Here is a 70,748-nt window from a genome sequence, read left to right as displayed (position 1 = left end):
CGGGACCCAACATCGGCCACATCGCCTGCGCCATCGCCACAGGCGCGACCATCATCATCCATTCCGATCTCGTTCTCATCTCCTCGCCGAGTCGAGCCAACACTTTATTGGCGCTCGGCGTATCGGCGTTCCTCGTCGCTTTCGGAATAAGGGGTGGACGGTCCCCTTGAGCAACGTCATGTTCTTCTTCATCTTCTTCATCGTCCGCACCTTCGTCGAGCTCGGCGGATAAGTTGCGCTCGACAGGACGTGGGACTCCCTTGCGTCCCACCTGCAGCGTCAACTCTTCCACCTCGCCAAGTAGCTCGGCGGTAGTCTTCGTTTCTCCGAGCTCAGCGGTCTCGGCCTTCTCTTCATACTCTCCTTCACTTGCATCTCCGTTCTCGCTCTCCTGGTCTTGGCCATCCTCGTCGAGCTGGACGGTTCGTCCCACCCCCTCGTCATGGCGATGAGTCGTTGATCCGCCGGGTCCGACCCCGCGAGAGGCGATCCTCCAGCCGTCGCTGGGCTTCCGTCGCTCGGAGTTGCTGATCCCTTGACCATCTTCACTCTTCTCTTTCTCTTCTCTTCCTCTTAACTTGGTTAGCTGGTCCCTATAAAAACAAGCACACACTCCTGTTCCCGGGTCGCGGCACCAGTTGTGGTGTAGTTGAACACACAAATACCGTCAGATGTGGATTCCTTACACAAACCACAACAATTCGCCGAGTTTGGTCGGCGGTTGTATGGCCTGCGCAGAGGGTGGTCCCCTCGCGGTCCGGCCCTTCCTGGACAGACGAGTGGCTCGCTTCCACTCGGTTCCGACTAACCAAGTCAGATCACTTCCGAGGCTCCGCCGAGTTTGGTTCGGCTGAGCTCGTTCACAACCCTGTGCCCTCCACCAAAGGATGGACGACGGCGCGCGAGCGATTTTACAGGTCAATGAGCGCAGAGGCTGCTCAGCTAGAAGTGTTTCGGCACCCGGGCTATCCGACGTACCGGCCCGCTAAGTATGAGGGACTTTCTTTCGCGCGTAGCGAGACTTTGTCCTACCCGGACCGACCTAATCTCTTGGCGCTACCCTACAAGCTATGCCTCTCGAGTACTGACGGCAGGCATAATCCAGCCCTATGCAGGGACTTACCGGAAAAGTGTACACGTGTCTTGGACTAGGAAAATTCTGCTCTGTTATCTTCTGGGAGCCTTTTCGGCTCCCCCTATTTAATTCTATGCTTCCTATACAAATATCTAGTGAAATGTAGTCGTTTCGGATCTCTACCGACCCTTCAGCTGAGTTCGGGCGACCGTTGAGCTCAGCGGCTATCCGGATAGCATATCCGGACAGATCGCCGAGTACTTACCGTGATCCTTTGCGCCTAAGCTCTGGGTTATCAGACCGAGCCGATTCTTGACCTAAAGTAGGTCGGCGTCAGGTCGAATCTGGAAATTCCTACACCACAACTGCCCCGGTTATGATACGAGCCGACATGGTGAGTGTCATAATCCTTCATTTGGTTCTGCCACTGTTGGTCCGTACTCGGCTGATGACGTCTCGCGGCTCTCCACCACCTTCTTCGGTACGTTCGTTGCTTCCGCTGTCACTCACTTGGCAGCTCCTTACTCTTCGCATGCTATTCCAGCACAACTCGCGGCGCCATCCTTCTTCTCCAACTCCTCGTCGAGGTGAAGGCGTGCCAGCTGAGTCGATTCCTCGACCCGTCGGTACTCGTGGGGTCAGCGACCGGCATGAAGCTAGGTTGGTCGACCTGACAACTTCCCATGAGTCTGACGCGGAGTCGGCGGGGTCTTCTCGCGTGCGCCTTCCTGGTCCACCGAGCTTGCCGGGCGACACCACTTCGGGCGCCACTACTCAGCCAAGCTCGGCTGCTCCAGTGAGTCTTGACTCCCTCATGGCCAAAGTTAACGAGCAAGGGTATGAGCGCCGAGAAGAATTGACCTTCTTGGCGAGGCTCATGGCTTAAGGATTTACTCGTTCCGTGGAGCCCTCCGATCCCGTGCAGCGGCGAGCGATCTTGCATGCCGCTTCCGCAGGGGAACTGTTGGACATCTTGAAAGGCAACTATGCCGCTCTTGATTATCCACATATCATTGGCGATCTCCGAGCTGACAATCAAGCTGTTCAGGAGGAGAACCGCGCACTGACTCGGCGACTGGACTCGCTTGCTCTCAGCAATGTCGACTTGTCAACTCAGCTCTCGTCGGCTCAACAGCAAGTGTCTCGATTGGAGGCTGCTGCCGCGCAGTCGGCTAATCTCCTTGCTTCACTGCGAAAGGCTGTAGCTCTAAGTGAAGCAAAACTTGCTCGGGCTATCGCAGCTGAGCAGAGCAAGGTTGACGCTGCGTTGGGGCAAGCCCAGCTCCATCATCAGCAAGTCTTGGATCGAGACGCTGAGATCGACGTCCTTCTCTGATCTATTTCTGAGAGGGATGCGGCGTTTGTCACTATTCAGGGCATCGCTTCCAAGCACTTCGAGCAGCTGCAGAAGTCGGTGCGGTTGTACAGCTCCACCGGCACTCAACCTTTGCGGCACGCTCAGTCGGTGATCGCTGAGCAGCGGGCTGTAATCTTGCGACAGAAGCGACTCATCCGTCGGAATGGTATTATTCCGATGCACGATTCTCACATGGCTGCTGCTGCTGGCGGTGGCTTGCAGGCTCCTGGACTTGATCCGCCCGACCTTCTCCTCAACGCCCGGCTGTGTCGTGTCTTGGAGTCTCGCTTCCCTGAGGTTCTCAACATCCCAGCTGGTGAAACTCGGCGGTTGGAGTTGATTGTCCATCCTCGCCGAGATGCTCCAGTAGCGAGTTCCGTTATCGGTCCTAGTGTGGCTCCCTCAGCTAGTCAAGCGTCTTCGGTGACTTCATTGGCAGACTCGGCTGCGACCCCAGTCAGCTCAGCGGCGGCTACGAACCAGGCTGAGCCGACTCTTGCCCAGCTTCACCGTACGCCTTTGGCGAACTTGACTTCGACTCAGCGGCTTCGACGTTATGCCAACCCCAAGTCTCCCACTGCTGCAGGTCCTCGTCATCGTGCACCGGCGCCGCATCCGCCTCAGCCGTACGCTTGTCCACTTCCCGGTGAGGATGGACACGAGGCTATCAGTGCCCTTTTGCACTCAAGATCTCCTCAAGCTACTGTGTCCGATGGAGGAAGGCCCCGCTCTAGAAAGTCCCGTCGTCGGACTCGGCGGAAGAAGGTTCGTCACCTTCAGCTGAGCTCTGCTACTCAGCCCGCTGTCTCTGCTCGCTCTGAAGACGACGATGACGCTTCGAGCGAAGCTGAATTCGAGTTTGAGTTTCCTGAGCCGCCCGCCGACACCGTTCCTGCGGTTGCTTCAACGACTTCGGCGGGTTCTTCGTCTTCCGGTCCTCCGGTGACTTTGTCAGTCGCGGCTACTCGCCCACCGCCGGTATCTTCATCCGATGTCGTGGCTTCGTTGCCTGTCCCGACTACGAGCGTTTGTGCCCCAGGCTCGACTTCGCCCATCTCCGCTGGGTTGCCCCAGTCATGTGCACCGCTCAGCGTCGTGTCAACGGTGGTTGGGCGCTCCCAGTCGTCTTCTGACCGATCTTCTCACGCCTCTTCTTCTCGGGGTCTGAGCGTATCCACTACGCCGACTGACCTAGTGACTCCGGCCGTGAGTGTCCCCAGGCCGTCTCTCCCTGCGGTTCCGGCCGTGTTGACGTCCCCGTCTGGGCGCCCTATCCGGAGATCTGCTGCGACCGCCCGCACTGTGACTGCTCAGCTGCTTGAGGACTTCGACGCGTCTGACGATGAGGTGTTAGGGCCTGGTGATGGTTCTGCACCGTCCACCGGCTCGACGAATCCTGCCGCTGGGTCGCTCTCGGATCCCATTTCTTTATCCGAGAACTCGGCTGGCAGTCCCTCAGTTTCCGACTCAGCGGCCGAAGATGCTCGTCGTTCTGCCAAAGCGAGGAGCCTTCATGCGGCAATCTTCGGCTCTGACGACGAGATGAGTGATGAGTCTTTGCCGCCGAGTGATCGCCACTCCTCGCGGCATTCATCGAAGGATTCTGGTAACGGGACGAGTTCTGCCTCTGCGCCGGCTTCGGAAAAGCAGCATCATCGCAAACGTCGTGCCTCGTCGAGTCCTACCGGTCATCGGTCGAAGCGATCCAAGAAGCACAAGAAACACAAGAAGCATCACAAGACGCACCGACACCACAAGCATCGGCAGCTTCCGCCGACTCCTGATTCAGCTCCGGCTCAATCCATTCCGGCTGCTCCTTCGCCGAGTAGGCTCCCGGTAGTGTCAATTCTCTCTCAGCCGAGCTCGACTGCCTCACGTCCGGCTTTGGTCGCACTACCCAGCGCTCTTACACTCCCGCTGGCGACGTTACGGACTCGAGCCTCGCAAGCGGTGTCCAAGGATTGTCGCTTGACTCTTCACATGGCTCAACTCCGCGAGGTACCATTATGCATTTCGGGTCAGCCCGTTGTTGGAATGCATTATTGGATACACTGAGCGGAGGGGTGCAGATGGAGCTCGTAGGAGGCAAGAGTCGTGTGCCCCCTACGCCGTGTTCTCTTGACGGCATTCGAGCTTTCATGGCCGTTTTCGATCCGAGCCATCCTTGTCAGCGTCTTCGGCGGATGCTCCCTATGCTTCCTTTCTTCTTTCTCCGTCGATACTGGAGGAAGCTCGGCGGTGTTTGGCTTCTCAGACCCGACCTCGAACTTTGATGGAAGCTCTTGGAGATATGTGGGTGAAGCTTCGTGGTGACAGTCCCTTGGACTCGGCGGGGAGGCCCATCCAGACAGATGGCCAGATGACCCGTTATTTCGTAGCTCTCTATGAGCGTCGTCATTGGATCGTCGAGTCAAGTGTGTTGATGGGTCTCCATCCTGACGTCAACCCGGCTGCCACGCCCGCTCAGCTTGCTGAGGTGTACGAGCTGTGGCTGGTGTACAAGCGCGAGCGTAAACGTCGCAGTGATACCCTGCGATCTTTGGTTGTCGCTGTCTACGACCAGCTTTACTCGGCGGTCACCCAGAAGCTCGGCGATGAACCCGCTCCTCTTGTGGACGCAGAGGTTTATTTCGATCCGCTCGTCCCCCATTACGCTCCCGTTAACCTTTCGTGGGTTCCCTCCGGGAGAGACTGGGTCCAGTGTGCTCACGATGTGGATCTAGCCGAGCCCTGGCGAGCTTGGTGGCTAACTGACCCGGCGGTCCATCCGCGCTCGGAACGTGGACTTCTTGGTTTTCGCTCCGCGCGGTATGGATCCTCAGGTTGTTGACGACGCAATTGAAGAAGACTTCGATCTTGCCGAACAAACGCCTCCTGCCTATGCCCCGGGTGCTTCAACTCGGCTGAATCGTCAAGACATCCATATCTTCACTGGGTCTTCAATCGGTGAGCTCGGCTCAGATGACGAGAGTGCGTCTGATGACGACTCGGCGGACGACGGGTTGGGTTCTCCCAATCTCCGAGGCGCGTCTCCGAGTATGTCTCTGTTCAGCACCCCACTCCCCAGTGGAACGGATCCGCCTCAGCCCACTTCAGCCGAGTCGGGTCCTGAGGCATCTGGCTCGGCTTCAGCTTCGTTGGCTAGCTCGGCGATGATACTTCTTGCCACGGCTGCGAATGTTGCATCTCCTTCCGCATTTTCCCAAGGGATGACGTCTGCCACGACGCCACGCCCCCAATCGTCGAGTCCGCTGAGCTCTTCCCAGTTGTCTCCGTCGGGTTCAACTCACTTGGAGTCCGGATCGCCCACTTTTTAGTTTTCTTCTTTTGACTGGGCGTCCCGTAGGTATCGTTCAGGACTTCATTTCGTAATTATTCAGTATATGTAGTTTCGACACAGTAGCATTCCATCTCAACTCGGCCTGTGTCGTCCGCTGAGTTGGTGTAACTTTTGGTGCAATAGCTGTTAATCCTCATCTGCAACTTGCACCATTTGCAGACGGTTTTCACGCTTCTTCTGTCGTAGATAGTCAAACAGGAGACCTCCACATGACAAATTCGACAGTGGTTCCCAAGTAGGCTCATCGTAGCCGACCCACTTAACTGTAAACTTCCGTTGTGATCGTGACGTACTCGTGGATAATGGTAGCTCATCGTCGAAAATTGCTTCGACTTCATACTGGTTCGTACTTGTGTCTGGCTCCCAGCTGTCTTCAGGCAGTAATTCTTCGTCAAAGTCAAATCGCTGAGTCTCTTCGAGGTCGGCGATTAGCCTCGTCTTTGGTCTTCCGCCGAGTTCGGTGACTGCTTTCAGACGTGATACATGGACCCGTGGGTAGAACCTATATCCACTCTTGTCGGGTAACCCCAATTCATAGGCGAATTCTTCCACCTTCTTCTTCACCCTGAATGGTCCATGCCATCGGTGGGCTAACTTCTTGGTCAGGTCCGACTTGACTCGCTCCATAAACAACCAGACTTGATCTCCTTCTTTGAACAAGGATTTGGTGGATTCATCGCCTGGTTCTGCAACTCCATCTTCGTCATCTGCTGTGTTGGGAATGGATCTTTTCTCCTTCTTGCTCAGCGCTTCGTTGTGCTCTCGAGCTCGTCGTGCTTTTTCTCGCACTTGGAACTCAGCTGCTAATCGAAGTGCCACTTCTCGTTGTCTGTTCGCTTCTCGGCGCCACTCGACTGCGTCCGCCGAGTTGACTGGGCGTCCCTGTCCACGTCGTATTGAACTCGTCATAGCCTTGAGTGTAGACTTGGCGTCCCAACCATGTACCAGATAGAAAGGAGTTTCTCGCCGAGTCGAATCTCTTGAGTTGTTGATAGCGTGTACCATCTTCTCGGTGATGTCATCCCAGTCGGCTTGAAGTGGGTCTTCCACGTAAACCCGTAAGTCTGAACCATTGTCTTGACTGATCTCTCTTGTTGGCTGTTGGCTTGTGGTCGGTAACTCAGCGTAGCTCTTGATCTCGACTGCATCATCTCGGAGAACTTTTGGAATACTTCACTCATAAACCTTGGATCTCGGTCGTGCCGTATCAGAGACGGAGCCCTGAACTGCCTGAAGACGCATTCCTCAAATACCTTGGCCACTTCGAGTGCCCCGGTGTCATTCATAGCCTTAGCGATAACGAATCCCGTGAAGTGGTCCTGGAACAGCAGCAGTGCAGTATTGCCCCGCTGAGCTCGAGGAAGGGGAATCACAAAATCCATTGACACGACTTGGAATGGATGGTCTGACACCACATTTCCTGGCGAGTAACCTCTCAACTGTGGCATGCTCTTACTGGTATTGCAGTCCTCGCAGGCCCTAACATGTTTCACCACGTCGGCGTAAAGACCAATCCAGTAGTAGTCGGCCTTGACTCGGTGATAAGTTCTGACGATGCCCTGATACCCTCCTTCGATCGAGTTGTGACCGTTATGAAGTATTTCGTCGACCATAGTTGACGGAATCACCAATCTCAATGAGAGGTTCGGTTCGCCGAGTTCGCCCAGTCGGCGGGCTCCATCTCGGCGGTATAACAGGCCGTCTTCGCTGAGTACAAAGACTTCTGCGACTTTGCCGGCATTCTGAGCTCGACGGTGTGTAAGGTCCTCAAATTCACCTCTCAGGTACGCCTTCAGATCGTCCCACCTGAGTTCTTCATCTTGTGCCTTCGCGATTCGTCGCCTCCGCTCAGTCTGTACTGCCACTGGATCAATGTCGTTGGCATTCTGAGCTGTCTGGGCTGGCTCCATCTGCGACCCTGTTTCGACATTCGGGGTCGTGTGGTTAGTCCGCCGAGCCGATACCCTGCTGACTTGTTCGAACTCATCTCCACTGCTTTCAAACGCAGATCCTCTTGGATTTATTGACACGACTTCGTGATCCTGACTTCCTCCTCTTGCTCTAGCCGAGTCTTCATCCAGCTCGTCCTCAAAGTGAACTCGGCGTACTCGGCTACGAGTGACTGCCGTGACAATCAAGGTTTCCGCTGGGTTGTGTGTGGCGTACAGTTCTTCGGCTACTCGGTTAATTATTCTCAGTTCTGCTTTCCTATCCGTCCCGAGAACTACTCGTCCAGCTTTAGCTTCCAGTGCTTCTGTAGCGAGAGAATCAGCCGCTGCGTTATAGTGTCGCGCTATGTGTCGATACCGGACCGAGTTGAGTTGTTTCGTGAGATCCTTGTGTCGAGCTAGCTCCACTTGCAACGTTTCCTTCTTGCATGCTATCACCCCCATGGATTGCTGGATTGCAAGCCGGGAGTCACCCACGATAATCAGATCGGTTATCCCTCGGTCAATCGCCGCCAAGACTCCATTGTTCATGCCGGTGTACTCAGCGATTTTGACTGTGGTGGACGACAGGTACGCACTCGCAGCAATCTCAATGTCCCAATTCGGAAGGTGCCACAGTATCCACGAACAACTGCCATACCCGCCGTATTTAGCCGTCTTCGCTGAGCCATCAAATGACAGCACGCATCCTGCAAAGTCAGCTGATATTCGGGCATATAGCAGCGCTGGGTCCATTCGAACTGTCGCCGAGTTCTTGGAGGGAGGCACCAGGTGCTTCAAGGAATCGTCGAGTTCGATAAACGGGGTTATCGACGCCTGGAGCAACTGGGCGAAGTCTACATCTCGCTCACGTACTCGCTTCACCTTCAAATCGTAGGGCGACAACATAACTGCGAAACTGCATGCGCGGCCGTACAGCGACTTTGACTTAAACACCCACTCCAACGTGGAGAAACGGGTGTAGACGTGTAGCGTCTTTCCCGCCAAGAGAGTGTAGCACACTTTCAGCAATTGTAACAGCGCGACTACTTCTTTCTCAGCGGGATGATCGCCGAGTTCATTCTCCTTTAGTACGCGTCCGCAGAAGCGAACTGGGTGCAGCTTGTCGTCGTGCGGCTGCATCAATGTACTGCTCAGTGCCCACTCATTGGCGTACAACATTATATGTACTTCTTTCGCCGAGTCGATATGACGCAGAATTGGAGCTTCTGCTACCCGTCGTTTGAGCTCGGCGAATGACGCTTTTGCTGACGCCAAGTCACCCCCGGGGCCAAAGTCCGTATCCTTGAGCTGATAGAGTACCGCTCCGTAAACAGCCAAGTTCTGGATGAATCGGCCGTAATAGTTCAGGGCACCGAGGAAAGCTTGCATCCCTTTCTTTGATTTCAGGAAGGCGAGCTCGGCGATCGCGGCTATCTTCTTCGCATCAACGCGTATGCCATTCGGCGTAATCTCGTGCGATAGGAATTCAACCTTGGGCTGGACAAATATACTCTTGGTAAAGCTGATGCTAATTCGACATTCTGTGAACCGGGCTAGTAATCGGTCGAGTGTCTCCAAGCAGGCGTCGAACGTCTCCCCTCCAAAACAGATATCATCGACAGACGACCTCCGCTTGAACACCGGAATCAAGGAAGACTGGTCTGGTTCTCCATTAGCAAACATGTCGCCGTCCGGTCCGTTGACCAGGTCTTGGACCGGATCGCAGTCAGCTTGTGATTGGTGGTCAGCTTCAAACTTCGTCAGCTGACTCTACGTTGAATCGCTGACTCCGCCGAGCTCAACTCGCCGAGTTCCCGACTCGGCTTCAGCAACAGCCATTCGTTCGGCAAACAGCTGCCATCCTCCCTTTGGTTGAACGTATCCCCATAGAGCGTTGTCGATCAGTCGCTGGTAGATCATAGGCGCATTCTTCAATCCAAACGGCATTCGTAACCATTCAAAGTGTTCAAGTGCACAGACGAACGCTGAGATCTACCGAGCTCGGCGTGTCATCAAGACTGCCCAGAATCCACTCGCAGCATCGAGCGAGCAAAACCACAAGTAACTTTCCAATTCGGTAAGCAGGTCATCAACCAGTGGCATAGCGTATTCCATCGGCGTCGTAACCGCATTAACCAGTTTATAGCCGAATATCCACCCCATTTTTCTTGAGCACTATCACCACTGGCGAAGCCCAAGGGCTGCTCGAGAACGATATCAACCCAGCTCGAAGTAGCCCCTTCAACAACTCGTAAAGCTTGCTCAAGTGGCGGAGTGGTATCCGCCGAGCTCTCTGCTTAATGGGTGAGTGCCCTTGAGCGTCGATGTCGCACAATGCTCCGTACGCTGGAGGCGGCAGGTCATTACCACTTGAAATCATTATCCCTTCGTGTTTTTGCAGCTCTGTCACCAATTTAGCCGACTGTGCTGGCGTATGACTACTCGACTTGACGTTTGCAGCGCCAAGTCGAGTTCGGTAGGTTCAGGTCGGGAAGGAAGGCCAGCTCGTGAGCGTAGTCCGTCAATTCCAGATCTGTTCCACTACGCTCAAAGGCGTTGGTCGTACCATCGTCAACATCATCCTCTTGCTCGTCTTCGGTCGCAGCGATAGCCAAGTAGTGTTGTCTTAGGGTTTCCGTTGGGTCTCTCGTCGAGTTGCACTCGTCATCTTCAGCTTGTCCTAAACCGTAGTCAATTCCGCCGGGGTCGAACACCGTCGCCGCTGAGTTCGTTACTCCGACCTCAGCTATAGTACCTTCCAACCGTGATACCTCTGGTAATTCGTAATTGTCGGCTGCGTCAGGGCCCGTATTCGCTGAGTTCACTGCGATGGTAGATCTGACTCCTGCGTTTTCAAACTTGGCTCCGAGGTAGATGGTATCATCGTCACGCTGTCTAACCACTTCTGAACCGGTCGTAGTCTCCATAGTCTCCAACGCTGAGTCCGCCGTAGCTGGTTCGTCGTTCGGCTTTATTCCTTCAGGTAGTAATACCTCCCGACTATCATAGTCCTTGGTCGCGTCGGAGTGATCATCCGCTGAGTTGGTGTTGACGTCAAAAATGGCGCCATCGTCTTCAAACTTGGACAGCTGATAGGAGACATCTTGGCCATCGTGTAGCACCGGCGTACGATCCGCTCGGACGTCTTCCAGCTTGAACGCTGAGTTTATAGCCGGGTCACCCCTTGTCACCCCTGAAGTCGATATGACGTCTGCGTTACCGCGACGCCTCTCGTCGTCGCCGGCTTCAGTATCAGCTTCGATCCTTCTCCAGCGTTCGGTGCATTCTAATTCTGGTCCACCTTCCGCCGGAGGAGGTCGACTTTCCACCGCCGTCGGAGTTGGGTATTTTCGTCTTTCCACAGCTGGCGGCTGATGTGACAACCAGTCTTCGTACAGTCGTTGTTCTTTCTGCAGCAAATCTTTGTCGATCGCCGACTCAAATGCCAATATCTGCCAGTCACGGTATTTCGCCGAGTTCACGCGGACATATCCCTCATTGGCCAGTACTCCGTGTGGTTGCCATTTTATCACATAAAGGTGAGGTGGGTACCAGACTGACGTTGGTCGTACGTTCGTAATCAGGACATGGGTTGGTCTTCCTCGGTGATTAAAAACAACCGTTGGAATCCAACCCTTCGTCCGTCGCACCCACAAGTCATGCGTCGACTCACTGGGCTGCCGCCTGGGCAATTTGAACTCAGCGGTCATTCGACTTTCGATTGTTAGCCCGTCTGGGGGCCCGCATGGGACATTTGGTCCGAACTCGGTCTTGGTCGGCGCATTACTTGATCGGATGAGTGGGATCACCATCTCATCGGGTAGCTTGACCGCCGAGTTGTACAGATCCAGACGGATTCCAGCTGGGATCATGAAGTCGGTGCCGAGAATCAAATCAACTCCGGCATGATCAGGCATTATCCATACTTCAAACTCGTATGCCACTTCCCAGCCGAGTGTCACCTTCACAACTGCTCTTGACGTTGTCACCATTCTGTCTTTACTTATTCCTTGTGTGTCGATTCGCTTATCTCGGCTGGCCACTCTCTTGAGACGCAGTTTCCTCGCGAAGTATTCACTAATCGCCGAGACATTTGCTCCAGTATCCAATAATATCTTGGTCTTTTGGTCGTTCACTGCACCCAATACGAGAGCTCTCATTCTAACTCGGCGATCAAACGTCTGTGCTGACCACCATCCCAGCCGTTCTCCCGGAAGCAGCTTCATGATTCTGGTACGATGCACAGTCTGGTCTGACTGCCGAGTTACACTTGCAATCGCTCGGTGGTTATCATCTAACTCACCGAGCTCACGTTCAATTCCGTCGATTTCACACATCCAATTGCCATCCCCGCTTCTTCCCTCGGGCCGTCCTGCTTCGCCTACGAATGCAAACAAGAAGTTCGCCTCAACTGCAGGTTCAGCCGACTGTGGCAGCCCGGCATATTCCAACCCAGTCAGTGTTGGCGGGCCGCCGAGTTTAAATCACTCGGCGCGTAAAGGTTTTGCAGGTCTTCTGGCACTTGCGACTTGTCGACAGAGTTTCTCACGAACGCAGCCAGCTTCTCATATTGACGAAACAGCTCGCACTGGCCGCCTTCATGGACTTGTCTGCAGAACTTGCAGCGTCGCCGACAGTAGTGAGCCGAGTGCCCCGTTCTTCCACAAGCTGCACAGGGTCCACGCTGTGAGCTGTCGCGTGATCCATCTCCACGGTTCGATTGTTCTCGTTGGTTGTACGGTCGCGGAGGTCGGTTCGCTGAGTTTCCCCAACTTCGGTTGGAGCCATTCTGGTCTCCCGCCGAGTTCTCTCGGCGGTCCGATGTATTTCCTTTATCATTGGAAACACCGGCGTCAATGTAGTCGTCGTCTTCCGCTGAGTCGTGTCCTCCGGACTGGTCCTCATCATCCCATTCGTCTTCGGGGTTGTACGGACTCGGCGGGTTCTGATCGATGAGTTCCTCCCCGTCAGAGTCAGCGCTACGACAGTGACTCGGCGGTCGCGGTTTTCTTCCTTGCGACTGCGCTTCTCATCTCGACGTCCATCTCGGCGCTCATCTCGGCGGCTCTGATCCTTCCGCTTATCGTCTCGGCCTCGTGCGATCACGAGTCGGTCGCGTTGCTTCTTGCGCTTCTCGCCGAGGATCCGACGATTGATTATCTGTTCCACCTTACTGATGTCTTCCAACTGCAAGGGGTACATCAAATCCATCACATCGTCATCACCACAATGCAGCAAGAAGTGTTCGACATGGTCAGCCGCGTCGGCGCCACCCTTCTCGTACTGGATCTTGGCTGTCCGAGCGTACCCATTAAGTCGGATCAGGAAGTCGCAGATCGGTTCGCTGACTTTATGTCTCGCCGAGTAGTAACGAGTGCGGGTGGATTGGTCGAACTGTGAGCAATAATAATCCAGGAACGCCTCGCTGAGTAGTTTCCAACGTCGCTGAGTCTTCTTCGGCAGCTGCCTGTACCAACTCTTCGCCGCGCGTCCCAAGCATAGCGAGAAAGGTTCGCACCAGACACTTTGGGGCATCCTGGTGCTTCATCTCGTAGATGAAACGCTTGAGCCACTGGAGCGACGCGTCAGAACGGTAGCGCTTTCTTTCGAGCTCGGCGATTTTGTCGAGCGAGGCGTGGGTTCGGACTTCTAAGTACTGCGTCGAGTCTTCTTCAGCCGCGTCAAAGCTCAAGTTTCGGATGTAGTCCTTCACGGTTACCTCTCACGTCGAAGGCGTCGTCGTCTTCTTCATCCTCCTCGTAAGCTTCAGCCTCGTCTGTAGCGTCATACAATTCACGGTAACGACCAACATTCCGCTGTCCACGACTCGGCGCTCGCTGAGTCGGGTTTAGCTTCATTGGAGTCAGCATGTGGGAGTCTTCACAGTACGGAGTCCCTTGCGTAGCGCGGAACACTTCACGTCTCTTCGTCTCCGGGGTCTTCGGCAAAGGAATCTTGCTTGGATCTTCGCTGAGTGGTTTGAACTCGGCTACTCGGCTGTACACCTTCTTCATTCCACCAGGGGCCTTCTCCAATCCAAACGCCACTCTCAGCTTCTTCTTCCATTGCCAGAGCTCAGCTCCGCCACGGGTCAGACTCCAGTCGGACAGGATGAGGCTGTTTGGTCGGCTGCTGCACTGATATCCCATCGCCTTCAACAGCAACACAGTTTCCTCCACCAACTGATTGATGTTGGCTGCACGCACCGGTTGAGTTAGCTCGGGACCCAACATCGGCCACTTCGCCTGCGCCATCGCCACAGGCGCGACCATCATCATCCATTCCGATCTCGTTCTCATCTCCTCGCCGAGTCGAGCCAACACTTTATTGGCGCTCGGCGTATCGGCGTTCCTCGTCGCTTTCGGAATAAGGGGCGGACGGTCCCCTTGAGCAGCGTCATGTTCTTCTTCATCTTCTTCATCGTCCGCACCTTCGTCGAGCTCGGCGGATAAGTTGCGCTCGACAGGACGTGGGACTCCCTTGCGTCCCACCTGCAGCGTCAACTCTTCCACCTCGCCAAGTAGCTCGGCGGTAGTCTTCATTTCTCCGAGCTCAGCGGTCTCGGCCTTCTCTTCATACTCTCCTTCACTTGCATCTCCGTTCTCGCTCTCCTGGTCTTGGCCATCCTCGTCGAGCTGGACGGTTCGTCCCACCTCCATCGTCATGGCGATGAGTCGTTGATCCGCCGGGTCCGACCCCGCGAGAGGCGATCCTCCAGCCGTCGCTGGGCTTCCGTCGCTCGGAGTTGCTGATCCCTTGACCATCTTCACTCTTCTCTTTCTCTTCTCTTCCTCTTAACTTGGTTAGCTGGCCCCTATAAAAACAAGCACACACTCCTGTTCCCGGGTCGCGGCACCAGTTGTGGTGTAGTAGAACACACAAATACCGTCAGATGTGGATTCCTTACACAAACCACAACGAATCGCCGAGTTAGGTCGGCGGTTGTATGGCCTGCGCAGAGGGTGGTCCCCTCGCGGTCCGTCCCTTCCGGGACAGACGAGTGGCTCGCTTCCACTCGATTCCGACTAACCAAGTCAGATCACTTCCGAGGCTCCGCCGAGTTCGGTTCGGCTGAGCTCGTTCACAACCCTGTGCCCTCCACCAAAGGATGGACGACGGCGCGCGAGCGCTTTTACAGGTCACCGAGCGCAGAGGCTGCTCAGCTAGAAGTGTTACGGCACCCGGGCTATCCGATGTACCGGCCCGCTGAGTATGCGGGACTTTCTTTCGCGCGTAGCGAGACTTTGTCCTACCCGGACCGACTTAATCTCTTGGCGCTACAAATCAATACCCTACAAGCTATGCCTCTCGAGTATTGACGGCAGGCATAATCCAGCCCTATGCAGGGACTTACCGGAAATGTGTACACGTGTCTTGGACTAGGAAAATTCTGCTCTGTTATCTTCTGGGAGCCTTTCGGCTCCCCCTATTTAATTCTATGCTTCCTATACAAATATCTAGTGAAATGTAGTCGTTTCGGATCTCTACCGACCCTTCAGCTGAGTTCGGGCGACCGTTGAGCTCAGCGGCTATCCGGATAGCATATCCGGACAGATCGCCGAGTACTAACCGTGATCCTTTGCGCCTAAGCTCTGGGTTATCAGACCGAGCCGATTCTTGACCTAAAGTAGGTCGGCGTCAGGTCGAATCTGGAAATCCCTACACCACAACTGCCCCGGTTATGATACGAGCCGACATGGTGAGTGTCATAATCCTTCATTTGGTTCTGCCACTGTTGGTCCGTACTCGGCTGATGACGTCTCGCGGCTCTCCACCACCTTCTTCGGTACGTTCGTTGCTTCCGCTGTCACTCACTTGGCAGCTCCTTACTCTTCGCATGCTATTCCAGCACAACTCGCGGCGCCATCCTTCTTCTCCAACTCCTCGTCGAGGTGAAGGCGTGCCAGCTGAGTCGATTCCTCGACCCGTCGGTACTCGTGGGGTCAGCGACCGGCATGAAGCTAGGTTGGTCGACCTGACAACTTCCCATGAGTCTGACGCGGAGTCGGCGGGGTCTTCTCGCGTGCGCCTTCCTGGTCCACCGAGCTTGCCGGGCGACACCACTTTGGGTGCCACTACTCAGCCAAGCTCGGCTGCTCCAGTGAGTCTTGACTCCCTCATGGCCAAAGTTAACGAGCAAGGGTATGAGCGCCGAGAAGAATTGACCTTCTTGGCGAGGCTCATGGCTTAAGGATTTACTCGTTCCGTGGAGCCCTCCGATCCCGTGCAGCGGCGAGCGATCTTGCATGCCGCTTCCGCGGGGGAACTGTTGGACATCTTGAAAGGCAACTATGCCGCTCTTGATTATCCACATATCATTGGCGATCTCCGAGCTGACAATCAAGCTGTTCAGGAGGAGAACCGCGCACTGACTCGGCGACTGGACTCGCTTGCTCTCAGCAATGTCGACTTGTCAACTCAGCTCTCGTCGGCTCAACAGCAAGTGTCTCGATTAGAGGCTGCTGCCGCGCAGTCGGCTAATCTCCTTGCTTCACTGCGGAAGGCTGTAGCTCTGAGTGAGGCAAAACTTGCTCGGGCTATCGCAGCTGAGCAGAGCAAGGTTGACGCTGCGTTGGGTCAAGCCCAGCTCCATCATCAGCAAGTCTTGGATCGAGACGCTGAGATCGACGTCCTTCTCTGATCTATTTCTGAGAGGGATGCGGCGTTTGTCACCCTTCAGGGCATCGCTTCCAAGCACTTCGAGCAGCTGCAGGAGTCGGTGCGGTTGTACAGCTCCACCGGCACTCAACCTTTGCGGCACGCTCAGTCGGTGATCGCTGAGCAGCGGGCTGTAATCTTGCGACAGAAGCGACTCATCCGTCGGAATGGTATTATTCCGATGCACGATCCTCACATGGCTGCTGCTGCTGGCGGTGGCTTGCAGGTTCCTGGACTTGATCCGTCCGACCTTCTCCTCAACGCCCGGCTGTGTCGTGTCTTGGAGTCTCGCTTCCCTGAGGTTCTCAACATCCCAGCTGGTGAAACTCGGCGGTTGGAGTTGATTGTCCATCCTCGCCGAGATGCTCCAGTAGCGAGTTCCGTTATCGGTCCTAGTGTGGCTCCCTCAGCTAGTCAAGCGTCTTCGGTGACTTCATTGGCAGACTCGGCTGCGACCCCAGTCAGCTCAGCGGCGGCTACGAACCAGGCTGAGCCGACTCTTGCCCAGCTTCACCGTACGCCTTTGGCGAACTTGACTTCGACTCAGCGGCTTCGACGTTATGCCAACCCCAAGTCTCCCACTGCTGCAGGTCCTCGTCATCGTGCACCGGCGCCGCATCCGCCTCAGCCGTACGCTTGTCCACTTCCCGGTGAGGATGGACACGAGGCTATCAGTGCCCTTTTACACTCAAGTTCTCCTCAAGCTACTGTGTCCGATGGAGGAAGGCCCCGCTCTGGAAAGTCCCGTCGTCGGACTCGGCGGAAGAAGGTTCGTCACCTTCAGCTGAGCTCTGCTACTCAGCCCGCTGTCTCTGCTCGCTCTGAAGACGACGATGACGCTTCGAGCGAAGCTGAATTCGAGTTTGAGTTTCCTGAGCCGCCCGCCGACACCGTTCCTGCGGTTGCTTCGACGACTTCGGCGGGTTCTTCGTCTTCCGGTCCTCCGGTGACTTCGTCAGTCGCGGCTACTCGCCCACCGCCGGTATCTTCATCCGATGTCGTGGCTTCGTTGCCTGTCCCGACTACGAGCGTTTGTGCCCCAGGCTCGACTTCGCCCATCTCCGCTGGGTTGCCCCAGTCATGTGCACCGCTCAGCGTCGTGTCAACGGTGGTTGGGCGCTCCCAGTCGTCTTCTGACCGATCTTCTCACGCCTCTTCTTCTCGGGGTCTGAGCGTATCCACTACGCCGACTGACCTAGTGACTCCGGCCGTGAGTGTCCCCAGGCCGTCTCTCCCTGCGGTTCCGGCCGTGTTGACGTCCCCGTCTGGGCGCCCTATCCGGAGATCTGCTGCGACCGCCCGCACTGTGACAGCTCAGCTGCTTGAGGACTTCGACGCGTCTGACGATGAGGTGTTAGGGCCTGGTGATGGTTCTGCACCGTCCACCGGCTCGACGAATCCTGCCGCTGGGTCGCTCTCGGATCCCATTGTTCGCTAACATACTCACAGTTTGCAAAATGGTGGGCCCTACGTGCAAGCAATGCGAGGCGAAGATTGACCCGCTTCTGCTGAACCCGCAGCGGTCTACGACGGATGCACGGGCGCGCTGCGTCGGCTGCGGGAAGCTGCAGTACGGTTACGCGTTCCGTACAATCAGCGGACGGGGCAGCGTGCGGCACTGTATTGCCTGCAAGAACGGCCCAAAAGCGGTTAAGTTCTGGGAGGAAAAGCCTCCACCACCTAATTCGGCCGAAGTGCGCCGCCAGGAAAGCCTGCCAAACGTCGAGAAGGTGATGGGCCCTGACTGTCGCTCCGCTTCTAACCTTGTAACCTGTCGGTCTGTCCGTCCGTCAGTCCGTCGCATTCCCCGTCTTGCTGCTTTTACCTGCCTTTTCGCATGGCTACACTCGGCCTTTCAAATACAGTTTCCTCCCATCTTATGGACGGCGTCAATCTTTCTGACTCGACCTAGCTATGCCAAAATTACAAATATATCCAAAAGCGTCACAAAATTAACTCGCGCCCTGATTGGGCAATACCTGCCGACCTGCGACACTGACTGGATCTGTCGCACGATCAGACCGCCTCTCTCCCTCGCGATTGGACGTAAGGTAAACATTTCTGCCGAGCACGAAACGCATCGATTGGTTGCAAACAGCCTGGCGAGCTGCGTTGACAATTCTAAATTTACATTTAGCTACGCAAAACCTGTCGTATGTGCATCAAATCGGGCACGCTAACCACCGCGTTTTGTAGGGGCTTTGCAAATAATATTTTAACTTCTCCTGGCACTCTCCACTGTCAGCGTGCAAGAAGGCGCGCGGCCGCACGGTCATTGCGCTATCTGCTCCCGTGCACCGCACCCGACGAATGCATGCGCGCACGGTACATAACGTTTTAGTCAATTTATATTGCATGTAAAGTATGTATTTGTTTGGAGATCTGATATTTATATATTATAGCAAAGCCAAATAGTAATATTTTAACACATTTTCATAGTGTGCCTAATAATAAATACCAACCTGCTATTGGCTAATATTTGGACGCAAGTAATTGGTTAAAACAATATAATTTGCTAACATACTCACAGTCTGCAAAATGGTGGGCCCTACGTGCAAGCAATGCGAGGTGAAGATTGACCCGCTTCTGCTGAACCCGCAGCGGTCTACGACGAATGCCCGGGCGCGCTGCGTCGGTTGCGGGAAGCTGCAGTACGGATACGCATTCCGTACAATCAGCGGACGGGGCAGCGTGCGGCACTGTATTGCCTGCAAGAACGGCCCAAAAGCGGTTAAGTTCTGGGAGGAAAAGCTTCCACCACCTGATTCGGCCGAAGTGCGCCGCCAGGAAAGCCTGTCAAACGTCGAGAAGGTGATGGGCCCTGACTGGTACCTCAAGAAGAAAACGAGGCGCAGCCGCCCTCGCAAGCTGACCGCCCGAAACGCCAAGTACATCGAGCAAAAGAAGCAGCAGAAGAGCAAGTAATTGATAAATATACCCTTTATGGCCTCCATGTTTCTACCCATCTTTGTATTTAGCATATTGGCTACAGTGCGAGGTTTGGAGCCGCACATATGGTAATCTGCCTATGGCACAATCAATTGTGTTGACACACCTAAATAGAGTAGCGCGTTTCAAAAAATATTTAGCACATGGTATCTACTGTGGACAGCCGCAAGCTGACCGTCCCTATCTGCATACGCGTCACACGTACACTCGCTCACATGGACAAAGGCAAGACCACGCTATCTGTATTGTCAAGGCTCACAGCGCTTATTCCACTAATGCGCGCTCATAAATTGAAACTAGAGTATTGAGTGAGCACTACACGCGACAAATACGTTGCTGTCCACGTAGACACGAGCACGTGTGCGGTAATGCGGATCATACAAGAGGATGTGTCAAGTCGGTGTGTCTGTACGCAGTACCGTACTTTAGTGCTCTGCTCAAATTGACCGGGATCAGAGCTGGGGATGGTTATACGTGTACCCGCCGCGCGCGTATATATCTGCGAGCAGACGCGCGGTCAGCTATCCTGTATCGCTGCGGAATGGCCTGTGCCCAGTTAGTGACGCGCTTGATCATACAGACTGATACATCAATAGCGTAAGCACAGAAAGCTAGCACGACGACGCAAAAGTCACGATAAAGAAACAGTGACCCCGTGCATAGGTTGGGTTATCACGAGCGCGTGGCAAATACACTCATTAACGACCTTGCGATATATGCACGGACACATCAAATAGCACGCCGAGCTGATAAGTAGGCAGCGAAAGTACTCCATCTAGTGTACATGAGCTACTTTTCAGATTAAGTCTAAACATCACTACAATTTGATACTCAGCCTACAGCCATGTGGCTTTGTGTGTTTGGCATACTTTTAGGAGCCAGTAAATGCCAGTCGGAAAGGATCTACGCCACTTTGTCGGCCCGTATCTATGCACATACGTCGGTAAGTGCGTCAGCTATGCAAGTATGATCAATGCATGCAAAAGATAGTGGAAATACCCTTTAGTAATATTATAAAGAGCTCAGCGGAACGATTTCAAGGCATAATAGTTTGTGGCGACCATCGACAAAAAGTACCTGTCCTATAAGATAGTTCGTGCGAGGCGATGACCAACCCTTGGTCTAATAGATCGTTGCAATCAAAGATATGGTGTCGACTGCCTCACGGCGACGACATGCGGATGGTAATATGCTTGAGCAGGCGTATTTACGCCAGCTACACTGGGATTCCTCACCTATCTATGCCAATTTGGGGTCATCATTGGTACTGACCCGTCTTTCGCACAGCGTATATTACATTTGCAACCACGCGCGCCTCTGATTGGTGTCATTTTGGGAGCTATGCGCTCCGATGAGATTATAGACAAAACCTTCCCGGGTAAGATGGTGCTCACCTGGCAGATCACGTTAAATCCTGGTCATGTCTACCATAACATGTGAGCACTAAGGATACCGTGGGCGGTGTTGTTATGGAACGTAATATACGTAGATCACAGTATACATTGACTATATGTTGCTTTGCTTTGGGTAGAAACTCTAAGCGCAGCGGAGGTGGTCGGCCCTCTCTATACCAATCGACCATGCCCTAGCGTCCGCGGAGCGAAAGCCCAGAGCGCTAGTCCTAAACTATCAATGCTAGCACGGTGTCTGTCCGTCCGTCAAACACTAAACGCTCAGATTTTTTAGCCTTCCCATTGGCTGACGACCGGAGCGAAGGCGGTATCGATTAATCAAAACCGAATTATGTAGCTTACATCAGTAAATTCATGTGGTTCACAGAGCACATGTGGAGATTTGCACAAGACTATCCATTATCCGAAGGCGGCATCGTTTTAATACTACGAAGTTTTTTAGATATAATTTATTAACATAGCATGTTGCTTTTAATATGTGAGTGCCACTTTTTTTCAAATGAATTAGCCCCTAAAGACGCTTCCTATGTTGCAAGATGCTACGTAGGAATGCGTGTTTTCGAGGCCATACTCTAATATACGTAATACTATGTTCTTGATAGTTTCTGCAAGCTACAATGACTAAAATAATTGCTACAACTGTTTTGTTGTAGAAATATTAAGAACATATCTGAGTGTGAGGTAACTAACGGACGCGCCCGAATAAAAGCCCCCTACCGAATAGTGTCCTGTGGGGTGCTACATGCCTGCACTATTAAATACAAGCCTCTCCCGAATAGAGTCCTTATAAAAGCTACCAAATCTGCTATTACAAACTTGCTGACCATCCATTCTACAGAGAGAAACACTTTTCCGTCATTTCCAATAATGCCTCATCAAAGGCAGTCGGTTAGCAGTGAGCGTAAGCAAGAGGTGATCAAGTGGACTAAATATGTCGTTTAAGGACCTACTGTACATGGAAATAACGCTTGGAAAGAGTCGGACCGAGTCGAATGCACTCGCTTTGGTAGCCCACGTATGCCAAGTGTTGACACCGTTTGCGATTGAGGCCTCCGCGCGTGGCGAGACACGGATGAGGCAACAATCATGCGGAGCGCTGAAATAGCAGGCTTCTCGAGAGACCCCTCGTCGTGGTTTATATCCAAGCACGATGTGATTGGCGCTAAATTTCGTGAAAAGTGGTCGAAGGAACCGCACATGGACGAATACGTCGATCTGTTAAATCATTTAGGGTTAGATGATGCGTTAGACGATATTAACCTGGTACACTAATCATATCAGCAAGGAATAAAGTCCTCGCCCGTTTTCTATCACTTTCGGCCGGCACTATTAAATATAGTCCGGACTCTAATAGGGCGCGTCCGTTAATTGAGCTGCCAAATAGTACAGTCGTGCACCTCGTATTCGGCGGGGTGGACCATATAGAGTCTACGAGCTGCGAATATATATAGAGGAACAGATGGAATCCAAATGTACTTCTTTGTATCACCTTAATTAAGTACAAATTTCAATTACATCTTCGACACAATACCAGTGTGATGGCCAACCTTCTGAGCACCACTTCATCGCTGTATAAATATTGACGGGGGTATACTTCTCGCCTTTGTAAAATATGTCCAGCTCGGCCTCCTGCTTCTTAGTACGATAGTGGTCCTTGAGACTTTTAATAATCCCTTGGTCAATTGACTGCAAGGCGGCGGTTGTGTTGGGAGAAAGCTAGTGAACAACGATGTTAGTTAGCTCAACAGGTTCGTCGTTATGAGACGACACTCGTCGGACGAGCGCTGCGAAGCCGTGCAAAACCTTTTGCGGAGAGAGTGAGCATTCGGGACGTCTTCGTAGTCCCTCTTGCGCTTTAGAATGCTTTGGAGGGTGGAGCGCTTTTCGTGGGTTTGAAACTCTTGTGTGGCCTACTGAGTGAGCTGAGACTGTGTCCATGATGGCTCTGTGGCTGCCTTCCTGCACAATGTTTGCTTATTGGCGAGATTCGACGTAGAATAGGCGGACGGGCGACGTGTCATGGCGTTTTGCGACAAAATTTATAATGAGCTGTTGTATGGTGAAGTGATTGAGCTGATACATCGTGGCGGAAGTGCGGCGTTTCATCCCCCCTCGAGGAGGGTGTTGAAGTAGCCTCTAAACAGTTTGATTACCGTGACCTAGTCACTCCAGAATATTATAATGAGATTTAGGAGGTCCTGTTTAAGTCGGTATGACTGGCTTAAACTATACAGACACTAATGGCTGGTGTACAGCTATTGGTGGCTTCCTAATACTAATAAAGTACTCACTTCGTCTTTTGACGCCTACAAGTAACGTCTTCTTCCTCTCCCTACTTCTTCTCGACCTGCCATACGAGTTATAGGTTATGAGTTCAAGCCAAGCCTCAAGCGACGACTTCCCACGTCTCATCGGCGCCGAGAATTTCGACGTCTGGAAGACCCGTGTGTGCGCAGCACTAGATGGCAAGCACCTACTCGGCTACGTGAAGCAGCCCGACTACGACGGTGTGTCGAAAGACGAGAGTGGAGACAGTGGCAGCGAAATGTCTGATGCCAACGATGAACCGCATGCCAAAACTACCAAGAACGTCGAAATCGACTCCGACGCTGTGGACTACGACGAGAGCGACGACGAGCTCAAGCCGCCCTCGGACTCGGACGAAGACTCTGGAGCCAGCTCCTATACGTCAATCAAGAGGAAGGACCTCCCGGTAGTTCGACCATTTAGCCATCGCGAGGCTCGCCGTGCACGCAAACGCGCCAAGAAAGAGAAGAGCCAGCCTCTTAGCCAGCGCGAACGCCGTCGACAAGAAGCCAAGACCAAAGCCTTCTTGATGAAAACGATGGACAACATGCACGTGCGGCTCGTCAAGAATCTCACGACATCCTTCGAGATTTTCAGCTACATCTGCCAGAAGTACGAGGGAGCAGCCTTTCATGGTGATCCGTACTTCATTCAACACTACTTGATGGAGATCAAGTATGAGGAAGGCTCCGACTTAACTGAGTTCTTTCTCAAGCTTGAGAACGCGATGAAAGCCGCGTCAGAAGCCACCGAATCGGTGATGACCGAGGGACAGAAGTCTATCTACCTGTTCCACTCGATGCCCAAGTCGTGGAAGGACGATCTCCGCATCTGGAAGGGCCAGCGGAAGTATATCCCGTATGAAGACCTCAAGCAGAGCATTGAAGGCAAGGTTCGCGATCTTCAAGCTCAAGAGCGCTACACCTTGGCCAAGGGCACACCAGAGTCCTCTGCAACCAAGGGTGAGAGAGCTCTAGTGGCTACCGGACCTCCTGTGTCACAAGCCCAAGGCCGTGACAGCGCCAATGTCTGTTCCTACTGTGATCGCCCACGCCGCAACATTCGCCAATGCCGAGGCCTATAAAAGGATTTGCGAGATGGACGAGTGAAGGCTGGGACAGTGCTACCTGCTAACTTCGCCTTCAAGGGTAACTCGAAACGCGATCACCCGTACCAGAACTCGAACAAAGGTGGCAATGGGCGACACGGCAAGAATAATAACAACCGCGACTTCAAGGGCAACAACAGTAGTAGCAAGAACAAGCACGGAAATGGCGGCAAACAACGCGGTCAAGATCGCTACAAGGACCGCCCGCTTGAGTCAGACAAGGACGATGACGACGACAGTAATTCTGGAAACAACCGCAAGGTAACTCGCCAAGGACGTCGTGACACCGGTCTCATCGCTGTTGCTACCACAGTCAATCTCCCGTTTAGCCTCACTGCTCAAGCCAAGATAGAACCCGATCCCACCTGGACAATCGACTCTGGCTGCACTCGACACGTCACCCATGAGTCTCAGTGGTTTACCGACATCACCTCCAGTGGTGGATCCGTTATGGTTGGTGGTAATAACCAAATCCCCATCGAAGGCATTGGACGGGTCGATCTGGAAGTCACTGACTCCAAGGGCACTATGCAGAAGCTTATCCTTCATGGCGTCCTGTATGCTCCCCAGCTCCAATTCAGTTTGCTTTCAATTCCAGCAGCTGTGAAGCACGACTTTCGCTTCAACTTTGACCGCAAACAGTGCGCTATGCAAACTGACCAGCGCTTCAAGATCAAAGCGCTCATGGCTACCAACACGGATCTGTATCAGTTCCAAGCCAAACCAGCGGCACCTCCAGCGGCTCTTATTGCCTCAGGTAAGCAACGTTCCTTTCTGCTCTTACATAAACGCCTTGGACACCCTAACGTTCGTGTCTTGAATGACCTATCTAGGAGTCAGGCCATACATGGACTCGATGGATCTATACCTCTAGGTCCAAAGACAGATTTCTTTTGTGTTGCCTGCACGTTAGCGAAGTCACACCGCTCCCCATTTTACTCTAATAGAGCTGTTAAACGTGCTACATCACCTTTGTCAAAAGTCCATTCAGATATCTGTGGTCCACTACCTGTGCCTAGCCTTACTGGTTGTCGCTACTTCTTGATCTTCATCGATGACTTTTCTCGATTCATGTTCACTTATGCAATTAAGAACCGTAGCGAGTTGTATGGCTGTTACGAAGACTTCAGGAAGAAAGCCCTGAATATTTACAGACAAGATATATCTGTCATAGAGTACGCGTTCAGTGTTGAAGACAGTGCAAACCAGGGTAACTTTGAGATTCAGCGACTTCAAGCAGACAACGCTAAAGAGTACGAGAAGCTTGGCCGCATCATATTTCAAAAGTATGGAACTCACGCCCAGCTTACCAATGCATACACACCTCAGCAAAACGGAGTTGCAGAACGCCGCATGCGTACCATTATGGAGCGTGTCCGAGCCCTTCTACTTGACGGCAAGCTACCAAAGCAGTTATGGGCCGAGTGTGTCTGTCATGTGACCACTCTCATCAATATGACTCCTAGCTCCAAGACGGATGGACGAACCCCGTATGAGCTTTGGCACAACCGTATTCCATCCATGCAGTACATCAAAGTATTCGGATGCAGCGGATATGTCCACATCACGGAGCAATACCGAGACAAACTCGACGCTAGAGCCCGTTTGTGTATGTATCTTGGTGTGCCTGACCATAAGAAAGGCTACCGTCTGATGGACATCAATACTCATGCAATTATCTACAGTCGTGATGTAGTCTTTAAAGAGGACGAATTTCCCTCTCTCACAGGCCTGACGTCTACTCCAGAGCCCACACAGTCCACGAATCGGCAGAAATCTACCGCTACACTTGCACATGTACCTCTGCCACCTGCAACTGCTACTACAGTAGCACCGGAGCCTGAACATTTGTCAGAACCAGTGATCACACCGTCACCCACATCAGGCCCTGCAATGACAACAGCGCCAGGCACAGTGAACCAACGTGTACTGCCCTCACTGAGGGAGGCTGTTGATCGAACAGCCATACATTATTCTTTTCGAACAGAGACGGACTCTGATCCTCCGCATCATTCGACTCCTAAGCGACCCCGCCTCTCTGCGGAAGCCATTGATAGCTCTGAGGAAGCCAATGACGTTACCCTCAACTCTGAGGAAGACATACACGAACAGGAGCAACGTCATCATTTACTGTACACATTACTAGCTATTCGGTATGTGTCTGAGCCCACTACGTATCGGGGAGCAATGAAGTCTTCCCACGCTAACCAGTGGCGTAAAGCAGCTAAATCGGAATACAAGTCCATCATGGACAATCACACTTGGGTGTTGGTATCCCCTCCTAAAGGAAGGAAGATTTTAAGTAGCCGATGGATCTTTGTAGTAAAGTATACCGGCACTGGCGAGATCGACCGCTTTAAAGCGCGTCTTGTGATCAAAGGATTCCTTCAGGAATATGGCATCGACTACAACGAGATATTCTCTCCTGTCATCAGGATGGAGGTACTTAGACTACTTCTTACTATTGCAGCTCTTCTCGACTTTGAAGTCCATCAAATGGATGTCAAGACAGCATTCCTTAATGGCTACTTGGAAGAGGAGATCTACATGGCTTAACCGGAAGGTTTCAAAATCCCGGGCAAGGAGCACCTAGTGTGTAAACTTCTTAAGAGCTTATATGGGCTTAAACAAGCGCCTCGTGTATGGAACCAAACCTTGTCTGCCTTCCTAGAGAATCTCGGGTTCCTGAAACTCATTAAAGATCGATGCGTATTTCGACGCACAGTTGCTGACATCACCTGTTACATTGCAGTGTACGTCGACGACTTACTGATCATTGCGCCTACACCAGCACTCGTCAGTGAGCTGAAATCAGCCTTGAAAAAGCGTTTCTCCATGTCAGATTTGGGGAGGTGAAGTACTTACTCGGCTGGTCAATTCAACGTGACCGTAAAAACCGAACGATGTTTATCCACCAGCACAAGTACGCTACGAAGGTCATTGACCGCTTCAGCGACTACATTCCGTACCCTATTGCAACACCAGCAGAACGGAACGCTAAACTTTCCGTAAGCAGCCAGCCCAGCAGTGAGCAAGAGAAAGATGCGATGAAATCGATTCCGTATCGACAAGCTGTAGGTAGTGTCATGTATTTAATGGTAGGCACTCGACCCGATTTGGCATTCTACATGCGAGAGGTCAGCCAATTTCTAGCGAATCCAGGTATGGATCACTGGAAAGCAGTCATTCGTGGTCTAAAGTACCTATCTGGAACGAAAGAATACGGTCTTCTTCTGGGAGGCTCGACCGATATTACATCGGAAAACCTTGCCGATCAACTAATTGCCTACAGTGACTCTGACTACGCCAACTGCCCCGACTCGAGACGCTCCATTGGAGGATACGTGACAATGCTAGCTAGCGGTCCTATCTCATGGCTTTCGCGTAAGCATCATACTGTAGTTCTCTCTACAACAGAGGCAGAATATATCGCCCTGTGTCACTGCATGCAAGAGATGATATTCCTTAAACTTCTCCTCAACGAACTTGGCTTTGCTACAACGCAGGCTAACACAATATACGAGGATAATCAGAGCTGCATCAAAATCTGCTACAGCCCCGAACTTCACGGACGATCAAAACATATACACGTACGATACTGTTTCGTGCAAGAAAAAGTAGAGCGGCATGAATTTAACGTCACCTACTGCAATACGAAAGAGATGATAGCTGACATCTTCACTAAAGCTTTAGATAAGCACCAGTTTAGAGAACTAAGGGCCAAGCTCAGGATGAAATGTCTGAAAGCAGGATCCGGCCACTCAGTTTAGAAACACCCTGATAATACAAGCGCATGAAGCGTGTCTATATTCTGCGTTCTTTTTATAATTTTTTCCCACTGGGGTTTATTCTTTTTTGTTCGCACAAGGTTTTCCCTCGTTGAGGTTTCCCTGGTCAAGTACCGAATTATCTAGACACATGAGTTTATCAATAATAATCGATGCTTAACAACAAATTTGTTAGAGATACGCCAGTACATCTCAGTCGCTTTCACTTTCAGCATTTGTGTCACTGGACACGTAGTCGGTGTCATAATGTGTAGATTTTGTGGTTTCTGTGTGACAAATGACTTCATCACTAAATACCCCAGCTTAGTGACTTCTTCGATGGAGTGGTGGCCACGTGTGCTCGAGAAGCCCCTTCCCCCCTCCTCCAGCGTGGCGATGAGAACTGGCGCAACCTGCAGTGCTGTCCGCGGCGCCCGCTTCTTCTTCTCCCTCATAAGAAGCGCTCTTTGCAGATCGGAAGGGCTCTGTGCCCACCGAAATAGCCTCTACCGATGCGAGGGAGCCTGCTTCGTAGCAGCGGCAAGTAGAGACGACATGTTGGGCTCCATCCTTGAGTTCCTACCAGGCGTGTCACTTAGCGTCCTCCTTCCCTAGCAGAAACTGCAGGGCAAAGTCAGATCGGCTAGCCTAAGCGACTTCCTGGCGGCGTTTCAAGGACTGAGGAAAAGTCCTTTAGGGAAAGTTTTACCTCTGTTATAACATAGAATTGTCAGTTTGATAAAATATGTTCAGAGGCAGGGAGGCTGTTGAAGTAGCCTCTAAACAGTTTGATTACCTTGACCTTAGTCACTCCAAAATATTATAATGAGATTTAGGAGGTCCTGTTTAAGTCGGTATGACTGGCTTAAACTATACAGACACTAATGGCTGGTGTACAGCTATTGGTGGCTTCCTAATACTAATAAAGTACTCACTTCGTCTTTTGACGCCTACAAGTAACGTCTTCTTCCTCTCCCTACTTCTTCTCGACCTGTCATACGAGTTATAGAGGGGAATACCATTGAGGTTATTTGGTCCAAAGGAGATGGGCAACTCATTTGCGCAATGCATGTGGCGCAATCATTAGATTGTGCAGGTTATTAAGCCATACCGGGGCCGAAAACGAGGTGCACGACTGTAGTACACGTACAATAGAAGCTGGTCGTAAGAACAACGCTGTGCCAATAAACGTTGTCACCTGATCCATAAAGATAAAAGTTTTAGATTGAATAGACTGAACCCATATGTGCTACTGCTGTAACCATTGTTTTCTAAGAGACTGCTGTAAGCCATTGTTTTCTAAGAGTTGTTAGGCAGCAAAATCCGATACTACTTAGCTGGCGGACGGGTCGCCGACAGGGGCGTAGGATACGAATTTAAATGGAGCGGCAGCACAACAACAAAACACGAGAGGTGTTAATTATAGTTGGCTAAGTAGACACCATAAAGAAGCGTTAATAAACTTGGAGCCTAAATGACGTTTAACCATCCTTGAAATTATCGTTAAACTATCAAATTGAAAGCACTACTGTACCGTCAGCAACAACAACAGCAAGGCGTCTTGCGACACATTATCCAAATGCTTTAATCATAACTGGTAGTCTATTGACTAATTCTGAATCAGCACAAAATGAACGCTGCATGCATAAAAATATATTACAATTTGAATATTTTCAAGCTTTCATTACGTTTTGTGTGTGAAGCAAGCTCAAAGAGGCAGTACAAGCGGATAAGTAGTGCAAGCTGGACAGACCATTACTATCATGTGAGCTAAGTTTCATAGCGGCTCAGAAATGGTCCGTGATATCGAGCACGACGCTAAACTAAACATATTGTGTAGCGTTTGTATAAATGTTATTTGAAGTGCAGGTGGTTTTGGGTGGAAGATGAAGATACAGTGATAGCCAGCAATAAAAAGAGATTGCATCAAGAATCTTGATTTAAGATCATTAGAATAATTATTTCTTCCATTTTTAGACGTCTCTTTTGTTCTTCTTACACTACAATAAATAAATATTTAGCTGTAATTTTTTTTAGCTGTTTGACGTCTTCTGATCCAGTCACAAAAATTACTGCCATGGCAAAGAATATGAAAATATACACCGATTGAGTTATTTTCACGTACTGCAAATGGAGGATTTAAAACTATTTTCGATCGCTGCAACTACAGTACATGTACATGTATTCGAATGGATTTAAATAATGTGAGCAGACGCGAAAACTATGTGAACCTGAACGTACTTCAAGTATGCATTACTTGAATTTTATAAAAATGAGGTGGTTACATACTAAAGAAAATGACTCAGATACTGGTCACAAGGCCTTTTGTAATAGTCGAGTTGGCATTCATGCGCCAACGGAAAGAGCGAGATCGATCGACCAAACTGCAACAGAGAAATGAACAACTCTGCCGGAAACCGGTACATGTACGACTCTAACATTATTGGTAGGTATTAATAATAACGCCCCTCATCATGAGGCTCATCATGAACCTCATGGTCCATGAGTCGAATGTGACGCAACCGCATTCGCACTATTATGCATAAATTTCGTCAATATCTGGCAGCCACTCAGCTCTATAGCTCACTCTCACAACGTGTTCGATATCAACGTGACCTTAAGGCTTCGCCACAATGTTCTTGCGGCGAGAGATTGCTGTCTTGCTTCGCGTCCGCCAATGGATCGATGGGTGCAATTCGCAAAGCTCAGACAGCGCCAAACATCCGGGTCGTTGCTGGAGGAGTTCTGCGGATGATCTGCAATCTGGTGCTCGCCATAACACGGTCAAATTGCCTGGTCTTCACGCCGCGCGATCCTGCTATGCTGCGGGACATTGACACCTGCATGACGAGCGACAGGCATTACCGCATACCATTGCATACTGATTTCAAGATGTCATGCTTTTGCTCGTCTTAAGTTCGTTTTCACAGCTCCGAATGTATCGGACCCGATTCGGAGAAGCGATGGAGAGCACGGAACTGCTCGGGAGCGAAGCCATCGCCACTCCCCAAGTTTCCGTCTACGATCCTGTGGCTACCAGCGCAGTCTTCTCCACGCACTCTGAAGACGACGTCCCCGAGACCGCGTCTTTGCTTTCAGAACCGCTACTAAACTCCGACTCCAATTCAAGAAAAATGCCCCAGGTCGGCCGGCAAGGCGCCATCGTGCTGCTATGCCTTATTAACCTGGTCAACTACATCGACCGCGGCATCATTCCTGGCGCGCCCGAGAAGTTCAACCAGTTCATCACTGACACTCTGGGTGTGAGTGTGCTGCGTCAGTCCGTGTACTTCGGTCTGTTGACCTCAGCATTCATTGCAAGTTACTCCATCTTCTCCATGGTGTTCGGCTACTTTGCACTGACACACCGACCATTCCGTATCATTGCGTTGGGTATGACCGTGTGGGTGGTAGCCGTGGCCATCTGTGGTATGGCTCAGGCCTCCCAGAGTTACTACGTACTGATGGCGGGTCGTCTTATCAGCGGTGTCGGTGAAGCTTCGTTCCAGTGTACAGCAACACCTTTCATCAACCGCTATGCGCCACCAGCGAAGCGCTCTCTTTATCTGGGTATTTACCTGGCTTCCATCACTGTGGGAACTGCGGTTGGATATATCTATGGATCCATCTTCGCCAGCTCAGGATTTGGCTGGGCAGGGGCTTATTTCGTGGAGGGTATTATTATGATCGTATTCATTATCTGCTGCCTTACTATTGTACCGGACGAGCTGAACCAGATCCCGGTTAATGAAGTGGACCGTGAAGAGATTGAGAGTAAGCAGAGTGAACTGGCGGTAGTGCCTCACACTCCTGGAGACGATGACAAGCAGAGTGCGACCGCATATATGGAAGATAAAGACCGCGCTCAGCACAGCCGCCTCGTACACAAGACGTCATTTTTTGTGGAGTGGTGGGCCATCTTCAGCAACGTGCCGTTCATGCTGATCATCCTCGGACACGCGGCGTACACTTTCTCTCTGGCAGCCATGAGCACCTTTAGCCCTGCTATCTTCATTGGTCTGGGTCTGTTCGAGGACGAGACGACGGTGTCACTTATGTTTGGTGGACTTGTAGCCATCACCGGTACCATTGGTACGCCTCTGGGAGGAATTTTGGTCGACTACCTCGCAAAGAAGAAGCCCAACGAGATTGGCCGTCGCTGCATGATCTCCGTATACGCGCTGTTCTACTTCATGCTGGCTGCGGTTGTGTTCGGACTCATTATGGTGGCATTTGCCAGCACCAAGATGCTGTGTTTGGCTTTCCTCACGCTCTGCCTCTTCTTCATGTGTGCGTTATCCGTTCCCGAGACGATTGCCGTGCTTGAGCTCTTCCCAAAGTCGCGTCAGTCGATGGCCGTAGCAGCCAATACGCTGGTCATTCACGCTCTGGGTGACGTGCCGTCCCCTATTATTCTGGGCGCTATCAAGGACTCATGGGCTCCCCACTGTGGCACCGTAGAGATCGACGGCGAGGCAGAGCTTAACCCAGATTGTTCGGAGGACCACGCCGGTCTTCGTGACGTGCTGCTGTTTGCAGTGGTCTGGCTGGCGTGGGGTGTCATGCTGTGGGGCGCTTCCGTCATCGTTGTGAAGCGGAGACAGAAGGAGGAGATGCAGCGCGTGGCCCGTGGTGGTGTGAGTGATGGCTTGTTGTAAGCTGCTATTAGTCATCAGTCGATTCCGACGGTGAACAAGCATTAAACGAGCGCAGATGGCAAACCGAATAGGAATACATGTAGAAGCTCTGAACAGTGGGTTAAGATCTTCTCGGTCGAAGTTGCTGTCTTATCGCTCTGCCTTGCCTTCCACCTCGGATGTACAGATTTGAATGCCTTTTCGTCTGTATTACCATGTATTAATACTGTAGTTGCTTATCCCCTGCCTTCTCTACGCCAAAAGAGCAACCTGTCGACGCTCGCTCCACACCAAAACAACAACAGAATCAAAGCAAAAACTGAGTGTCGTAGGCCTCTCTCCTGTGCTGTACGTGCGTATCCATTACCCCGTTTGTTTCCGATGTCTACAAGTTCTTGCGGTGCAGAATTGAAGCACCGTACTCCTCGTACTCACTCTTGGTGATCCACATGTTCTTGAACGTTGCAAGCGAAGCCAGAATGGAGCCACCGATCCATGTAGAGTAGATGCGTGTAGGCGGCGCTGAAATGCGAATTTTAATGTCCTTGGGTGCTTTCTTGCGCACCTCAGCGAGTAAACGGTCGCCGAAGCCCGGAAACAGCGTCGAGCCTCCCGAGAGAATTATCTGAGAGAACAGCGTCTTACGCAGGTCCATATCCGACTTCATAATGGCCTGCACCAGGCACTCATGCACACCACGTGCCTCCGATCCGATAATCTCCGGACGGAAGAGCACTTCCGGAGCACGGAACTTTTCAGGGCCAATCTGTAAACACACAAAAGTATCAAATACGTAGATCCATGTTAGAACCACCGTCACAACGATAGAAAAAACAGCTTGAAATACTCTTACGTTGAGCAGTGTGCCGTCCGGCAGATAGTAAGCCGAAGTATCATCTCCAGATGTGGTGGTAGACTTGGACTTAGTGATCATATCTTTGACTGCAAGCGCCGATTTTTCAGCTTCGAGCTGCTCTTCCTTGGTGGGGTTGAAGGCCACGTAGCACAGTTTCTCCTTGATCTCCCGAACTACCTCTCGCTCGGCAGACGTCAGGAAGTTGTAGCCTGCACGGCGCAGCAGCAACTGCAAGTGACGAGTGACGTCACGTCCGGCAATATCCATCCTGGTGATGGCATGGGGCAGCGTGAAGCCCTCGTACACTGGGACAACGTGAGCCACGCCATCCCCCACATCTAGCACGACGCCTGTAGTTCGGCCCGAGGCGTAGAGACTCAGCACAGCCTGTGGAGACACGAAGAGTGATGGCACGTTGAAAGCCTCGAAGAAGACCTCGCCCGCGCGCTGGCGGTTGGCCACGGGGTTCAAAGGCGCCTCTGTGAGCAGGACAGGGTGATCCTCGCTCTGCACGTTGAGCATGTCCTTGGAGTACACGTGCTGCCATACGCGGTGCATACTGTTCCAGTCCGTGACCACGCCGTGCTCCATGGCGTATTGGATCTTGAACAGCCCGCGGTGGTACTGTACGCGGTTGCCTACGAACACGTCACCACCTTCATACGCACCGCCAGGCATCATGCGAGTGTGTTTCGTGGTACCCACGAAAGATGGGAATACAACTTGCGGTGTCTCTCCGCCCGCGAATCCTGCCTTCATAAGTCCACTGCCATTGTCGATCACCAGCGGCTGGTTGCCCAGCACCTCCCGCGTCGCCGCGCTCGCCATTTTTGCTCTAAGATGCAGGGGAGCTTGAAAATCCTGGCAATATGTCCGATGTAAAATGTCGCTTCAAAAACGGTCAATTCTTAATCGGCTATCGTATCGAAATGATAGCAATATATGACAGTTGTTGCAGGACAGAGCTTATAATTATCCATCACTCTTTTATCGTAGGCCAATCCAATCGGGGAAAACGCCGAGCAAGACTATGGAGGGCGCGGAGCGAGAGGTGGCGGCGCTGCTGGAGAAGGTGCAGGGCGCTGGCAGCAATGCTGAGCAGATGGACCTCTTCCGCCACGTGCAAGAGATTGTAACGCACAGAGATCCGTCGGGACCGGAACGACGCGTGCTGCGTAGCGTGTTTCCATTGCTCGGACAGCTCGCGCAGCTGCAGAACACGACGCTGGTGGCGTCGATTCTGCAGCTTGTGGCACAAGAAGCAGCCGCCGCGTCGGCCACAGCCAACACGGCATCTAGCGAGGCAGTGGGCGCGGCGTCTGCGATCCTGGCTGGTCTCTATGAGGTGTGCCATACCGTGTTGCTGCTCAGCTACTCGACCGAGAAGAACGTGGTGCTGGCGCTGCAGCTGGCGCTCAGCAATCTTCATTCAAGCTTCCAGATCGTTCTGCGCGCTGAGAGCATCGATAGCCGCGTGGATATGGAGGCAAAAAGCTGCTGGGGGGCCACGGTCCGCTGCGTCGAAGCGACGGCCGACGTCGTGGCCAACCCGCCAGAGACGGGAGATAACAACCGCAGCGTCATGGTCTGGTTACGGGCCTGGAAGCTTCTGGAGAGCGGCGTCATGCTCTTCAGCACGGCGCAGGACGCGTCAGTGTACCGAGACCCCATGCGATCCAACGTGCAGCCCAACGCCTGCAGCCTGGACCGGCTGAGTGGGGGAAACCAGACGATTTTGGTCAAGACTCAACTAGAAGAGTTTGGGGTTTTCTTGTTGCAGAGACTGTGTGGCGTTGTGGGCGCTGCAGCGGAGAGCAAGGTGACCCTAGCGAGACGAGAAATGAGTGTGGCGATCAATTCAGTGTCGTTATTGGCGGCTGCGCGACCGCAGCACATGCCACACATTTTGCCAGGGCTGATTTCTCTTTCCAATGCAGTGGCGACGCCCGGAATGGAAGATGCTGTGATGCAGAAGACTTTAACGGCCAATTTGGTGAAGCTGCTGAGTCATCCGGCAGCTCAGCCATTTGCGGATGAAGTAACGGACATTTTGATCGCAGTGGGGGCCTCTCAACGCGCCTTTGCTGCGATTAGTAAGAGCAAGGAACAGCGGAGAAGGTATACCAATGCACCTACTGAGGCATCGTTGCGGAGGGCCAGGATCGGTAAGCGCACTGCAGCGCAGTCGATTACAGAACGAGTGGAGAATGCAAATGCTCATGCAAAGCGCAGGCGTGTAAACCTTTCCGAGTCCTCTGCAGCCCCCATGTCTCGGGAAAAGGTAACACACGACGGTATTGTCAATATGCAAGCTGTGGAAGTTGCCAATTTGGTACTGGAGAGTTTTGCGTCCGATATGCCCACCCCTGCGCCTTCTAATCTGCAGTTGGAGCTCGTTCCCAGTGCGCTAAAGACGCGAATGTCTGCACTATTGGCAAAACTTGCAACTCCGTCCTCCGCTTTGGCAATTGAGAAAAGTGCCAAGCGCATGCGTGACCCTCGACTGAGACGCGACCCAAAATTGCAGACACAGAACAAGGAGCAGCCAGCACTTGTACCCATTTTTGATGACTCTGCCGTCGAAGAAGTGAGTGATTGGATCTCGAAAAACGCTGCTACGATCGCAGAGCCACTCGTATCTGTCTCGGAGGACAACGTGGTTCAGGTGCATTTGAAAGCAGAGACCGCAGCATGGCAACACGAAATGGCTATTGACGCGCTGGTTCGGATCTTGGAAAATGAGTACGGAGTGAAGATTCGAGGCGATGAGGCGTTGCGTGAAGGGATTGTATGCCGTCTCGCGTCAAGTCCTTGGCTGCTTAGTACGGACGAGAAGAACAAGCCGGTGTCGCAGTCGGATGTTTCACCGAAACTACCCTTTGTCTATCAGAAGATTTTGGACTTTGTGCTGGGCGATTACTCTGTTCGCTCAACGCTTGCAACAAATGTGCTTTGCCAGGAGTATATTCGTGCAACAGCTTCCCAGCTAAGCCGGGCCACAGACGAGGGCATTGCACCTCCAGGTGGCGCTGCTGATTATCAGATTTATCGAATCTCGGCTAACTATTTCTTTGGCGCGTTGCAAAAGAAGATGAATCTGTCGTCGTCGGCGGACAAGAAGCTGTTTGGTAGTTTAGTGGCGCAACTTCCGCGGATTCCAGTGGAGATTCTTCGCCTCGTTACGTCTCTGTTTAGCGAGAAATCTGGAATCGTTCTGGGGATCACACTGCTCCGTGATCTCTGCAAGGAACGGAAAGCATGTCAGATGCCCTGTCTTCTCCTTTTATTGCGGTTTACATGCCACGAAGACGAGCACTATCGCAATTCCGCCATTCGCTGTGTAGCTAACCAGCTTTATGGCATTGGTGCTCTTAAAAGCGACATCGAGGGATTTGCGATCAAGTTAGTTAACTCGCTGCGGGAGCCCGTGCAAGTCAACGATCTAAATGCGACGGAGAAAGATGAAGAGATGTCTGAGGCTGTCGATGGTGCTGAAAATGGAGAATCCACCCATATCCGAGATGCTTCTGAGGCAGTGGAGCTAGAAAACAACTGGCTGAAAAACCAGGTGCAACGAATAACGCTAGCTGAAGTGGATAGTAACCATGAGCTACAGGCTTATGCAGAGGAAGTTCAAGGCGAAGCTGAACTCTCTAAGCCCTCGGACAACGAAACGGAGATCTTGCGGCGGTTGGAGCTCTATCTGGCTCTGTGTGCGAAAAAGCCGTCGCTGCTGACACATATGGTGGCGTCGTATGCGTCCGCATCCGAAACAGTGCGTCAAGTGGTTTTCCGTGCAATTGAAAAGCTTATTAAGCATCTCAAGCAGCGCGGAAGTGTGAATGTTGTTGCTCAGCTGCACGGGTACGAGCCGAACGCTCTTGGACTGGTCTGCCACATCATCCAGATCCTGTCGCTCCGTGGACGGCCGAACGAGCCAAGCACGTCGGCTACTGACGAGCTCGTGCAACAGATTTTGGAGCTGTACCGTAGCCACGAGCACATTCCAGACTCAATCTCGGTGCTCATTCCGGTACTGCCCAGTATTCGCGGCGACGTCTTGTTCCCATTGTTACCCCATCTGCTATCACTACCCCCAGCTCGACTGTCAGTTGCCATGACGCGGCTATTAGAAGCGATGCCTCCCCAAGTGGTAGCTCCCATCGACTTACTCGTGGCACTGCATCACGTGGATCTCAAGAGCGAGCCAAGTATGCAAAAGAAGGTAATTAACGCTATCAACATCTGCGTGGAACACCGCCACGCGTTCCCTTCGGATGTGCTTCTCCACGTGTGTCGAGTGCTGGTCCAAGAGGAGAGGATCTCCAAGCTTTCGCTCCGTACGCTCATTCTTAGCGTCACGGCCTACCCGACTCTGCAGAAGGATATGGCGTCTCTCCTTAACATCCTCATTGAGAGGAGGGTGTGGGAGATGGAAGACGCGTTGTGGAAGGGCTTCGTCAAGTGCTCAGCGCTTATCCAACCAGCATCTTTCCCTTTGCTTCTCCACAAACTACCAGTGCCACAATTGGACTTGCTGCTGACTGAGGAAAAAGAGTTGCGCGTTTTACTCCGAGAATTCGCCTTCACTGCTGGTCCTGATGGCCAGCCCCTGGATCTTCCTTCTGAGATCAACGCGCTCCTTGAAGACCCTCAAGAAGTCAAGCTTGAGGGCGTCCCTGACATTGAAGAGCCAGAAATGAAAGTAGAGAAGACTGACCCTGTCGACGTGGACGACGGAGCACAGCCGAGCAATTAGGAAAGGGATCGTCCCACGTTAGATACTTACCTCGAAGTAACAGAATCTCAAAAGGAAACAACATACTACGTAGTAGGCCGCAGTGAACACTGAGGGTCATTTACTTTGGCATTGCCGTAATATTACTACTTGAACGATTTGTACGGCTTGGTCCGTGTGTCTTAGGCGCAACATTAGCCGCAGGTGTGTCTGTTGTAGCGAATGTGGCAGATCTCACTCACTTCTGCAATAGCCTTAAGAGCTTCGTCCATATCCTCCTTTGTATGAGCTGCAGAGATACAGAAACGCACACGAGACAGCAGCAAGGGCGTGGCTGGGAATCCTACGGTCACTACGGCGAGATTGCGCTTGAGGCATTCACGAGAGTATTCTCCGACCTTCGACATGTGATACAGCATCACCGGGATCACAGGCGAGTCGAAGTCACCAAGCGTAATGACGCCCATGTCGATCAATTTCTGACGGAAGTAATTGCTGTTCTCACGAAGTGAATCCAGTTTAGTACGGCCAATGTCCGTGCCGTCCAGACCGGCAATGATGTTAAGAGCCGTCAGAATTTGCTGTGCAATGACTGGAGATAAACTCGTCGCGTAGATTGCACCGGCGCTTGAGTTTCGGATGAAGTTGATGATGTCGTCCGACGCCGCGATGTATCCGCCCATGCCACCAAAACTCTTCGTGAACGTGCCCATCAGAATGTCAATCTCGCTCGGATCTACTCTAGCATATTCGCAAATACCACGACCAGTCTTGCCAAGAGCTCCAATACTGTGTGCTTCGTCAACGTAAATGTAGGCCTTGTACTTCTTGGTCACGTCCACCATCTCACGCAGACGCACGATCTCTCCCTCCATCGAGTAGATCCCTTCAAGCATCACCATAACCTTCTTCCACGCACGGTGTGTGCGAGGCTGTCCTTCCGCGATCTTAATGCGCAATACCTCTTCCAAGTGCTCTGGATCGTTGTGTCGAAAGACCCCCACAGTAGCCCCAGAAGCACGAGCACCGTTCACAATGGAAGTGTGGTTCAGTACATCGCTCAAGATGAGTGTACCTTTGCCCATAAGCGCCGGGATGCTCGTCGCGTTGGTTGCGTAGCCCATGTTGTACACAATCGCCGCCTCTTTGCCAATGAACTTGGCTACAGCCTTCTCCAATGCAATGTGCACCGACGTCGTACCGAATTCCATCGGAGGCACGGTAGAGGCCAGAGAGAACTGGGTCACTGCCTCAAGCACCTCGTGGCTGCAAGTGTTCATCCAGTCATCAGCAAAGCCTAGGTAGTTGTAGGACCCGAGGTTGAGACAGCGCTGTGGCGGCTCGCCCAAGTGCACGAAGGTTTTGTTTCCATCCGCGGATTTGCGCTGGATGAGGTCGATGTGGGCGCCAGGAGCGCCGGTTACGGGGCGGTTGAAGACGTCCTGAACGCGGTGGTACAGACGGCGCGTGTAGAAACTCTCCCAGGCGATGAGTAGTTTGGCCAGGCCAGAGCGGGTCTCTTCCGAACGGTAGCGTGAGATACCTGAGATGCTGGCCACAATGTCACGTAAGTGACCGAAGGTGATGAGGATCGAGTACTGCAGGAAGCACATGATAGCGGGGAACCATGGCACGTGCTCGGCGGTCATGGTGCGCGGACGGCAACTTGGGAGAATTCTAAACTGACGCTTGGGACAAGTCTCTCGAAGCAACAACAATTTGGGAAGTCACAGAGAGTGAGAAAGGAGTCACCTACATGTACTACATGTGCGGCTTAGATACATGTACAGTACCAGTGGTGGGTAAAACTGTACGGGGGGGGGCAAAGAAGACAGCACTATTATATGCAATATGTATTAAAATAAGCCACCACGTTAGCAGTATGAACTGCAGTACTCACCGAGCTTTCAATATTTATTGCAATACCTGCGCAACCATGTCAGCATGCCTGTCATGCTTCAAAACCAGCAACTTCTCGTAGTTGACGGGAGTTAAGCGCTATTCGGATCGAGAGCAGACACCCCGAGGGCGGTTAGAGGAAGGTTTTGTTTGGTATGAGGGCTTCAGTACTTTAATAATTGCAGTATCGTGCTGTAACGACGCACCAACGTCACAGCCAGCGATGGCCATGACGTTGGTACCAATGCGTCCTATTTTCTTCCTACTTTTCTTTGCTGACTGCCAACTGTCTTCTTAAGTTGCCAATGAGCGGCCAGGCAGACACACGCCTGACCGGAAGGCAATCACCATGTTTGGACGAGTATTGCCAAACATGGAACTTCAATGACAGTCATTCTTTTTCATTTGAATTCACTATGGAGATTCTGACCCGGTTCAAATGAACCGCGGTTTACTACTACGCTACGCTACTTCAAGATTCGACTCAAGGACTACTTAGAATCTAGTATAGTGAAATGCATATACTTACATAGGATACCAAGGGAATGCTAAAAAGCACTTCCTCGTAGCCGACAAACAGCTAACCATTTCAATCTCACTTTCCAATTTACCTTCTTCGAGGCACATCAACTGCCTCCTACGCCTTACCTTCGAGTCCCCTTCGTTGGACTCTCGCCGCCCTCCTCCGCTTCGCTCCTCGCCACGCGACTCGCTCCTCGTCGCTGTTCCTCTGCGCCGTGCTCTCACCAGTCGTCACATCTGGTAGCACCTGCTGTTTTTCGTCCGGGAGAGGGTTCTTCCTTCTCTATTCGCTACCCGACACGTGGAAAGCCGCTCGTTGAGCGTGTGTCGTCGTTCTTCGTCTCCACATTCGTCGGATTTCTTCGTTGCGACCTCATTTCATACGGCTTGCCGTGTTGAAATTTTGCATGTGTACTGCACTAAGCGTCTGGTCTATAAGAACCGGATCAAGTAAGTACCCGTACCTAACGTCGCACCCTTCATCAGCGTTATCGTTGATTGCGTGTGTACTGTAAGTGTCTGGTCTATAAGAACCGAATCAATTCAGTACCTGCACCCCTCGTCGCTGTCCATCTGTACCCGACTACCTTTTCGGCACTTCATCGCTGAATTTTTTGACAATCAACCATGACTTCGTTGAATCCTCAAGGATGGTCTACTGACGCTATCACGCAGAAACTCATCGAAATGGTTGACAAGCAGCAACAACTGCTTGAAGCCATGAGTAAGCGTGAAGTGAAAGTGGAAGGTATCCGTCTGCCTGAATTTCATGGCATGATGGGAGAATCTGTTGATTTGTACTTCGAGCAACTTGCTCAGTACTTTGATGCCAAAAACATCGATTGGCAAAACGACAACCAAAGTTCTCGAATTTTGGCCATTACTACTGCAAACTTTAAAGGAAGTGCTGCCGCTTGGTACAAGCTGAACAAGCGTGATATCAAGGACATGCAGGACCTTATCGCCCGGTTGACCGATGAATTTGTGCCTCCGGATTTGCAAGAGCGTTTGCGTGATCAATTGTACGCGCTCAAGCAGAAATTTTGCTCTAGCTTGGAAGATTACATCTCTCGCTTCCGTGAAGCCATCATGCAAGTGACAGACATGAGTGAGTTGGACTAGATCACTTACTTCACACGTGGACTAGTCAGTCCTACGCGTGAAGAGGTGCAAGATCGTCGCTGTACAACAGTGTCGCAAGCAATGAAGATTGCTTTGGAGTATGATCGATCGCATCATGTCCGCGGTAAGAACTATCGTCCACCGTTCTTTTCGCAGGACCGATCACGCTCTCAGTCCAACAACAATTCGCACCAAAAGCAAGCCACGCCTATGCGTGTTCAGGAGAACGAACCCGAGCCAATGGAAATTGACTTAGGGAGTACTAGAAATCGCCGTTCTGCTTCTTCTTCGTCGTCTAACAAGCGATGTCGTTACTGCAAGAAGTCTGGTCATGTCATTGAGCAGTTCTTCAAGTTGAAGAACAAGGAGAAGTATGCTCAAAAGAACCGTCACGAGCAATCTACCGCGAACTTTAATTCTTCTTCTCCTACAACTGCTGCGGCTGCTGAACGAGCGTCTATGACCCGTTCCGATGACGAGGTTGAGGTTGTTGAAGTGGAAAAGATTTCCACGTCCACCTTGTCGTCCATGCATTGTGAGAACGAGCTCATTCGTAAGCAAGGGACTTGTGATGGGAAACCTGTCGTCATCATGTTCGACAGTGGTGCTACGTGCAATGTTGTTCGCCCAGATTTAGTCGCTAACACCGCTACGTCTGGTGTCTCACAAGTCACTCGGTTCGATGGAACTTCTACGAAAGCGCGTTCTGTGAAGAAAGGTCAAGCGACCATTGAATTCGGTCGCTACCGTTTTCGCAAACTTCAAGTCATGGAATGGTCACTTGGATCTGCCCAATGATGTCATCTTGGGAAAACCTTGGTTTACCAAGTTTCAGCCATGTATCAATTGGCGTTCGCATGAGATTTCGTTTCCAAGTGTGTCTTGTGCACCTCCATCAACGGTTGCTTGTCAAGCAGCTGTGGAGATTGCTGCTGTTGACTTTAAACGTAACGTGAAGAAACATGTGTACAAGGAAGTGTACCGTGTCAAAATTTGTGCGGTCACGCCAGTTAGTGAGTCGACTCCTGTTCCGATCACTCACTTATTGAAGCGTTTTACTGACGTCTTTCCGAAAACTTTACCGGATGGCTTACCGCCTTCACGTCGTGTGGATTTCGAACTCCACATGAAACCTGATGCTGTTCCAAGTAGCCGTGCTCCGTTCCGCCTGTCTAAGGTTGAGCAGGATGCACTGGATCTCTTCGTTGCAGAGAAGCTAAAGAAAGGATGGATCGAAGTTTCTGATTCTCCTTGGGTGTCCAACATCTTTGGGATTCCAAAGAAAGATCCTACTTCTGGACATCAGCTGTCTCGCTCTGAGTGGGTACGCTCTGGAAACTCGACTTTGCCTATCCGTTGGGTCATCGACTATCGCTATGTGAACTCGCAGTCGATTGTTCCAAAGAATCCACTGCCTCGCATCGACGAACCCTTCGATCAGATGTCTGGTTGTGTCATCTTTTCAGTTCTAGATTTGGCTCAAGGATATCACCAGATGCGTATCACGCTCAAGAGTCGCAAGTATACCGCCTTTCGCACGCACGCTGAAACTTACCAGTGGTGTGTAGCTCCTATGGGATTGGCCGGTATGCCTGGTGTTTGGTCTCGCCTCATGAGGGTACTCTTTGCGAAGTACCGATTCATTGTTGCCTACTTGGATGACATTTGTGTCTTTTCCACCAGTCTGGAAGAGCATGTTGAGTATCTTCAAACTCTCTTCGAGGTTCTACGTCGTGAGAAATTGTTCTGCCATCTCTCGAAGTGTCACCTTGGTCAGTCCGAAGTTAAGTTTCTTGGCCATACGATTTCTGCCAAAGGACTTGCTGTTGATACTCGCAAGACTGAAGCGATTGCAAAGTGGCCTACGCCACTAAACCAAAAGCAACTACAAAGATTTTTGGGCCTCGCAGGTTATTACCGTCGCTTTATCCGTGATTACGCCATTATTGCGTTGCCTCTTGGTTCTCTTGTCAAGAAAGAACATGTCTGGAGCTGGGGTCCAGAACAGACGCGTTCGTTTGAGGAAATCAAATCCGCCCTCCAAGAAGCACCCGTGTTGCAGTTACCGGATTACGAGAAACGTTTCATCGTGACAACAGATGCCTCTGGCTACTGTGTTGGTGGCGTTATCTCTCAAGTTCGTTCCGGTCAAGATCATCCGAAAGCCTTCTTCTCGAAGAAACTTGGTCCTTACGAGATTAATTGGCCAACACACGAGAAAGAACTCTTCGCTATTAAATTAGCGTTAGACAAGTGGCGTCACTACCTATATGGTCGTGAATTTGATATCTACACGGACAACACTGCTTGTAAATGGTTTTTGCACCACCCGAAGGTTTCAGCGAAATTAGCTCGCTATTTGACGTTTTTCGCACAGTTTACGTTCAAGTTGCATCACGTTAAGGGACACCTCAATGTGGTTGCCGATGCCTTGTCGCGTCAATCTTCGGAGCATGCGATCAATACGGTTTCGTTTCATCAGTGTACCACGCGCTGCCACACCCGTGCAGCTCGATGCCTGACGAATCGACGCGTTATTACCGACTACCGCAGTCTTATCCAACATTTGGTTCGACCACCCTCTCGCCCTCAATTTCATGGTGAGGATGTTGCTGCTGGTTACTACACGCGCCCTGTTCCGACCTTAGCTCAAGCTTACCGCCATGTACCAGTGGAAACTCCACGTACCGTCGCTACGGCTGAGAATATTGTTGTGGCCACCAATGTGACCCAACAAGCTCAAAATTGGAGCTCGCTCGGTTGCTCTGATTCGATTAGCAGAGAGTTCGCTGCTGGATATCGCAATTGCCCAGACTACGGAGATCGTTTTAAGCATCCGGAACAACCATTTGTCAAACAAAATGGTTTACTTTTCCGCAAGTATCAGACGATGATGCGCTTGTGTGTTCCGTTTACTCGGGACAATCACCTTCGAACTTCCATCATCTCTTGCTTCCATGACTCCAATATTGCTGCTCATCCTGGAGCTCATCGAGCGTACCTTCGCATTTCGCAATGGTATCATTGGCCCACCTTGGACCAAGACGTTCGCGATTATGTGCAAAGTTGTGAAACTTGCACTCGCTGGAAACACAGCAATGCTCGCAAGAATGGCAAGATGATTCCCATTCCGATTCCTGAGGAATGCTGGTCTGTCGTCTCTATGGACTTTATTACTGGATTACCTGATTCCAATGGTTTTGATGCAATCTTGACTGTTGTCGACAAGTTGTCCAAGCGCCCGAAGTATCGTGCGTGCAACCGGACTGATGATGCACAGAAGACTGCGTATCACTTCTTTGATTGCGTTGTTCGCCATCACGGTTTACCATCGATCATCATCAGCGATCGAGATTCCAAGGTCGTCTCCAAGTTCTGGTCATCCTTGGCTAAGCTAATGGGAATTCGTCTGCACATGACAACTTCCTATCGTGCCCAAGCCGATGGACAAACCGAACGCCAGAATCTGATTCTGGAAGACGCTCTACGCTGCATGATATCGTACCACGGACGTGATTGGTCGGATAATCTCGGAACGATTGAGTATGCTCATGCTACTCTCGTCAGCGCATCTACCGGTATGTCGCCCTTTGAAGTTGATACTGGACGCAAGGAACGGAATCCGCTGAATCCTTTGAGCAATCCCAGTACCATGACTCAAATTCAGCGTGGAATTGTTGAATATGCAAAACAGCTCCAAGACAAACGTCAAGAGATCATTGATTTGGCAAAGAAGCACCTTCTTCAAGCCCAAGAACGTCAGAAGAAGTCCTATGACAAGAAGCGATCATCGATCACGTTCAAGGAAGGAGACTTAGTTATGCTGGATACGCGTCGCATTCCTTCCGCCCACGTGACTCAAAACATTGATGGGAAACGAGCTAAGCTCGCTGCTCGCAAGATTGGGCCATTCGAGATTGTGAAAATGATCAACCCGAATGTGGCCAAGTTGAATCTTCCGCGAAGCATGAGTCGTCTGAGCTCCACGTTCAATGTGGACGTGTTGAGTCATTACGTTGAAAACCCGTCGCGTTTTAAGACTCGTCCTATCCCAAAGGCCTCAAGACTGATTATCGACGACGACACTGGCGCAACGATGCACATCATCGAGAAGCTTCTTCGCAAGCGTCAATTCAATCGCAAACCTGATTGGCTTGTGAAATGGCACCGATTGATAGATCACGAAGCAACCTGGGAGCGCGAAAAAGACACCCGCCATGTGTCGCATTGGAAGGTTCTCGTTTCCGACTTCAACAAGCGTCAACGAGAAGTCAAGTCCGGGAGGATGTAACGACGCACCAACGTCACAGCCAGCGATGGCCATGACGTTGGTACCAATGCGTCCTATTTTCTTCCTACTTGTCTTTGCTGACTGCCAACTGTCTTCTTAAGTTGCCAATGAGCGGCCAGGCAGACACACGCCTGACCGGAAGGCAATCACCATGTTTGGACGAGTATTGCCAAACATGGAACTTCAATGACAGTCATTCTTTTTCATTTGAATTCACTATGGAGATTCTGACCCGGTTCAAATGAACCGCGGTTTACTACTACGCTACGCTACTTCAAGATTCGACTCAAGGACTACTTAGAATCTAGTATAGTGAAATGCATATACTTACATAGGATACCAAGGGAATGCTAACAAGCACTTCCTCGTAGCCGACAAACAACTAACCATTTCAATCTCACTTTCCAATTTACCTTCTTTGAGGCACATCAACTGCCTCCTACGCCTTACCTTCGAGTCCCCTTCGTTGGACTCTCGCCGCCCTCCTCCGCTTCGCTCCTCGCCACGCGACTCGCTCCTCGTCGTTGTTCCTCTGCGCCGTGCTCTCAATAGTCGTCACACGTGCGCTCCAGCAGTATGTATTGCAGTACAGTCGTGCACCTCCAATTCGGCAGGGCGGACCATATCAACAGTGCCAGGGCATAAGTGCACAACGTAAAGCAAAAAACAAACGCAAATCTAGTGCACTGATACCTTTTTTTGTTAATTCAGTACTAAGTTTATGTTTAGTTTTGAGACGATGCCTGTGTGGCACCAGCAGTTTCTAAAAGTCTTTGCAGATATGTTGTTCCAGCCTTCAGACAACCACTTCATGGCGGAGTAAACGTCGACCGGCGTGTAAGGAACACCCTTGTAGAACAGCTCCAGCTCCGCGGCTTGCTTCTTGTTCTGGTACTCATTCTTCAGGCACTTAATGATGCCCTGGTCCATGGGCTGCACTACGGCAGTTGTATTAGGCGGGAGTTTGCAAAAACCACAGCCCTGTGCGCTGCTGGAAGCGGTACAGCTACCCTCGACTAGGTGTTTGCCTCCGGGTAGCTGTACTCCTTCACGCTGAGCTCCGTTGCCCAACGAGCAAGTTCGGAGTGAGAGCATGCAGGATCTGACTTGTGCTAGAATTAGAGACATGTAGGAGGAAGGGCGCTGTCCCATTGTCGTTGGCGGTAAAAATCGAAGTGTGTGTTTGTATGAAGACGTCCGATCCAAAATTTAAAATCAGATCGATGCGGCGTGTCAACCCTCCGCGAGGAGGGGAAAATCGTTGAGGTTAATTGCTAGGGTGGTGATGGGCAAAGGTAATTGCGCATCCGATTCGCGTAATCAAAAAATCTGGCAGGGTATCGACTGATACCGGTGCCGAATTGGAGGTGCACGACTGTATTGTAAATGCTTGCAGAATACGACATGTACTTGCAATGCGTGAAATACATTTTTACCCATCACTGTACAGTACCGTATTTGAGATCTCCTACTTCAGACCCAATATTTTTGAAGTTGTATTGTTGCAAAATGCACAAGATCTGTACACGTACCGACGCATCTCTATCACGTATTATTTAAACAAAACAATTTAGTTATCAAGTTCTTCTTCGGGAACTACGAAGTTTTCTATGTCGTGACGTGTATCCACAGCATGGCGCACTACGGGCACTTCTTCCAGCAACCGTCGTAGCAGCTCCCAGTCAGGTTCACTCCACAGCCGAAAGCTTGTAGGCGTATGAAATGGCAACGCGCTTGAACTTCTTGGGAGGCTTGCCAGTGCCAGAAATACGGGTTCTCCCTTTCCGTTGGCCGGAGTGCGCGCCATTGCAAATTTCTGGCAATGAGCTGGTGGATAGTTACAGTTTAGCATGTTTTTTGTACTCTGAATTAGGAGTCTAGACTTGTGCGCTGTTCCATTCTCGATATGTGATTGGTTGGAGGGAAGTCTGAATTAGGAGATCACTATGAAGTAGGAGATCTCAAATACGGTACTGTTCGCATTGCGCATGAAAGCTTGCGTTGGAGCTTGGACTGCTGTAATGATATAGCTCAATTAAGACATGTGGTTGAATCTGATGCAGGTGAGCCGACACCGAAGTTCCGACAGCCTGTCGGAACTTATTGCTGAGATGAGTTGTTTCCTCATCAAACTCGTCTTCACCAAAAAGTAATCTACTCTGACGTGGACAAGAACCAGCTTAGCCCTTGGTTTACGGTATGAAGCATACACGAAAAAGTGGGAGGAAGTGCAATTCATTCTGTTAGCAGCAGCACCAATCAATCTCTTCGAAACAACTACCGACTCCGCTACATGTTCCCAGAGCAGGAAATTTAAGGCGGCTGGTCTAAGAATGAGCTCTCTTCTCGAAGCGGATATTGCACAGGTCGCAGACCTCCTTCAGCGCCACCAGAGCCGTGTCCATATCCTCCCGCGTGTGGGCAGCAGAGATGCAGAAACGAACACGAGCGAGCAGCAGCGGCGTCGCAGGGAAACCGACCGTCACCACAGCCAAGTTACGCTTCAAGCACTGGCGAGAGAACTCCCCGACCTTCGACATGTGATACAGCATGACTGGGATCACAGGCGAGTCGAAGTCCCCAAGAGTGATCACGCCCATGTCGATCAGTTTCTGACGGAAATAATTGCTGTTGTCACGCAGAGACGCAATCTTCTTACGACCGATATCCGTGCCATCCAGACCGGCAATGATGTTGAGAGCCGTCAGAATCTGCTGCGCGATTACTGGAGACAGACTCGTCGCGTAGATCGCACCGGAGCTCGAGTTGCGGATGAAGTTGATGATTTCCTCTGACGCTGCGATGTATCCGCCCATGCCACCAAAACTCTTGGAGAACGTGCCCATCAAGATGTCGATCTCGCTGGGGTCCACGCCAGCATATTCACAGATACCACGGCCAGTAGCACCCAGAGCGCCAATGCTGTGCGCCTCGTCCACGTAGACGTACGCCTTGTACTTCTTGGTCACGTCCACCATTTCGCGAAGACGCACGATCTCTCCCTCCATGGAGTAAATGCCCTCGATCATCACAATGATCTTCTTCCAGGGGCGGTGGGTACGTGGCTGCCCTTCGGCAATCTTGGTACGCAGCACCTTCTCCAGGTGCTCGGGGTCGTTGTGCTTGAACACACCGACCGAGGCACCGGACGCGCGCGCACCGTTGACGATGGAAGTGTGGTTCAGTGCGTCACTCAGGATGAGCGTACCCTTGCCAGTGAGCGCCGGGATGCTGGTGGCATTGGTGGCGTAGCCCATGTTATACACGATGGCCGACTCCTTGCCAATGAACTTGGCTAGAGCCTTCTCCAGTGCAATGTGCACCGCCGTAGTGCCAAATTCCATGGGCGGAACGGTCGAAGCCAGCGCGAACTGCTTGACGGCAGGAAAGACCTCCTTGCTGCATGTGTTCATCCAGTCATCAGCGAAGCCCAAGTAGTTGTAGGACCCGAGGTTGAGGCAGTGCTGGATGCAACCGTCTTTGTTGTGAAGCGTCTTGTTCTCGTCCACGGAGTAGCGCTCGATCAGGTCAATGTGTGCGCCTACAAGGAAGGCAGAACGGGGTCAAAACACAGATAGGGAGGCAGAGAGGGAGGGGGAGTGCTAGGGCGCACCGGGAGGGCCAGTCACGGGGCGGTTGAAAACGTCCTGAAGGCGGTGGTAGATGCGTTTAGTGTAGAAGTTTTCGAAGGCCACGAGCAGAGGCGCATAGCCCTTCTTCGCGTTGTCAGCATAACGAGAGCCACCGAAAGATGCTGCCGGCGTGGTCACGCAGATGTCCGAAGGTGATGAGGATGGCGTACTGGATGTAGCACAAAATGGCCGCGGCCCATGGCACATGCTCGGCCGCCATGCTAAAGGCTGGACGAGTGTTGGCACTCTCTGACTATGCAGTGGATCACTTGCCCACAAAACACAGTCCCTCAAGCGATAAACACATAATTTCAGCCAATCACAGATAATTTGCTACGAAACGACACGTGATCTGATGCGCGGCTCGGTGCTATCGCCACCGATGGAACGCGCCACACGCTCCCCGCAGTCTCGCCACCGCAAGCGGCGCCTGCTGGAGGCCACGCAGCATGTTTCGCCATCCTCCGAGCGTTTGCTGGTTGAAAATGTGGCGGCGCAAGTGACGGCGACGCAGATTACAGTGGGTCTGAGCGAGACTGTCAACGCCTGCGTGCGCGTGTTGCGCAATGCTAAGAACAGCGTATATCTACGAGGTAAAGTGATACTACTCACTATATGGGACAGTTGACCAGCTCATGTGCTGCTGTGGTCGAATGCAGCGCTGGCGGCGCGAGCTCTTGGGCTTCTGATGCTGGAGAGTCGAGCACTGGCTGATCGATTGCGACTCGAGACCGAGGGACTGGTGGATGCACTGCTGCAGATCGTCAGCTACTGTCGATGTAGTCGTACACAGACAGCAGACACCAGACGCGTGCATGTCAACTGCTGCCTCGTCATTTCGCTGCTCATGCAAGGTACGAGACGCTCCAGGTGAGAGAGAGAATGAGAGATGGCACAGGCGACCTGTTGGTAATGATTTGTGTGGGGTTTGATCTCGTGCAGCTCCGTCGCAGCAGCATCTACAGTTAGTGGTGTCGTTGGACTCGGATCTGCTGGTCTTACAGCCGCAGCCCACCGAGCGAGAAAGCGCGAACCTTCTACTCACTGTTGCTGGTCGACCGGAAAGCGGGGATACAATGGATGAGGATGGTCGCAGAGTTGTCTTTGGTGCGCGTGTTGTAGCGCCAATTTCAATTAGGAAGAAGAAGAAGAAGAGGAGACAAGCTGTGCCATCTCCACCTCGAGCTGCGAGGAGCCCAAACCAGCAGTCGCCACCGCGCCAACAGCGCCGCAAGGTCGCATGGAATGAGTACGATATCAATACTACGAATGACCGGGGGGTCCCTCCTCCTCTCCCTCCTCCTCCTCCTCCTCCTCCTGTTAGCGGCAATGGATGGACAATCACCGGCGATAATTTGGCTGCTAATGTTGCTAGGCGGAAAACACAGAGTCGAATACTCAAGATGGAGCGCCACCGCCTGGTGACACCGATATTTCCTCGCCAGTACCCGCAGGATACGCCGCTAAATCCGTTGCCGCTTATCCAGCCAACAGGAGGTCATCGTATGTTTGGAGGAGATATGATAAAGGGGCAAAGAGACCAAGAAGAAGAAATTCAAGATTTAAAGCAAGCGGATGCTTCTCATCCTCACTCCGCTTCAGATACACTCTTGCACCCGCAGCATATGTTGCAGATCTTTCGCACTGGTCGAATGCCACTCGCTTCGCCAGCGTATTTTCAACAACATTTACAAAACGATGACAGAGGTGGGAAGGGTGGAAGACCAGTACCTAATCGACTTCGAGTTACTCGTTGGGATCAATGGAATAAGGATCGCCTACAAGATGAAGATGAGAGCGAGCATGACGCCATGCTGGCCGTAGCTGTGGTGCCAAGAGGTGATGACACTGGTAGAAAGGGAGATAGATTATCAAACGCCGCTCCAACTAGTCCAACAACCACAAGGCTGATGTACTTGCGAACTGAAGAGCTTGGACCTGCGACGCCAGCGTTTAAACGTCAGAGATTGCGACAAATCCTAAGTTCTCCTGTCGATTCTAACAAGCACAATGTAAAACAATTGCGAGCACTCGCTCAGGAAGTGAATACATCGGTAATGACGTCGCTGGGGTCTGAGATTGTTCGAGTCCGACACGAGGAAATCCGTACGCGGCAGGAAATGCATTCGATGATCCAGCAAGAGCGCGAGCGACTGCCACTCAAGTTTCTCTTTCAGTTACCTGGAGGTGCTGCATACTGTCGACATCGAATGCGGCGTGCTATGGCGCTTTGGATACTCGAGTTTGAAGATAACCAGCGTCGCATGGCTCTCATGCAGTGGAAAGCATTCGTAGAGCACGCACGTTTTCTTGAACGTGGCGAGGAATATCATCGCCAGGCTACTAAAAGGCGTCTCAAAGGCGCCTTTGAGTACGTCCTACGCGGTTATCAGGAACAAGGACTTCGCAAGTGGATTGAGATTACACAATTACTCATCTGGCATGACCGAGACGCTGCAGCGAGGCGCATTCAAGCGGCAATCCGGCGGCATCAGGGTCGGGAGCGTTTCGTTGCATTGCACCGCCGTCATCCTTTCGCAAGCCCTGTTTTGCGTGATGTTTATCTTGCACCAGCCCGTCCAGATCTTCTCTTTCGGATTCCGAGCGAAGTTCGTGAACACAGGCGAAAGCTATGGCGAGCAGCTGACCGCGTGCAGTGTGCGTATCGCTACCGTCGGTTCCGTATTGCACTCACTCGCTATCGGGCTGCAGCCGTTAGAATCCAGGCGTTGCAACGTATGCGTGCAGCTCGTTACAGGTATCACCACATTCGGCGACAAATTGTCCTGGTGCAGGCGCGTGTCCGAATGCGTTTTTGTCGCGACGTGTTCTTAGTCCTTCGGAATGCGGCGCTGCTGGTTCAAGCAGTTTTTCGCTCCGTGCGAATGCGACGACTACGTCGATTGGTTCTTTGTGCTCAGCGAAAAGAAAACGAGCGTGCGTTGTCCAGCTCCGTGCTACTTCAACGGGTTGCTCGTGGATTTCTGGGAAGAATTGCTACTCGTGAACTTCGACTTGTCCGTGACCAGGAGTGGCATGCTGCATTGATCTTTCAACGTTGCTGGTACAGGCGAAATAACGAGTGGTCAACATTCCTGTTACTTGGATGCCTGCGTGAAAAGGAAAACGAAGAGCGGGCATTCGATTCCCAGGTACTGGCCTATAAGCGCAATCACATGGCGAGGAGAATTCGCCGCACGTGGCAGGCATATCTAGCTGCGAAGCGGAACAAAGCTGCAGGACTCATTCAGCGAAATGTTCGTCGGCGTTTAGCCCATCACTGTGTCGAGCTCCTGCGTCGTCAAAAAATGGCACATCGACGAATCAAATGGTTCTTTCGTATCCATCACGCTCACCGTATTCGCACAGCAAGTTATCTACAGTTTTGGTGGCTCAAGTCGGTTCCAGGACGATTTCGACACCATTTGTTTGTCCGTCGAATTGAGGAAGAACTGGAAGACAGGCGTCGTACGTTTGAACTGGAGAAGAACGCCGCATCACAGATACAAGCAATTGTCCGAGGGCACATCGCTCGGCTGATCGCATTACGCGAGCGCTCTGCTCACTCGATCCAGCGGGCGATTCGAGTTCACTTCATGCGCAAGCATTTCAAGGAAGAGATGGCTCGCATTAGAAGTCTGGTTTCGAGTCAAACCGCGGACTGTTGCATTGATACAGCAATCTTTAAGATGGTCAACGCCACGATGAAGCTGCACAACGCTTCAGCGTGTGCGATTCAGCGCATTTTTCGTGGTTGCCACTGCCGAATGCGCGTGATGAGAGAGATCGTTTACATGGAGTTACGAGCACGTATGGCAGTGCGTATTCAGCACAAGTGGCGGCAAAATGCGCATCAACGGGCAGCACGAAAGCTGTTGCAAGCTCAGCAGCGCAAGCAATCGAATCCATTCCGAACGGAAACATCCATGAGTCTCATTGTCAACAAAATGCTGTCTGCGTCAGCTGTATTCTACGATCCAGACGATGAACTTCGAGGGATGTCAGTACAAGAATGGCTGCGTCGACTAGGTCTAGGTGCGAAGTACGGCGAATTGTTCCAGAAGAATCGTTGGATCGCCTCAGTCGACTCGCTCGAAGTATTGACGCGACTTCGTGCGCTGAACTTCGACGCGTGTGAAGATAAACTCGAGAGCATTGGGATCCATGACTCTGAGGATACGCACATGATGTTAACCAACTTGCTCGCTTATCAGACGATTCAGGACACAAAAAGACGGCGCAAGGAGTTGGCGCTGGCCCGAGAAAAGCAAGAGCTGCTGAAGCGAAATTGTGACTTCGCTCAAAAGCACCTCCACGCGTGTATTGACGCCCAGCAGAAGTGCAGCGATGCTCTGGATGATGCACTTCAAGAGGCGAAGGAGTTCCGGAATCCACCTAAAGCGTTACGTGATAGACAAGCTGCTCGTTCTCGCGAGCTTGAGGACGCTGCCAAAAGGTCAACTGAAGCTCATGAAAAATGGGAATTGTCCACAGCATTACAATCTGCACATGCACGTGAGGTTGCCATATCTCAGCAACAGCTCGTCTCACAACAAGAATCCAAGGAGATCTCAGCCGTACACAGTCTACGCAGTCTGACACTCATCGACCAGCTCAATGTAGCTCGCGAGATCTTTCTGGAGCGGTTTCCTGGCTTGGATGCTCGCGCGCTCGCATTTGTCAGCGCTCTCGAGGAGAACCAAGTTTCGAGATGGCAGCTTCAGCGCTTCTTCGACACATACACTACTGTCTTTGAGGTAAAGCAGCATGTGAACGTGCTCACGTTCTTCTCTTTCGAGACTGAGGTGAAGAAGCACAATCATGTGAGATTCGGCCAATGTGCAGACATTTTACAGTATGGTCTTGAGCGGCTAGCTGAGCTGCTTGGGGTTTCCATGGAGATGATGGTACTTGGGGTTAAAGATGCCGATGGAACAGGCGGTGGTAGACACAGCTTCAAGGAGCGCTTGATGCTGGAGCAAATTATTCTTGATACGGTTGCAGCGTCCACTAGTGCTCGGGGAAATCAAGAAAAGGCTCGGATATGGCGAGTGGGGGCTGCTACTATTGCCAAAATGAACGCAATAGCCACGAAAATACAGAGTCTGTGGCGTCGACGAGCTCAGAGCAAGTTAGTTGCTGAACTCCGGGTCAATCAACGCCACAAACAAGTTCGCGAGCAGTATGTTGCCGAGTTTCATACTGACCACGTTACACCATTTTGGCAGTCGGAGCGCAAGAAGGAGCAGGAAGCACTGGATGCTTGGCTGGAGGAAGAGACAAGGACACACCGATTACGACAGCTATATAACATCATACGTTATCCCTACATTGAGGAATGGGATGACGAGACGCAGGCTTACGTGTATGCAATTTATTTGCAAATTGAAGACTCGACAGTACCACCGGGTGAAGAAGACCAGCAGACATTTGAAGTAGCTCAGACCAGGTACTACGTCACTGGCAAACCCACTTACACTATTGAGGAGGAAGATGTGGCCATCAGAATTCAAGCCCAAACACGTCGCTTCCTGGCTCAGCGCCATTTACAAGAGCTGCAGCGCTTACGCCGTCGTGAGCGGCGGCGTGTTGCACTAGAAACAGAATGGAATAGCTCTCGGCAAGAGCGAGGGCAATTGCTTACGCTCAGAATCCAGTTCGAGCTTCGCAACAATTTACAAGTGAGGACCTGGTTGGGTTCACGAGTGAAGCCTAAGCCTCCTAAGCCAACTGTAGTGTCACCGACCAAGCGTGATAGCAACAACAGAAAGGTGTTCGATCTACCCACAGCAGCAAAGATAAAGTCTCCAACGAAGGCTGCACAGAAAGAAGACACCATAAAGACCAATGAGGCTGACGGGGAAAAAGCAAAACGGCGTGTTCGAGTGCACGCTGCTTTAAATGTCGCTATTGACGCCCTGGCACCTACCTACCATGACAGTGTGCGTGCTGAACATCGCCGCAACTGTAGTTTCCCGCCGAACTCACGTCCTGGCAACGCACACGGCCGTGCTATCATTCGTCTATTGGAAGATCTACCCACTTTCTATCGTTTAACTGCGCCTGAATTACAAGTTGCGAGCAAGCTACCATTCACTAAGATGGCTCTACGGTTTGGTTGGGAAGAAGTGCTGGCAAAAGCGGTGCCAGCGGTTAATACGCGCAATGCTTCACGATCATATTATTTCAACAAGAACACTCTCGAGACATCATGGGAACGTCCCGATTATTCCTTCAACGAGCAGGTCGCAGCTATTCGAATCCAAGCGCTTGCTCGCATGCTCTTGGCCATCAACGCGCGTGTGAGGGAACTTGCTGCTATTTCGTTCGTGACTACCATTCAGGATACCGTCAAACAAGCAGCACGAGTCGGTTGGGTGGGCTATTCACTCGAGGGTGTGACGTCAGCTGTGTTTTTGAGTAGGTTTGGCCTCACCAAGTACGTCACGTCAGCGTTGGGCCAATCCCCACTGAAGGAACTATTGGCCACAGTATCGTCCGAGGAAAAGGTCAAGAGCCTTGGCTGGAGCAAGGAAGAAGTTAGTCTTGTGTCGTATTTTCCCCGAATCCTGTCACGCAGATTCCCACGAAGCTGCTCGAGAGAGACATCTGTTCCTGCCAACGTTAAACACCCGTTCAATATTCTACCAAGTGAGCGTGTGATCTCGCAGCTCGTGACCCAGAGTTATCCAAACCAGCAAGGGCGGGTTGCTGGCCTACTCCGTGCGTTGCGTAACTCGACGACTCCAATCTCATATCGACAGCTAGAGATGCACCTTCGTCGATATGCAGGTCGCCCCGATGACGCAATCGCTAATGTTGGCGAAGTCGCCTCACTTGTGACAAGCACACGGGAACCACAAGAGAAGGCGATCTTCGTGTTGTATCTCCGTTGTGCTGAGCGCTGCGTGGTGTATGCCGCCAATCTCAAACTTAAAACACTTCAGCGAGAACTCTCGACTGTGTTACGAATGCCCCGACGCTTATTGTCATTCCCAGTTTCATCGCAGTCGCCTGTACGTGACGAGGAAATTATCGGAACTGCTACGTCAATAGCTGCCATGCCAGTCGTTCCCATCTCTCCTGCAGAGGAAGAAGGATGGCTGCAGCAAGCTATGTCTAGATATCCAAGTCGTGCTGTCAAAGGCCTTTGGGAGAATGAGGTGAAATCATCGTTTTCATATGCCCAAATGGCTCTCTATCTGCGCGAAGAAGCACTTGAGCGCGTGCTTGTCTGGGAGCGCGCTGCTCTGCTGTGTCAGACAGCGTTCCGTATGCTGCGTGTGCGTCGTTGGTATCTCGCTATCCAAGAAGCGCGTGCAAGAGCAGCAACCATTATCCAGTGTGCATGGCGAGCATTGGGTGCGCGGGAAGAGCGTGCATTGCTGGAGTCTCAACAGCAGTCACCGTATGAGCAACGCCTGGAGAAACGCACGAATACCTTCTACTTCGTCTACATCCCTACTGACGAGAAATTGCTCGAGGAACCTCGAGACGAAGTCACCGGTGGAATTCTGCCGTATCGTCCCATGGTGCAGGATCGTCTTACAAAAGGATGGATGTTGGCTTGGCCACACTTCACGCCGGCTTCTCGGAGAGCCCGGACAACTAAACCAGTACCTGGTGCTGAGACTCCATGGGTCGCTTGTAGTCTTTGCACTGCGGAACGCGCAGCTCGCCGCTGTAATGAATGCTACTCAGCCACCGGCGACTATGTGGATTTCTGTCTCGCGTGCTTCTACGACCGGCATTTCTCCACTGCAGCAGCAAATTCCGGTAGCTCTGAAGACTTGAGCTGGCACACTTACACGGCGTTGAATCCTTTGCGCACGCCATTCTTTCGATGTGTTGAGTGTACCAGACCATCGAATCTTCGTTGCTTGCCTTGTAATGAGCATTACTGTGAGCGCTGCTTTACTCGTGTCCACGCTCGAGGCAAAACACGGTCACGCCACGCGCGTGATTGGTATGCAGCCCATGCTGCTGCCTGCATCGAGTGTGAGATGCGAGTGGCCAGCCAGCGATGTCTCACTTGTCAGGATGCACTGTGCGAAACATGTATGGCTCGCACACACGCTCGCGGTCGACGTGCAGACGGCAAGGCGCACTCGGTGGAGTTGCTTCCGCAACCTCTAGAGCCTGGTGATGCTTATTGCGAGCAGTGTCACGCACGCCGCGGTGATGAACGTTGCGAGTTCTGTGGCTGGACACTCTGTGCAGTCTGTCACTGGAGCTCTTCATCTTCAACTGGTGTTCGTAGTAGTCGACATGCCCTTGTGTGTGTGGAGACGGCTTTAGCTGAAAAGCGACGCGAGTTGCTGGGCGATCGAGGCTTGTGTGTAGAATGCGGCAAAGCTGCCGACCGTGAATGCGTCACGTGCGGAGATAGCTACTGTAGCGTCCGATGGATGGGGAACGCTGGATGCTTTGAACGCTTCCACATCAAGGGAAAACGCTCCGATCACACGTTCACGATGGTCGAAGTGCCGACACAAATGCCGCCAGAGATACTGGCGCTTGAAGAACAGGTTCGTGTGAAACGACGACGCGATGCCGAAGTGGCTGAACACGAAGCTAAGAAACTAGCAGCAGTTCTTCTTGAAGAGGAAGGACCTGCAATGAAGAAGACGGCTAGGGCACGCCAAAAGAAGAGCAAAAAGAAGAAGCGTTCACCGGCGGACGCACCTGACGGGAAGAAGAATTGTGCTGTCTCGCAGTGTCGACACCGTGCGATTGTTCTCGACATTCCTGGATTATCGTACTGCGCCGAGCATTTCACTCTTCAGCACGCGCTTGAGGCTGCTGGGAAAGATCCTCTGGAAGCTGCGCGGTTGCTGACGCTGGTCGAAAACGGCGGTGGGCGTGTTGTAAAAAGCCACAAGGCAGGGTGGAGGAAAATCTTGTCGGGGCATTTCTTCTCACGTAAGTATCGCATCGCCAAGAAACCTCGGAAGGTGAAAGAGACCTCGACAAGCTATCAGGCAGAATCCTCGACCACTACGACAACTTGATAGTACCTACAGCTCAAAACTAAACAGAGGGACTATACGACACTTGTTCTCCTTGACATTCTTCATCACCACAGGTCTTCAATGTCTTCCAGTCCAGAATTTGTTCCAGTACTTATGAATGTCAGCCACTGGCATTTGAATTCTTTTCCTCCTGACATCGGCTGTTGGCCTCATCAACAGACCCCTTTTGCCACGGTTATTCTCCATTATCTCGAGTCGATGTCGCAGGTGTTTCTTGCATCGAGTGCGTCTGGAACTTCAGACCCGAGTTCGTGACCAACGATAGCTCGTACAACGTGTTCTAGCAGCATCGATACAGATTGTTAGTGCTCTGCGACTTACCTGCTATCCAACCAGAGCAGCATCTCACCTCCAACTTGCGCAGGTTGTACTTGACCGAGTCGAACTTGCGACGCAGAGGGCCGTTCCTGAAGTCGAACTGGATAAGCTCCCCAGAAATGGCTTCCACCATATCCTTGCATCGCTTAACCTCGTCCACCTCCCTCGCGGTGGCCTTCACAACTGCATACCGCATCAGTTCACCTGCACTCTACTGTCAGTTCACTACAGCCGATTTAAATAATAAATACTACATGCGGGAGTACTGCAGTACAGTAGATAACGCCCGTCTCACCGGTGAAGTCGACGACACCGCCGAGGTACTCATTCTTGAGCACGATTGGCACCTCCCGACGTGGCAGCAGACGCTTCGTGTCAAGGTAGTACCAAAAACATTTGGCCTCTACATATTCCTCCAGAGAGGATGACAACGCTCCGTCCCGTAGCGATGGATTTTTCTCCGTCAGCGCCACCAGCTCCGGTATCACCTGTCCAATATTATAATATGCAGATAGTAACAACATGTGAAGTGGAGTTCACTCGGTTGCCAGTCACCTTCTCAGCGTCGCCCAGCATCCGCAATGCCTCCGCTGTGTCCGATCGATGCAATGCGAAGATCGCCTGCTTGCTGTGTGTTAAATAGCGTCGTCGTTGTTAATTACATAGAATGAGCAAAATAGTGTGGTTACGACCCATTGCATGTATCGTGTATTGCAACCGCTGCCGGCTTGTGTTCTGTACCTGGACTTGAGGATCTCTCGTGACCGCTTGATGATCTTCTCGCGCATTTCGTCGTATTCGTGCAACTCTGAGCATTGGACATGCATTAGTAGGAGGCAGTAAGAGCCGAGGGAGAGATGGACTAGTACACCTTGATTCATGTCGATGAAGTCCTGGCGGTGCAGCATCAAACTACCGAGAGGCGATGAGGCTCCCATGATCGGAACCTCCGCTTTCACTTCGGTCGGCCCGGTCTGCATGTGCTACTGGGTATGTTCTTGCTGGGAAACTGCCAAACGTAATAGCCAAAACATCTTTCAAAATAAAATTGCAAAAAACGATTTGCTCTACATGTAGATTTGAAAAGGTCATACTGTACCGTATTTGAGATCTCATACTTCGTATTGTGAACTCCGTCCAAATTTGCAGCTTTGGTCCTATTCAGTGAGTCACTCGATTACATAATTTCCTGTTATTTCGAAACGGCCCAGATCGTACTTAAACGGTCGCATTTCGTACCTAAGTGGATTCTCTCTCAAGGCAGTCAATTACAGATTTTGCGCTTCTGTGCGCGTTCATTCAAAGAACCGCGCACGGAAATTTGAGTGGAACGCACAATACCCCATATTTTTGAAGTTGAGCTATCGTAAATCGAACACGAGATGTGCATGTACCGACGACTCTATGCACACTCAGTCTGAACCTTGAAATATCAAAATGAAGGGGAAAAAGGCATTTCAATAGGCAACCTAACTATATAATTTTTTATCATTGGCTGCTAATGTTTCAATGTCTCGGCTTGCATCTACTACATGTCGAACAGCAGGAATATCCTCGAGAAGCCGGTTGAACAGCTCCCAATCTGGCTCTGCGTCGACCAACGCCTGCTCTACATCATTCCCTGCTGTTATACACAGGGATGCCGAAAAATAAATTGATGCTGCAATTATTGCAATAGATAATCTATTTTTATCATTTAACCGATAGGTAGCAGTTATCTATTGGACCAACCAAATCACTTCAATAATCTATTGGACCAAACTACCACCAACCATCTCCTTGTTAAGCAAGGACAGCAGCCACCACAAAATGTAGCCCCACATCGACGCCAGCAAACATAATTTCCTCACTTCCAAAACCACAAGAAGCCCAACACCACCGCCAGCCCCCACGATGTTCGCCGCTCCCCGCCCTGCCGCCCCAGCCACCTTCACCAATGGTCAAGTCGCCAACTTTTACTCCCGGTCGTGCCGTGACCAGTACGACGAGATAACCCTGAAGTATTACCGCTGAAGGTGCGGCACAGTCCCGAAGCGAGTCGCTGGAGCTGGCTTCGCGAACCTGATGCAACATATAAAGCGGAAGCATTCTTCCTTTGTTGAGGAGATGCTAGTGACTACGCCTGGCCAGAGTGGATATGTTGCCCACTACGTGAGCCTGACTGCTTAAACACGTTCGGGCGGTTGGAATTACCGGTCAAGCGCAGCCTACCGCTTTCGTTCTTTGAGAGCAAGCTCACACGACGGTGCGCTCGTTAATATTTTTCAAGTTTTTTTTAACAAAACTAACGCGTTTCTTTAAATGTTGAAATGCAACGTCAGATACAGCAACCTACAGCCTGTCTCAGTAGAGACACTCCGGCGAGTCATGGTGGCTGTGACTCGAGCAGTAGAGCGCTCGATCGCTGCGGAGCTGCCCGAGCGATTTGGGCTCGTCTTTGACGGATGGAGCCATGACTCAGAGCATTTCATCGCGGTGTTCGCGTGGTACGAGGTGGACGGGGCACTTCATTGTCCCCTTCTATGCATGGCTCCGCTCGTCAACGACGAGACCGACGATCTGTCTGCGGCCACTCATCGTGCGTTCTTAGAAAATATGCTGGCGCGGGACTATGGTAAAAGCCTGGAGCAGTGTCTCTTTTTAGTAGGACATAACTGCTCCGTTAATCGCCGTTTCGCAGACCTAGTAGGAGTTCCACTGGTCGGATGTGCGAGCCACAGGCTTAACAGATCCGTTTCCCAGCGTTTAAGCGAGTGCGCGAAAGACCTTGACAGTGTTCAAGCGGTCATGATCAAGCTGCGTACGCTCCATCACTCTGCTAAGTTCCGGTAAGAATTTTGACTATTTTTGTAAATATGTTTAAATTTTTTGCGTACTAGCAGTAATTTTCGATAAGTGAATGATTACAGGTTTAGCACGGACCTTCGCCCAATCATACGTCAGCACACTTGCTGGGGGCCCTCGTTTGCCATGGTCAACAGGTACTTTGAGCTCCTCCCATTCATAGATTCAGAGGACGACGAGCTGGCGGAGCTGCTGCCGCACGCGGTGTCCAGACAGCGTTTGTGCGATCTAGTGGCTTAGCCCAGGGACGTGGAGTCAGTGGCGATGGCGCTCCAGGGCTTCAACGTCGACCTCCTTGACGTTCGAGTATGGTTTGACAGCCTTATAGCGGAAATGCCATCGTTTGCGCGCTACCTAGGTGAGGACGTTTTTTCTGGTATATTCGTAGCTTACACTAATATTTGTACTAACTTTATATTAATGCAACGCCAAGGGCTGATATTGTCCGCAGTCCAGACTTTGAATCTGGATGTGTCCGAGTGCTGAAGGGCCAAGCCAAGCGTCTGACCAGGGCTGAAAAGGCTGTGCTCGAGAGATTTACGGTGGTTGCAAGTGTTCAAGATGGAGAGGTTGGTGAAGAGGAGGCAGACACTAACGCTTCCTTCGTCGAGAGGGTCCAAAGACGCCGCCGGCTGGAAGAGCGACAGCCCTCGTACGATCTTGTTGCCTCTATCCCTCCCACGTCAAACATCGTCGAGCGCTTTTTTTAGTATCGCTAGAACTACGTATGGGCAGCAACGCCACAGACTTCAGCCGTATACGCTAGAAATGCTTCTGTTCTTGCGTCAAAATGCAAGTTATTGGGATGTCCGTACAGTGGAGAGTGCGTAGTGATAGTATGAGGCTAAGCACGCAATATATTGACACATTATTGCATCAATAATCTATTTTTCGCGTCTGGCTAGTTCAATTATCTATTCAGGGCTCACATGCAGCCGTCACCAATAATCTATTGTCCGCTATGACGTGCAATAGATAAAAATGCAATATTCGGCATGTAAACTTATACATGCTGCTTAAGTAGGATTTTGGCCTTGCAAAACCCAATGGCAACGACAGACATGGGGAGAGAGCTCCACGCTGCTTTCGCCCACATTATCATCTCGTGCCTGCTAGGTGGATTTAGTTTGAACGGGATCGAAGTACAGCTGGTTCGTAGCTGCAGCAGCATGAAGCAAGCCCAATTCTTCCGCATCATATCTTTCAGTGGCTTATTATATGATATATCGGCCGGTTGACAGGCAAAAACGTATACCCAGCCGGTATACGTATGAGCTCAACATTCAGAAGACGAGCAAACATTTGCACATCTTTTCTCCAGTGGCCCAAAAAATCGCCAAGAAGTAGCAATACTGGTACGTGCATGTCTTGTCGATGCAGGAAGTGATGAATTAGAAATTGAATCGTCATGTCCCGCTCCATCACCCCGCGTCGTTTCCATAAACTTGTACACTAGTTTGCTCCCCGCGGGGTTCACGCCAAAGTTGCACTCCAAATCCATGTTGGAAAGAAGTTTTCTCCCGAGCACGTTCAGCGATCTTTGACGGCTTGGCTTTAAAAACCATGAACGGGTCGTATGTTTGCCCTATACTGTCCCCCAGCAGCATTGTGACGGAGTCACACAGCACCTTGCGCTAGAGGAAGTTGGCTTCCGAGAGAATACAAACTCTCAGCGAGCGGCAGCTCACAGGTCCCTTTTTACCTAAGGGAGCGAAGTGACCAATTTAAGTAAAGTTGTAGCCTGAATATATTTAAAGGTAGGCTAAGCTTGAGTTATATATACAAACTATAAGTCACCTATAGAAAAGCTTTGTCATCAGCCAATGGTTGGCCTCGGACGACCCTGGTACCATGTACCAGGTACTCCGAAGTGTGACGTGCCACACTTCATGTTACTAGGGGTACATTTGGGGCTACGTACCCCGTTACATCCTCCCCCAGTTATGTTCGGTTTACCGACCAATCAGAATGAGGAAGTGTCCCTCACAAACTCTCATTCTCAAAGTCGAAATACATCGACTTGCCTGCGCGAGCGCGGCGGAGGCTCACTTTACAGTTAGAGCCTCGAGCAGCGGTTGAGCGCTCTTCTTCTCGGTCTCCACATCGACCTTTAGCATGCCCCATGGCACTGCAAAGAGCGGTGCGAAAACACGCTCCAAGGCTGCTGCCGGAAAAGCACAAGCCAAGAGCGCTAAGCCTCGCGGCAAAGGCTCTGCACTCCAGGAGGCTACTAAGGTGGCCTCGGAGGCGATCGGCTCATCTGGTGACACGGCTGCGAGCAAGCGTGCAAGCAAGCGCCGCAGTCCGTCACCTTCGGTTTCTCCAAACAACCGTCCGAACCCGCGGCTCGCTGAACGTGAGTTCAATTCGGGACGAGGCCGAGTCCGGGAGTACATACGATGCTCCCGTGGATCCGTGGGAGGGCACACCCCAGTGCCCAGCGAGCACCCGGACGACAACGTGCACTCGCTTGCTAGTGATCACGGTGATCACAGTCCGAAGACGTATGTGCGCTCTGAGAGTCCTGCCGTCAAGGCTAAGGGCTCTCCCAAAGCTGGCGACGACGAGGAGGAGACGCTTCTCAAACATCTTCGCTCGCCGAGGGTCTTGCGCGCGCTAAGGCCGCCAAAGAAGAAGACACCAAGCCCTCTAAGAATCGCACGGTTTCGAAGTCTCCACTCCGCGAGGAGTAGGAGACGGGTACTCCTATTGAGCTTCTTTGGTTCCTGGGATGAAGAGAAAGAGGAGGAGGTGCTAATCATGAGCCCCCTGAGATCGCTAGCGACCTCTATCAGCAGCAGAAGGACTTCCAAGCTGCCCAGCGCACGCGTGGGGTTCCGGTGGTGGCACCCGTCAGCTAGGGAGCTACCATCAACTCAAGAGGTTATTGGCCTCCCGAGGAGAGCTCTGGGGCTGACCGCTTCCTGGAGATCGTCGTCGCTCCTCGTGGCCTTGTCGGTAGCCACTTCTAAGAGCGCTTACGAACGTGCCCTGGTCCAGAAGGAGCTGCTGTTCGTCGACAACTTGGATGCGTGCCTCTCGCGCCGCACCGAATCCCTCTGAAGGACTTCACGACTTGTTGCAAGAAGCCCGAGAACCGGGGTGGTCTCTACCCTCTTTGGGGCTACCTCTGGGCTCTGCCCGAGAACTGCCCCACTTGAAGTTCTTGTGAGGACATGTTCTGGGCTTGGGTGGAGTCTATCAAGTGCCCCCCCCTTGGAGCTACGGGAACTGTATGAAGATCAGCTGCTGTCCCGCATCCTGGATCAGCGTGATCTTCGTGTTCGGTTCGCCCGCATGGTCAGCAAGCGCATGCTGCCAAGGGACATCCTGAAGCGCGCGGCTTCTAGCGCTCACGATGAGCGCGGGTACGGAGTGTCGTCAACATCCGTACCCCGTTCGGGCAAGAAGCCCCGGACTACTTATGAAGCTGCCGCCGCTTCTGTTCCCAGATTGCGACAGCCTTCGGGCAGTCAATCAGGAGCCGTTCAATCAGGTCCCACGAGTTCTCGGAGTGGGCATAACCCCTCCACTTCACGAGGAGCTGTCGCTTACCGCAACGCCGTTGCTCCTGGAGAATCAGCTCCACGTGGTAGTGGACTTCTCCGTTCCAGTCAAGCAGGGGTGGAGGTGCCCTCGTACGAGTACGAGTACTCGGCGCCTCCCGAACGCCACTCTCATCCGAGTGCTTCTACTGCGGGTCCGACGCAGGGCCCTGAGATTGACCACCTCCGCCAACGCGTCTTCGTGCTTGAGATTGCACTTGGCCTTGGAACTGACGGTGATGCTGCCGCCCAGGCCGGGAATCAGGGCGTGCTCGCTCGTCTTGCGGGTCGCCTGTACCTGTTGGAGCGGGAGGTCTCGAGTCTGCATCTGCGGGTGGACCGGCGAGCCTCTTCGTCCGATCTTGACGACATGATCCGACGTATCGAGGCTCTACTGCCACGTCCAGAGCCTTATTCGGCGCACTCCCAGTCGTACGCGTATGGTGCGTACCCGACGTACGGTCTCGACCGCAGCCTTGCTGTTCAGTCCGAGACTTGGGTGCCTGCTTCTACGCCCTCGTCGACGTCTGTGGCCGGCCCTCGCTTCGAGGAGCTGAGCCAGGGTGGGTCTGCGAGTCAGCAACGCCCTGCGGATCATGATACCCCAGCGTAGAACGTCGGGTGCGTCGTCATTGACTTGGGCAGGTCGATGGTGTACGACGCACCATGCCTGGCCAGGACTGCGAACGGCCCAATGAAGCGGTGCTTCAGCTTGTTGCTACCGACAGAGCTGACAGTGTCTAATGATAGGTTTCTCGTGTCTAATAACACTAATTCACCTGTGGTGTAGTGATTTCTCCGTGGTTGCGGATTATCACCCGTCGACAAAGACGTGACACCGCCCAAGTTGTTCAAGCGACGAACCCTCGGTCGGGTGATGTACGGAGACGCCAAGGTGCAAGGGACTCGACGGCGTCACCTTTTCAACAAGTATCGGATACGGCCCTATGTCACTGAATCCAGGCTGTCCTTATTATTAATAATGGACTGGCCGGATTCGCATTCAGCGGACCATCTACGGTACGAACCCTCAGTGGCGGTTGGGATGAGTTCGCGGAATACTCAGCGACCTTTGGAAGACACGTTCACCGTCTGGGACAGGGCGCGGACCGTTAAAGATGCTCATGCGACAGTGCAGACGACGCTTGGCATGCAAGAAGATCCATAACGGATCATTGTTCACTTGATATTTGTATACTTGATTAGGACTTCTTATTAGGAATAGACCCGAAAGGGTAAGCTTAAATACAGAACAGAATTTCCACTCAAGCACACAGAGCGACGTCCGGCTTCAAGGTAAGCGTCACGTCAAGCTTGTTTGAGTGTGTTATGCCTGTCGGTGAACTCGAAGCTCTGTAGCGAGGGTTCATCCGGCAAGGCCAAGAGACTTTGTGTATTGGCCGATTATTATCGGGAGGTTTTACGTGACGGCTTATTGTTGCCTATTTGCACGACTGGGAGTGCTTGAATTGCCTCCCTTTTATTTCTTCCAGCCGAGTGTTGAACACTCGGTGATCTCGTAAAAGGCTTACCCGTGCCTGGTACCCTTCCGCTGTTGGGACCACGAGGATTCAAAACATCTGCTAGCTTTGCTCGTGCTAGTAGCGCGTTCTTATTTTACTGGTTGGCCTATATAAGTAGTTTACAAGGTCCAGTTTGTCCCGGTGCAAGGGCAGAACTGGGTTTTTCAGGTCCGCCCGAACGATCGCTTACTATCCTAGTAGACGTATTGTTGTGGGAACATCCTAACTACATCTGTAGCTAGAGTTCACGTGGGATTTCCAACACCACAACTGGTGCCGCGACCCGGGAACAGATTGTGACCATTGTGAACTGTTTGTATGGCCTTCCAGTTTACGAGCTACCAAGAGAAGAAGAACAAGGAAAAGACAAGAAACATGGCGAAAGGACAACCGACGGTACCAGTTACGCCTGCCAAGTCGGGCGGGGCTCGCAACGAGAGTTCAAGCCCGGCTGCGCGCTTTGCAGCCGCCACCGAGCTTTCAGTGAGCTTCGACGACGAAGCGGACATCGGTCCTGACGCCCACGATTATGAAGATTACGAAGATAAGACGCCGGCTCCAGAGCCAGGCGCAGCGACGCCGGAGACGGCCACGCTATCATCGGGGCTGAGCGGGGCGACCAAGTCCCTTTCGAGGAACCTCGCCGACGAGCTCGATGATGTTGCGGGACCGGAACCGGCCTATGATGATTATGACGATGGGACCGAGGGTTTTAAACCTTCGGTGGCGAGTGCAAAGCATTCAGCACTGCTGAAGGCACCTCGCCCACCTATCAACAGTGATACACCAGCCGCCAAGCGCGTTTTCGACCGCGTACAAGCGCTGATGCAGAATGATGAGTGGATGCAGCTGTTCAAGCCCATCCCCAAGAAAAAGGCCGACTGGCCTGCGCTTGCGCAGGAACTTCAATACCTAGTCAACTTGGTTTCGACTAGTCAAGTTGCCGAGGATTCAGTCTCGCTACTGTTGTCGCTGGGGTTCGAGAACGAGACGTACCCATCGACGATGTCGCTCCAGGATTGGAGTCCAGGTGAAGCCGGAGCTGCTCTCCAGAAATGGAAGAAGAAGCTTCGGAAGGCGTTTGGCGCCGTTGGCATCAATGCCGGAAAGCAGCCTGTGAGTCGACCGATGATTCAAGATGAAGATCCGTCTAAGATTCCACTGCCGCCGACGCCCCAACGACTCGTTCGTACTCCTCCGACCAAGCGTGGAGCTGAGCGTGGTGACTTTGGCACTACCGAAGCTTCACCGTACTTTTAAGACTCACACATGGTTACGCCACGTTCGGAGAGCCGTATGCAACGTATTTACGCAAGTAACGAGGATTCGTTCGGTCGCCGAGGCGGTGCGCGAGCTCCCAAAGGTGGTGCCGGACGTCGTCAAGTCGACAGCGATGGTTCGTCCAGTGACGATGACATTTTGGTGCGTACATTCGACGAGGAAGATCCTCAACTCGAGTTGATGCGTCAGATGAATGAGCTAGCGACGCTGAACGACGTGGACCCAACACCGAGGATTGAAATGGCTTCGCACCGACCGCTGGATCGCATCACGCCGTTCTCAGGGTCTCGCAACAAGAGCGAGAACTGTATGCAGTGGCTCAGTGGGTTCGTCTATGAAATGACTGGAACCCACACAGATGCCGATAAATGGTGCATTTCATTTGAGCTAAGTCTCCGGGACGGAGCCATTCATTGGTTCCGTCAACTTCCGAAGAAGACGAAGCGCAAGTGGAAGCTGCTGAGCGATGCGTTCATCCGCTACTACTGCTCGCAGTTCACGCAGACGGCACTGTCGCGTTACTACTCCGCCAAGCGGGAACGAAATGAACATCTGTGCGACTACATAAACAGGCTGAACGGCTACGCTCGGACCGCCCGTCTACACTTTGAGAAGAGTGGTCGCGACGCGAAAGAACACGTACAGCAGTTCCTGGCAACATGCGACGATGACAAACTAGCGGAGAGTCTCTACCACGCTCGAGTCGCCGACATTCACGAGCTCGAAGAGATCGTCGAAGATGTTCTCAAGGGCAAGGAGAGAATGGCCAAGCGTGACAGTGAGTACCGATACTTTAAGAGTCGTGATACGCGACGCGACGATGGGTACGCCCGCAACAACCGGCGTGATGACCGTCGCCGCGATGACAACCGCAACAAACCAAGAGTGACACGCATTGAAGCTACGGTGGACGACCTACTAGCTGAATTAGAAGGTCGTGAAGCTGCTCAAGGAGGCAACGAGTATTCAAACGAGGATCCGAACGCTTACGACAATGTCCAAGATGAGTACAACGACTTTCAGCCCGATAATACGGATGGCGATTTCTCATTGGATGAAAACGACCGATACCTCGCTGCTGCTAACGAAAACGAGCGCCGTGCAGCTGCTGAAGGCACCTACGCACGTTCGGACAACCGTCAACCGCGTGGAAACACGCCTGATCGCGAGAATGGCTTCAATCAAGATCGCCGAAGTAGTGACCGTGGGTTCAATCAGGACCAACGCGGTCGACGTGACTTCAACCGCGACAACCGACGCCCACAGTACGGACCATGCGCGGTGTGCGGTGGCATGAGTCACTCCGCCCACTACTGTAACAAGCGATGCAAGTTCTGCAAGCAGCTCCACGATGCTGGACAATGCGAACTTTTCCGCAACTTCCAAGACCTTGCCAAATTCGTGCGCACTAAAGGCACGAAGGAGGACTCCCGCCAGAGCTCAAGGCCGTCGTTCAAGAACGTCATTTAAAATAGGCAGCCCGCCAACTACAACTGGGTTGGTCCCTATCGGGCTGCCACAGTTAACCGAGCCTTCAATGGAAGCAGAGTGTATCTTTGCTTTCATGGGGCAGAGTGAATGGCCTGATAATTACGTAACAAGTGTGAACGCGACGATAAATGAAAAGGAGAGGAGTAGAATCCTCGGTGGAGGTGTTGGAGAGAGAGTGGAGTGTGCTGATGCTGATGAGGGCACCAGCGAGGATTCGCTCGGCTTTCGAGTGCAGCGCGAGACGAGCCCAAGGGTCACTCCAAGATGATGAAGTTGAACCCTGGCGAGAGACAGGGGTGGTGGTCGGCCAAGAAATTCGACCGACGGATCGGAATGAGAGCTCTGGTGCAAGGCGCTGTGAACGACCAGCGAACGAGGATCCTCCTCGACACAGGAGCGAACGTTAGTGTGATCACTGACGCCTTTGCCAAGAAGTTGCGACTCCGAGATGTACCTGATCACGGACGCCGCATTGACATTCAAGGAATCAACGAAGGCAAGGTGTCTACGACGCGACGAGCGTGCGTCAAGATTACGCTCGGATGGGAGATGGTGTACGAGTTTGAGATGTGGGTAATGGCGCATAGTGCAGGCGTCGACGTGGTACTCGGGACCGACTTTATGATCCCAGCCGGGATCCGGTTGGACCTGTTCCACGGCGCGGCGCAATTACCGCACGAAGTCCAAATCCCGCTGATAAAGACCAAGAACATGATCGACAGCGAAGAATACGGCTCCCATGTTAACGCCGGGCCACCCGAGCGGTTTTGGACATTCAAGCGCACGAGTGGCGAGAATATCGACTAGCGAAGCGTCAAGTCGGGCTGGAAGAACACGTACTGTGGATTCGTCGAACGAACAAGCTAATCCCGTCAGTGACGAGGTTTCGACGTGGACGGCCTCAGAGCATTCGATTGACCAACGTGTCTGATCGAACTGTGTACCTACCAGCACACGACTCGATCGCGATGTGGATTCCAGATGGGGATTTGCCACGAGGTGACGGCTATGTGCGTCTGGAGTCCAAGAAGTACCAAGACTGGCAAGTGTTGGCCTACGAAGGTTGTAGAAACGGCGAGCTCTTTCAGCGTGAATGCGAAATCTACGAACGAA

The 70,748-nt window shown here is 52.0% G+C and overlaps 7 protein-coding genes across 7 annotated transcripts; 3 read left to right on the top strand and 4 right to left on the bottom strand.

Annotated features, from left to right (window-relative positions):
* Positions 1-30,867: 30,867 nt before the first annotated feature.
* Positions 30,868-32,562, top strand: PITG_01608 (Major Facilitator Superfamily (MFS); the record flags this gene model as incomplete). Its single annotated transcript, XM_002908195.1, has 1 exon — positions 30,868-32,562. The coding sequence occupies one exon, from the start codon at positions 30,868-30,870 to the stop codon at positions 32,560-32,562; it is 1,695 nt and encodes a 564-aa protein (XP_002908241.1).
* Positions 32,563-32,926: 364 nt separating this feature from the next.
* Positions 32,927-34,250, bottom strand: PITG_01607 (actin-like protein; the record flags this gene model as incomplete). The annotated part of the gene is made up of 2 exons (XM_002908194.1): positions 32,927-33,307; positions 33,395-34,250. 2 exons carry the CDS (start codon positions 34,223-34,225, stop codon positions 32,927-32,929), a joined length of 1,212 nt encoding a protein of 403 aa, XP_002908240.1.
* A 177-nt stretch (positions 34,251-34,427) lies between these two features.
* PITG_01606 (uncharacterized protein) lies at positions 34,428-38,156 on the top strand (the record flags this gene model as incomplete). Its single annotated transcript, XM_002908193.1, has 3 exons — positions 34,428-36,320; positions 36,384-36,824; positions 36,930-38,156. The coding sequence occupies 3 exons, from the start codon at positions 34,428-34,430 to the stop codon at positions 38,154-38,156; spliced, it is 3,561 nt and encodes a 1,186-aa protein (XP_002908239.1).
* Positions 38,157-38,329: 173 nt separating this feature from the next.
* PITG_01605 (serine palmitoyltransferase, putative) lies at positions 38,330-39,784 on the bottom strand (the record flags this gene model as incomplete). The annotated part of the gene is made up of 1 exon (XM_002908192.1): positions 38,330-39,784. The coding sequence occupies one exon, from the start codon at positions 39,782-39,784 to the stop codon at positions 38,330-38,332; it is 1,455 nt and encodes a 484-aa protein (XP_002908238.1).
* An 8,512-nt stretch (positions 39,785-48,296) lies between these two features.
* PITG_01604 (serine palmitoyltransferase, putative) lies at positions 48,297-49,821 on the bottom strand (the record flags this gene model as incomplete). Its single annotated transcript, XM_002908191.1, has 3 exons — positions 48,297-49,510; positions 49,583-49,685; positions 49,807-49,821. 3 exons carry the CDS (start codon positions 49,819-49,821, stop codon positions 48,297-48,299), a joined length of 1,332 nt encoding a protein of 443 aa, XP_002908237.1.
* A 162-nt stretch (positions 49,822-49,983) lies between these two features.
* PITG_01603 (uncharacterized protein) lies at positions 49,984-58,612 on the top strand (the record flags this gene model as incomplete). The annotated part of the gene is made up of 5 exons (XM_002908190.1): positions 49,984-50,194; positions 50,261-50,455; positions 50,544-50,701; positions 50,744-50,850; positions 50,926-58,612. 5 exons carry the CDS (start codon positions 49,984-49,986, stop codon positions 58,610-58,612), a joined length of 8,358 nt encoding a protein of 2,785 aa, XP_002908236.1.
* Positions 58,258-60,263, bottom strand: PITG_01602 (uncharacterized protein; the record flags this gene model as incomplete). The annotated part of the gene is made up of 7 exons (XM_002908189.1): positions 58,258-58,913; positions 58,983-59,155; positions 59,247-59,439; positions 59,507-59,579; positions 59,693-59,960; positions 60,051-60,108; positions 60,191-60,263. 5 exons carry the CDS (start codon positions 59,776-59,778, stop codon positions 58,809-58,811), a joined length of 630 nt encoding a protein of 209 aa, XP_002908235.1.
* Positions 60,264-70,748: the final 10,485 nt, after the last annotated feature.

The sequence above is a fragment of the Phytophthora infestans genome, genomic scaffold (genome assembly GCF_000142945.1).
Source record: "Phytophthora infestans T30-4 supercont1.2 genomic scaffold, whole genome shotgun sequence".
Taxonomy (NCBI): domain Eukaryota; phylum Oomycota; class Peronosporomycetes; order Peronosporales; family Peronosporaceae; genus Phytophthora; species Phytophthora infestans.
Note: the sequence above shows the minus strand (reverse complement) of the source record. Positions and strands in the feature narration are given on the sequence as shown.